General features: G+C 54.8%; 3 protein-coding genes across 4 annotated transcripts in view; 1 reads left to right on the forward strand and 2 right to left on the reverse strand.

The window, feature by feature from the left end:
• Positions 1-2,376, reverse strand: part of ZDHHC7 (zinc finger DHHC-type palmitoyltransferase 7) — an 8,102-nt gene extending 5,726 nt beyond the window's left edge. Inside the window, exon 1 of the mRNA XM_049786777.1 lies at positions 2,227-2,376. The gene's annotated coding sequence lies outside the window, so the exon portion shown is untranslated. The remainder of the gene's footprint in view (positions 1-2,226) is intronic.
• A 9,691-nt stretch (positions 2,377-12,067) lies between these two features.
• On the forward strand, positions 12,068-35,193 carry KIAA0513 (KIAA0513 ortholog). 2 transcript variants are annotated; one of them, XM_049786762.1, is made up of 13 exons: positions 12,068-12,156; positions 20,034-20,501; positions 21,524-21,623; positions 22,862-22,935; positions 26,312-26,382; positions 26,512-26,716; positions 27,771-27,808; positions 28,067-28,145; positions 29,629-29,706; positions 30,350-30,376; positions 32,786-32,866; positions 33,409-33,503; positions 35,000-35,193. In XM_049786762.1, exons 2-13 carry the CDS (start codon positions 20,176-20,178, stop codon positions 35,047-35,049), a joined length of 1,224 nt encoding a protein of 407 aa, XP_049642719.1. In that variant the 5' UTR covers positions 12,068-12,156; positions 20,034-20,175; the 3' UTR covers positions 35,050-35,193. The 2 variants fall into 2 exon arrangements, with proteins under 2 accessions (XP_049642719.1, XP_049642720.1); XM_049786763.1 differs by lacking the exon at positions 30,350-30,376.
• Positions 35,194-36,278: 1,085 nt separating this feature from the next.
• CIBAR2 (CBY1 interacting BAR domain containing 2) lies at positions 36,279-42,188 on the reverse strand. Its single transcript, XM_049787384.1, has 11 exons — positions 42,153-42,188; positions 41,410-41,644; positions 41,047-41,115; positions 40,863-40,964; positions 40,718-40,723; positions 40,023-40,127; positions 39,068-39,181; positions 38,377-38,502; positions 37,694-37,796; positions 37,054-37,170; positions 36,279-36,313 (listed from the first exon to the last, which is right to left on the reverse strand). The coding sequence occupies exons 1-11, from the start codon at positions 42,170-42,172 to the stop codon at positions 36,279-36,281; spliced, it is 1,032 nt and encodes a 343-aa protein (XP_049643341.1). The 5' UTR covers positions 42,173-42,188.
• Between the last annotated feature and the right edge of the window lie 15,881 nt (positions 42,189-58,069).

Below are 58,069 nucleotides of genomic sequence, written 5' to 3' on the forward strand. Positions count from 1 at the left end.
AGTGCTCAGGGGTCACTCCTGGCTGTCTGCTCAGAAATAGCTCCTGGCAGGCACGGGGGACCATATGGGGCACCGGGATTCCAACCAACCACCTTTGGTCCTGGATCAGCTGCTTGCAAGGCAAACGCCGCTGTGCTATCTCTCCGGGCCCATTTCGCTCATTTTCTAAGTGTCACAGAGGTCATGTTGTTTCTGTCACCTGCAGGAAGTTTCAGTATAAATGGACAAGTGGGTGGCTTAGCATAGGTAGGGCCCTACTTTGTTGCAAGTGGTTCTTCAAACAGAAAACAGATGGGCCCGGAGAGATAGCATAGCGGTGTTTGCCTTGCAAGCAGCCGATCCAGAACCAAAGGTGGTTGGTTCGAATCCCGGTGTCCCATATGGTCCCCCGTGCCTGCCAGGAGCTATTTCTGAGCAGATAGCCAGGAGTAACCCCTGAGCACCGCCGGGTGTGACCCAAAACAAAAACAAAAACAAAAAAAGAAAACAGAGGGGAGGAAAGGAACATGTGAGGGGCCAGAGACCATACAGCACAAAGAAAACTGGCCTTGTACGTGAACTGGCCAGAACCATATACTCCCAGTGCCCACGCCCAGCCAGAAGTAACTCCAGAGGGCAGCTGGGTGTGGCCCCAAGGATTCTTCTAGATCTCTTCCTTTGTATTGTTGTTTTGGGGTCACACCCAGCCCCAGCATAGCTCAGAGGTTATTCCTGGTTCAGTGCTCAGGAATTACTCCTGGTGAGTGGTGGGCGATGGGGGGGGTGGGCGCTGCTGCACCATATGGGATGGCCAGGGATCAAACCCCAGGTGGGCGGCCTGTAATAAATGTCCTCCCTGGAGAAGAGGAAGTTCTTCCCAAGGCAAGGGGAAGAACTCTTGGGGCAGCAAGACTGTGGCAGAGCCAAGTACCTCCGTTTAAAGTGCATGCTGCCTACCCGTGATGGACCCAGGTTTGATTCCTGGCATCCCATTCCCATATTGTCCTCTGACCCTGCCAGAAGTTCGTTCTTTCTTACTTTTTGTTTTCTTTTCTTTTTTTTTTTTTTTGTCTTTGGGTCACACTCGGAAGCACTCAGGGGTGGGTTACTCCTGGCTCTACGCTCAGAGGACCATATGGGATGTCGGGATTCGAACCACTGTCCTTCTGCATGCAAAGCAAATGCCTTACCTCCTTGCTATCTTTCTGGCCCCCTCAGAAGTTATTTCTGAGTGCAGAGCCAGGAGTAACCTCTGAGAGCCGCCGGGTGTGGGCCCAAAACAATAAATAAATAAACAAACAAATAAATAGTGGAAGCTAGCGCAATCCCTAGTCCCCTCACAGATCAGAGGCACTTTCAGTGGGGATGCCTAACACCTGAAGGTTGTGCATTCTGGTGAGGATAGTGTGGGGGCACAGGCAAGTAGATACCCCCACAGCAGGATCACATCTGAAGAAGGAACCTGAAGGCTTAGGGATCATGAGCTCCTCCGTCTCCGAACTCCAGCCAACTTAAGTTGCCACCCACGGACCCCAAGACACCAGAGCCACAGACAATCCCCAAACTGCCCCTGCCCCTTCCTTTCCCACATGCACGCCGGGCACGCCACACTGGTCCGTCTCGCTCCATCCTGCACACCTCCCGCGAGTCCATCGCTGCTAACCCAAGCTCCAGACTTCCTAGCAGGCAGGCCGACTCGGTTGACTTCTGGAAAAGGATCAGGCTCCACTAGAAAGACACCCGCCCCCCAAAAAAGGGGAATCTGCAGAAAGCTGCACACTGCCCAGGGAGAGAGCCAGCCCGCGGGGCAGCGGCGCCCACACACCTCGCACCTCCCTTAAGCTGCCACCATAAACCCGACACTCGGGCAGCTCGTAAAAGCGCCAAGGGCCGGGGACAGCGCGCCCCGGGATGCAGCGGGGCCAACCTGGGGCGGCGCGGAGGAAAGAAGCCAGAGCCCCGGGGAAGGGACAGCGAGGCCGGCCGCGCCCCGGCAGCCCCGCGGGCATCGCCCTGAGCGGGAGGAGCCGCTCCAGCAGCCCGGGGCCCCGCGGGCATAGCCCGGAGCGGGAGCGACGACCCTGCAGCCCGGCGGCCCGGGCAACGAGCCCAAGGTCAGCCCTGGCCGCACGCGCGGGGTCCGGTCCCGGGAACCCAGGACGGGCGAGCGGGAGCCCCGGACGGCCGGGCCCGAGACGGCGCGGGGAGGACGCGCGGGAGCCCCGGGGCCCGCACTCACTCACTCACCCGAGGCCCGGGCGGCGGCTCCTCCCGGCGGGCGAGGCCGGGGCGCATCATGCGGCGGCGCCCATGGACGAACGGGGCGGCTCATTCCCGCCGGCCCGAGGGCGACCACGGCGGCCGGCGGCGGACACAAGACCCCGGAACGCGGAGCGGCGCGACCCGGAAGTGCTCCGGGGTCAGCGGCGCGCGTTCATGACGCATTTCCGGCAGCGCCGCGCCTGGCCCGGAAACGGGAGGCTGGAGCCGGCGGCTCAGCTACGCGGCGGCGGGTCTAACCGGCTAGGGCTAGACTCCTCTTCCCAAAGTGCTCTTTGGGTCGGGCTGACCGTTCCGGGGGAGGCTGGCACCTTCCGCCGCCCACCCCACCCACACCCCACGCGCACCGCCCTAGTCAGGATTCGGGGAGAGGCGGGGCGGGACTACGGGGCGCCGCGAGGGTCAAACCGCGCCCGCGGCTGTCAAACGAGGAGCAGGAACTCGGGAAGTGGTGGCCGCTTCATCCCACTTTTTTTTGTTTGTTTGTTTTTTTGTTTTTGTTTTTGGGTCACACCCTGCAGCGCTCCTTACAGGCTCAGGGGACCATATGTGATGCCGGGATTTGAACCACCGACCTTCTGCATGCAAGGCGAACACCTTGCTATCTCTCCGGCCCCGTTTCGTCCCACTTTGTCCCTCCACTACCCTGAGGAATATCTGCTACCCTATGGAGACAAAAGTTCAGGCGTTTGGGGCAGGAGAGATAGCACAGCGGTAGAGTGTTTGCCTTGCAAGCAGACGACCCCAGGACCGAAGGTGGTTTGAATCCCGGCATCCAGGAACAATTTCTGAGCACAGAGCCAGGAGTAACCCCTGAGCGCCTCCGAGTGTGGCCCAAAATCCAAAAAAATAAAAAGTGTAGGTGTTTACTTTGCAGGGAGTTATAAACGGTCTTCCCAGGGGACTGGGGGCTGAGTCCAGAGCACTGCCAAGTATGGCCCCCAAACCAAACCAAACCAAACAAACAAACAAAAAAATGTGGTCTCCTAGAACTGCTTTTGCTTGGATGAATGAAAAGATAATGGTCTTGGGCCCGCACCCAGGCTACAGTGGGTAGTGGTACAGTGGTACTCAAGGGATATCTTCTGTAAGCAATGTTCAAGGCTTATCTTGTTGAGAGGAGAAGGAAGGGCTGCCAGGCAGTGCTCAGGAAGCCCGAGGGATACTCCCAGAGATGTGGGGTTCAGAATTTAGCATTTCCTGGGGCTAAAGCGATAACATAGCAGTAGGGCATTTGCCTTGCATGCGGCTGACCCGGGATGGACCGGGGTTCTATTCCCTGCAACCCATATGGTCCCTCGAGCCTGGCATGGGTGATTTTTGAGCTCAGAGCCAGGAGAACCCTCAAGGGCCGTCGTGTGTGGCCCAAAACCAAAAAACAAACAGAATTTAGCACTTCCACTTGGCAGTGCATCCTACTCCAACTCAGCAGGCCTAGAGGTCACTAGGGCAAACCTTGGAGGAAACACATGGTGCAGAGAATGGAACATGGATCCCAGGGCACACAAGGCATGTGTCCCTGACCACTTGGCTGTTTCCTGGAACTCTTTAAGAGTTTTGTTTGGGGGACGGAGAGATAGCATGGAGGTAAGGCGTTTACCTTTCATGCAGAAGGTCATCGGTTCGAATCCTGGTGTCCCATATGGTCCCCCGTGCCTGCCAGGAGCAATTTCTGAGCACGGAGCCAGGAAAAAACCCTGAGCACTGCCGGGTGTGACCCGAAAACCACAAAAAAAAAAAAAAAAAAAAAAAGAGAGAGAGAGTTTTGTTTGTGGGCCAGAGAGATAGCACAGCGGTAAGGCGTTTGCCTTAGACGCAGAAGGATGGTGGTTTGAATCCCGGAATCCCATATGGTCCCCCAAGCCTGCCAGGAGCGATTTCTGAGCATGGAGCCAGGAGTAACCCTTGAGCGCTGCCGGGTGTGACTCAAAAAAAAAAAGTTTTGTTTGTTTGTTTCCGGGCCACCTCTGGTAGTGCTCAGACATTACTCCTTGCTCTACTTTCATGATCATTCCTGGCATTGCTCAAGAGACTACATGTGGTGCCAGAGATAGAACCCTGGTCAGGTTGTGCCAGTCAAGTGCCCTCCCCTCTAAACTATTACCCCAATCCTAATATCTTTTTAAGTTGAATCATGACTCACCTAAGTGTAAATCAACACTAAAGATTTAATGAACTCTTTCTTTTCCTGTTTGTTTTGGGGCCACACCTGGCGGTGCTCTGAGCTTATTCCCAGCTTTGCGTTCAGGAATCAAGGCATGGAAGACCATATGGTTGCCAGGGATTGAACTTGGGTCTACCTAATGCAAGACAAGCGCCTTACTCACTGTATTATGGCCTCTGGCCCTCTTGTTAAGTTTTATTATTTCCCAAAAGCTCATTAAAGACTGCATCTTTTACAAAGAATATCTTTTACATCTTTTACTGGGTCAATGATTTTGCGTCTAGTACTTAAGGGCAAGAGTCCTTGCTATCACTCTCGATTTTCCAACTGTCACACTGCAGTTTTAACAAGCTTCAGGAAGAGACACCGCCTAGCACTTAACTTACCAGGGTGTGCCAGATCATGCCTTCTTGTTCCTAGTGACACCCCAAATCTCCTGACCCAGTTCAAAGTCTCTCAAAAGCAAAGGGTGGAGGGACCTCCTCATACATCCCCACGTGAGTGTGTGTTACCTGTTTTTAATTATTGCGGGGTGTGTTTATTGCCACATTTCAATTGCGCCTTTGCTAAAGGAAAGAGAACAATAAAAAATAAAATCCTTCGTTCCTAGGGAAAACAACTTCAGACCTGCCCACTAGGGTCCAATCCTGGCAGATTTGATTTCTACCATTTCTTCCTGTTTTTACACTCATTGAAAATAATCTTTCAGGGCCGGCGCCACGCGCTAGAGGTAAGGTGTCTGCCTTGCAAGTGCTAGCCAAGGAAGGACCTTGGTTCGATCCCCCGGTGTCCCATATGGTCTTCCCAAGCCAGGAGCAATTTCTGAGCCCTTAGCCAGAAATAACCCCTGAGCATCAAATGGGTGTGGCCCGGAAAAAAAAAGAAAAGAAAAAAGAAAAAAGAGATAGCATGGAGGTAAGGTGTTTACCTTTCATGCAGAAGGTGGGTGGTTCGAATTTCAGCATCCCATATGGTCCCCTGAGCCTGCCAGGAGCGATTTCTGAGCATAGAACCAGGAGTGACCCAAAAAACAAAAAACAAAAAAAGAAAAAGAAAATAATCTTTCGGGGCCAGAGAGATAGCACAGCGTAAAGGCATTCGCCTTACATGCAGAAGGATGGTGGTTCGAATCCCAGCATCCCAAACGGTCCCCCGAGCCTGCCAGGAGCGATTTTTGAACATAGAGCCAAGAGTAACCCCTGCGCAAAGCCTGGTGTGACCCAAAAACCAAAAAAAAAAGGTGGGGGAGGGGAAGGAAAATAATCTTTCTGATTGTGAGAGTCAGCTAACCTAAAAGCTCACATCGGTGGTTCCTTACAGGGATGGACCATCATCTCCCAATTCTGTGTATCCCTCAGGAGTTACTTGTCAACTTCCCACTAATCACCCTCCTCTCCAACAGCCCTTGAACAGGGTGTTTATGTACATATGTGGAGAGATGCTCATATTTTACATACATGGTGAGGTTATTTACATACATGGAGAAATGCTCAGAATCCTTCAAAATTGTATAATCACCTCACGTGCTGTATCTCCAAGCCCAGGTGAATGAGTCTGAATCAGGGTCACACAAGAAATAATCCAGACCAGGCTGAGTGTGAAACACGTGTAGTCTGGCAGTCTTCTACGTAGTATAGAACTCGCTGCCTGCCAGAATTACCGTTTCTATTGAGTACAGAGATCACTCCTAGGTGATCCAAAGCTCTAAAACCTGCCACTTTCACCTAATAAACAATCATGAAAAAGATTGGAAACTGCAGAACAAAAATGCTGGAATTTAGGAATCCTATCAGCAGCACCCTTCTTTTATTAATTTATTTATATTTTGAGCCATACCCAGTAGTGCTCAGGGGAAACTCCTGTCTCTGCGTTCAGAGGTCACTCCTGGTGATGCTCAGGAAAACCACATGGATGCAGAGATCAATGTTCAAGGCAAATGAGGTCCAGTGTGTGAAATTGTGTAGATTGATCTGAGAAATAATGTTCAGAGATACTTAAAGGAGCAAAGCACCTGTGTACTCAAGGTCTTGAATCTGGTCCCCAGCACTGTATGGTTCACTGAGCACCATTGAATCTAGTGCTAGTGGCCCTCAGTACATTCATCCCAATTATCTAAAACAAGCCCACAAAAACAGGCTGAGTGTTGCAAGGAGTGCCCTCGGGAACCCCTAATCACCCTTGGGGAGGTCCCAAGAAGGGAAAAAGGACATATATGCACATGCATAGAGACTATTCCAGGAGAAATACATAAAACAATTTTATAGGGGCTGGAGCGATGGCACAACGGTAGGGTGTTTGCCTTGCATGCAGCTGACCTAGGACAAACCGAGGTTCTATCCCCTGGCATCCCATATGGTCCCCCAAGCCAGGAGCAAATGCTGAGTGCATAGCCAGGAGTAACCCCTGAACATCACTGGGTGTGCCCCCCCCAAAATATAGTTTCTTTGTTTTTGGGCCACACTCGGCAGCGCTCAGGGGTTACTCCTAGCTCTCTGCTCAGAAATAGCTTCTGGCAGGGACGGGGGACCATATGGGACACCAGGATTCGAACCATCCTCCTTGGGCCCTGGGTCTGCTGCTTGTAAGGCAAACACCGTTGTGCTATCTCTCTGCCCCCCCCCAAACAGTTTTATAACAGAAAAGCTTATCTCTTTTGTTTTCTTTTGTTTGTATGTTTGTTTTTCAGGATGTTGGGCCATATCAGTGGTGCTTAAGGACTCTTTCTGGCATCATTTATCAGGGTTGCTCCCAACAGTGCTCCAGGGGCTTGGGAGTGCCTGGGATGGAGCCCTAATCTCCTGCTCAGACCACTGAGCAGTTTTTTTTTTTTTTTGGAGGGCTACACCTGGTGGCACTCAGTGATTACTCCTGGCTCTGCTCTCAGAAATTGCTCTTGGCCCGGGGGACCATATGGGATGCCAGGAATTGAACCCAGGTTTGTCCTGGTTCCACCTTGTACATGGCAAATGCCCTACAGCTGTGCTATCTTGCAAACCATTGCTCTGGCCCCCAGCTCACAATTTTTTTTCCAGCTCACAATTTTATGAGCATCTCAGTAAATGCTCCTTCCCAGACAGCTGCTGTTCTTTTTTGTGGGGGGTACACCTGGTGACCCTCAGGGGGTTATTCCTGACTTTGTGCTCAGAAATTTCTCCTGGCGGTATTTGGAGGATCATATGGGATGCCATGAATTGAAACCAGGTTAGCCACCTGATGTGCAAATACCCTTCCCACTATACTCTCTCTAGCCCCATGCTGCTGTTTTCTATCATTCATAGCATCAATCTTCTCCTCCCACAAAAGTATCTGGGTTTCCTCTGGGGACACATCCTCCCCCTGGTTCTTGCTTTCTGTCCAGTAGCTGAGTGGGTCTGATGCACACTCTGATTCAGACCTGGCCAGCCCCATTTATCCTAATGGCCTGGCCTGGAAGACTGGCTCTGGGGCACGAGTGGATGTGGATACAACGTTCCTCTACCCAAGCCCAATTCTGGGACTTTTGCTGGAAATGCTGCAGGAACAACTTCTTCCCTAGGGGTTGCTGACCAGAGAGAAGATGAACACAATGTAGCTGGACATTCTCAAGCAAAGCCCCCGAAGCTTTGCTCTAGGTCTGGTCCAATGTGAGAGGAACATCATTTGTGTCCCTCACACCCTTCTCAGTTATCTCCCAGAACCTTACAGACTTGTGTGTGCTCTTCGAGGGCTTCTGGAGGGCCAGAGGGCAGGGCCATTATGCAGAAGGCCGGGGTATTTTTGTTCGTTTGGTTGGTTGGTTGGTTGATTAAGTTTTTGGTTTTTGGGCCACACCCGGTGACACTCAATGGTTACTCCTGGCTATGCACTCAGAAATCGCTCCTGACTTGGGGGACCATATGGAACTCCAAGAGATCAAAACTTGACCAGTCCTAGGTTAGCCATGTGCAAGGCAAACGCCTTACCGCTTGTGCCACTGCTCCAGGCCTCATGGCCAGTTTTTTTTGTTTTGTTTTGTTTTTGGGTCACACCCGGCAGTACTCAGGGGTTATTCCTGGCTCCAGGCTCAGAAATTGCTCCTGGCAGGCACGGGGGACCATATGGGGCGCCGGGATTCGAATCGATGACCTCTTGCATGAAAGGCAAATGCCTTACCTCCATGCTATCTCTCCGGCCCCAGTTTTTTTTTTTTTTTTTTTTTTTTTGGTTTTTGGGCCACACCCGTTTGATGCTCAGGGGTTACTCCTGGCTATGCGCTCAGAAGTCGCTCCTGGCTTGGGGGGACCATATGGGACACCGGGGGATCGAACCGCGGTCCATCCTATGCTAGCGCTTGCAAGGCAGACACCTTACCTGTAGCGCCACCTTCCCGGCCCAGTTTTTTTTTTTTTTAAACTTGATTGATTGATTGGTGTTTTGGGCCACATCCAGCCGTGCTTAGGGTTACCTCTCATTCTGCACTCAGAAATCACCCCTGGCAGGCTTGGGGACCATACAGGAGAAGTCAGGAATCGAACAGGGTCTATCCAGAGTCGGCTGTAGGCAAGGCAAATGCCCTACCGCTGTGTTATCTCTCTGGCCCCAGAAGGCTGGGTTTGATCCCAGGAACAACTCAGTTCCCTCAGCACCACCAGGGCAGCCCTAATGAGCCCAAGCACTGGTACATTGGCTTGAGCGCTGAGCAAACAGCAGGCAGAGCCAGGTGGACTCTCCCTTCTCCCAAATAAAATAAAATAAAACCAAAATGCTTAAATACTGCTTCTTAGAACTGTAATAGTCTTGCTAAACATTCTGCCTGGATCCAGGCACACTTGGTTCAAGGCATGGCCTTGATTGGACACTTTTCTAAGCCAAAATATGGTTAACCTAATGGACCTAGAGTTTATCATCAGTGCTTCCTCTTCTGAGAGTCACTGAATGCTTCTCATGAGGAAATTACTTCTAAAAGCTTCCTGGGCCTATGAAAAGCATGCAGGGCCATTATTGCAGAACCCAACGTTCTTCCTCCTTTCAAATGTCCTCTTCCCAGTCAGATGAGGTCACAGGTCTTTTATTTTACAAGAGGGGAGAGAGAGAGAGAGAGAGCAAGAGAGAGAGCCCCATGGGAATTTGATCCCAGATGAGCTTAGTTTCCATCTCTTCCATAGAGCAGGTGCGGCTAGAGGCTGGCCTGAGAGGTGCGGTGCTCAGCTTCCTCGGGGAGACCAGGCAAAGACTTCCAGCCACAGGCACTATCCTCCCCTGTGCCCTTAATTCCCACAAGATGGGGCTTCTTCCCAGCTCTGCCAAGGCTTTCAGCCCCAGAGCTCACCTGCTGCTGAGTGCTAAGCACTGCCTCTGCCCTTTCCTGATTCATACTAAGTGCCCAGCAGCCAGAGAGATGCAGCTTCTGCTTCTTGTGATACCACTGGGGGCGGATCAAACCAAGCTTGTGAGCACCCAATCTAACTGCAGCTTCCAGCTCTTTTTGGGGGGTGGGGCTGGTGGGGGAAATGTGAGTAGGTTTGCAGCAGGGCCAGAGGGGTAGAAGGTGTAATGGAGGGGCCGGAAAGATAGCATGGAGTTAAGACGTTTGCCTTGGGCCGGGCGGTGGCGCTAAAGGTAAGGTGTCTGCCTTGCCAGCGCTAGCCTAGGACGGACCGCGGTTCGATCCCCCGGTGTCCCATATGGTCCCCCAAGCCAGAAGCGACTTCTGAGCGCATAGCCAGGAGTAACCCCTGAGAGTCAAACGGGTGTGGCCCCAAAACCAAAAAAAAAAAAAAAAAAAGACGTTTGCCTTGCATACAGATGGACAGCAGCTCAAATCCCGGCATCCCATATGGTTCCCTGAGCCTGCCAGGAGCAATTTCTGAGTGTAGAGCCAGGACTAACCCCTGAGCACTGCCGGGTGTGATCCAAACCCCCCCCCAAAAAAAAGGTGTAATGGATTGAACCCAGGGCCCGTATACTGCATGCATGTTTTGCCTTCCCAAATTTGTCCCCACGCTCTTTCCTTAGCCTTCTCCAAACTAGTCCACAGGTATGGGGATCGTGTGTCAGCAGCTCCTCTACCGAGGCCCAGAGACAGAGATAGTGACCATGATCATCAGTCCTTAGGTCAGAGCTCCAGGTTTGTGGGCACCATTCCTGAGCCTCAGAGAACCTGGTTTCCTAGACTGGGCATTCAGCCTAGAATCGGCTACTTAAGAGGGAACACAAAGACCCAGCAGAGTGTGCACTGTGGCCCTGCAGGGAGGGTGGAAAGGGCTGGCAAGAAAGACTTGTTCAGAGCTGCTAGCAATCAGTCTGAATTTCAGCACTGGTGCTGGGACCCAGGTTGGCAGGAGCTTTGAAGGACTGAGTGGGAGTGTCAGCTTCTGTTTCTGCTCTTCACTTCTTTGGGACAATGATGCTGCAGTAAATTGCACTTCCGATTCACCTTTCCTTCCTTCCTTCCTTCCTTCTTTTATTTCTGGGCCACAGACAGCGCTTAGGGATTACTCCTGGCTATGACTCAGGAATCACCCCTGGCAGGCTCGGAACAACTTTATTGGATGCCAGGTTTCAAAGCGGGGAAGGCCCATGTGCAAGGCAATACCCTCCCCATTGTCCTATCGCTCTGACCCTTCACTTTTTTTTTTTTTTTTTTTTTTTTTTTTTTAAGTATTTGGATGTACTGAGGAAGGGGTGGAAGAAGGTAAAAAAGAAGAGAGCTGGGGCCGGGCGGTGGCGCTGGAGGTAAGGTGCCTGCCTTACCTGCGCTAGCCTAGGAGACGGACCACGGTTCGATTCCCCGGCGTCCCATATGGTCCCCCAAGCCAGGAGCGACTTCTGAGCGCATAGCCAGGAGTAACCCCTGAGCGTCACAGGGTGTGGCCCAAAAACCAAAAAAAAAAAAAAAAAAAGAAGAAGAAGAGAGCAATGTGCTCCCGAGAGCCCGTATACAAAGTCCAGCATGCAAGTAGGAAAGCAGGAAAGTTCACCTGACAAGAGGGGAGATGCGGGGTCTGGGGCGATAGCACAGCGGGTAGGACGTTTGCCTTGTACATGTCCGACCCGGGTTCGATCCCCAGCATCCTATATGATCCCCGGAGCCTGCCAGGAGCGAATTCTGAGCGCAGAGACAGGAGTAATCTCTGAGCGCCACCAGGTGGCTCAAAAACAACAACAGCAAAAAAATAGACGCGAAGACAGTGCGGGGGCGTCAGGGACCCCGGCAGCACGTTTGCTCCCAACTCGGGGGGCTCAGCAAAACCCTGAAATCTGCTGTATTTGCTGCAAATGTGCAACCAAGACTGAACTTTTTGTTTTGTTTTGTTTTGTTTTTGGGTCACCCCCGGCAGCGCTCAGGGGTCACTCCTGGCTCTACACTCAGAAATCGCCCCTGGCAGGCACGGGGGACCATATGGGATGCCGGGATTCGAACCACCGTCCTCTGCATGCAAGGCAAACGCACTACCTCCGTGCTATCTCTCCTGCCCAAGACTGAATTTGGGAAGGGGCAGCGGAGGCACCCCCCGAGGAGTCCCGAAGCCCCCTGCCCCACGCCAACCAATGCCAAGCGTCCCCGCCGGTTCCCTGCTCCGGCCCGGGGACCCCCCGCGAGGTCCGAGGCGAGGCGAGGCCGAACTGTCACTGTCACGTGACGGGCTCCAGCGTGCGCGCGTGCGCAGATGGGCGGGGCGGGACCGCGCGCTGATTGACAGGCGGCGGCGGCGGCCGCGGAAGGCCCCGGCTCAGCTACCAGCTGCTGCTGCGCGCTTCGCCAGCAGGTCGCGGTGAGAACTGGGGGGCTCCGGGCGGGCGGGGACGAGGCACCCCGGGGGGACGCCGCGGGGACCCAAAGGGAGCGCGGGGCCGAAGCTGGGCTGCGCGCCGGCTCGGGGTAGCGGAGGCTACGCGCGCGGGAGCGCGGGCATCTCTGCTGGGCCTGACCAGGGGGTCCCCCCCGGATGGCAGAGTGTGCGTCGCCAAGTGGCATCGCAGCGGGGCTGGCTCCTGGGGCTGTGTGTGGGAGAAGCCCCCAGGGACGCCTGCTGGAGGGGCTCGGGGGGCCTGGATCCAGCTGTTCGGGGAAGGGGGCGCGTCTGGAGTTGGGGCGCAGGAACAGGGGGGTCCTGGTACCCCATCGGTGAGCCCCGTCAGCTGCCCATGCCTTCCTAGGGTGGGCTCCGCCACGCGCGCACGACGCGAGGTGTGCAGGAGTAGCGCCAGCCACTGTCCAGGGTTTGGCAGGTGGGGGGGGGGAATGTGGTCAGTCCCCTCGGGTAGAGATCTGGGACCCCAATTCCCCACCACACACACACACACACACTGGGGTTCCAGGAGCCGGGACAGGAGGGTGCCAAGTGCGCGGAGAGGGGTGCCCAGCCTGCTCGCTCCCTCCCCAGCAGCAGGAGCAGCAGCTCTGAGCTGGCACAGGCGGGGCACCCTGACCCGAAGGCTGGCTGTCCCCGTGCAGGCGAGTAAGCTGACAGCTGTCATCCAGGCTGCTTCCCAGGCCATCGTCACCTCCTTGATTCGGGCACTGAGACTTGGCTTTGCTCAGCCCCACAGCCAAAAAGAAGCAGCTACGTTGTCTAAGGCAGAGAAAGAGAAAGATGGTTTGGGGGGGGGATGTGATGGACTGGGTGAGGGGTACCTTCCTTCCTGCCCTCTGCCATGGAAGGTCTGTGTCCCCATGGCCCTGGTTGTTCCTTGCTGTTACCTGAGCTTATTTCCACTTTATTCACAAGGAGGACAGGTGACTGGACAGGACACGACTCAGTGACTGGAGTTAGCATGTTGTCAGGGCTTTTCCACAGCTCCAGCACAACCCCAGCCCCGCTGTGTGCACAGATCTTTAGTGATACTTGTGTTGAGGTGTTGGGGATGTCATACACTTGAACTGTGTACCGGCCCATAGGGAAGAGAGTTTCTGGGTTTGTGCTGGGTGCATAAGGGCAGTGTTAAGAGTTGAACTCCTCCGAGAGCCTGGTGCTCACAAGGCCAGTGTGTTCGCCACAGACCCTGCCTCTGTCTGGGCCCCTTCGCATACTTGAAGCTGGGGTGGGGGAAGCCAGTGAGGTTAACTCACCATGAGGAAGTAATTCAGGAGATGTTTCTGCTCCCTGGGTTTGATCCCCACTATCCCATAGGGTTCTCTGAGCCTGCCAGGAGGCTTTTTAACCTGTTTTTGTTTTTTTGTTTTTGTTTTTGTTTTTTTGGCCACACCCGGCAGTGCTCAGGGGTTACTCCTGGCTGTCTGCTCAGAAATAGCTCCTGGCAGGCACGGAGGACCATATGGGACATCGGGATTCGAACCAACCACTTTTGGTCCTGGATTGGCTGCTTGCAAGGCAAGCTGTGCTATCTCTCTGGGCCCTGTTTTTTTTTTTTTTTGAGGGGGGGCCACACCCGGTGATGCTCAGGAGTTACTCCTGGCTATGCGCTCAGAAATCGCTCCTGGCTTGGGGGACCATATTGGATACCGGGGATCGAACCATGGTCCATCCTAGGCCAGCGCGGGCAAGGCAGATGCCTTACCACTTGGGCTACCACTCTGGCCCCAGGAGGGATTTCTAATGCAGAGCAAGGGATAACCCCTGAGCAACCCCAGGTGTGGCCCTCTCCCAAAACAAAAACAAATCCAGCACAGCCAGCCAGGAAAGCAGAGGGGGGGCCCAAGGAGTCAAATCCTTTTATCCCCATGTCACTGACGAGGACACAGGGGTCCACTCGGCCTTGTGCTCAGGTCCGTGAACTGTGCTGGGCTCCAGGCACCCACAGGGCTGCATGCAACTTTGCTGACCCCCAGATTGCCCAGCCCTGCGGGTTTGGGGGAACAGCTCCAACCCCCAGCACTTCCCTTCTGGGGTGAGTCAAATGGCTGTGGCTCAGATTTGTTTCTGCCTCCGAAAAGCCAGAGGAAGCAGGATGCAAGGCCCTTGCTCAAACGTTGCCAAACAGCCTTGTGTTTTCAGCGCTGTGGGTGAGGCAAGAGTCGGGTGGTTCTGCGGAACTAGGGCAGGCACGGGGCTCTCCAGCGCCCCAGCTGTGAACCCGGCAGGACTCACCTCATGCCCTGTTTACTTTGTCCAGCTTTTGATACGTGGCACTGCAGGGTGGCGGGACACTTTTTCTTTTTGGAAACTATTCAGCTGTTCTCATGAGAAGACTTTCGCGCAGCTTTCTAGGGCGGGGACATGGCATATAGGTCCACCCCTTGCACCATCAGGCCAGGACTAAACCTCAAGCACTGCTATGTGTGCCCCAAGCCAACAGCAAACTAATTATGCCGCCCTCTAGAATTGGCATCAATAACATCTCAGGGCCATTGGGCCAGGAGGTGGCAGGGGCCAAGTTCAACTCCAGAGCACTGGAGCTGGAATGATAGCACATTCTTGACAGCCTTGCACCTGGGTCCCCTGAGCACCACCAAGAGTAATTCCTAAGTGCAAGGCCCGGAGGATCGCCTGAGCACTTGGGGTGTGGCCCCAAGAAGGAGCCCCAAGAGGCTGGAGCACTGAACACACCCATGAAGGAAAGGAACAGTGGACATGGGGCAGCCAAGTTCCCTCTTCACTTCTGCCCTGAGCTCCTTTCCAGGCCTCTATACTTGAGCACCAAGCCTGGGATGCTTCTTGGGAGTTGGGAGTTGCTGCTGTGGGATGGACTAAGTTGCTGGGGTTTGGGGTTTTCTTTGCTTTCTTTTTTTTTTTTTTTTTTTGGTTTTTGGTTTTTGGGATACACCCGGTGACAGTCGGGTTACTCCTGAAATTGCTCCTCGCTTGGGGGACCATATGGGACATCAGGGGATCGAACCATGGTCCATCCTAGGTTAGCACGTGCAAGGCAAACACCCTATCGCTTGTGCCACTGTTTCAGCTCCTGGGGTTTTTTCTCTTGGAATCTTTTTTTTTTTTTTTTTTGGTTTTTGGGCCACACCTGGCAATGCTCAGGGGTTACTCCTGGCTGTCTGCTCAGAAATAGCTCCTGGCAGGCACGGGGGACCATATGGGACACTGGGATTCAAACCAACCACCTTTGGTCCTGGATCGGCTGCTTGCAAGGCAAATGCCGCTGTGCTATCTCTCCGGGCCCTTCTCTTGGAATCTTTGGGGTGCCTTTATTACCTTCCTCTACTGAGCCATGAAGTGCCAAGAACCATGGGATTAAGTGAACATGAGAGAGATTTCAGTATTTCACAGATATCTGTCCTATATTTAAGGAAAGTTTTCTTTCTTCTTTTGGCCCCAGGATCTTTGCACAGGCCACTTTTTCCTTTGTATTGGCTGCTCCAGGTCTTCAGCATGTCCTGAGGTTGCTTTCTTGAATGCCCTTTCCTGCTGCTCTCTAATACTTTCACTCAGCTGCACTGCACCTCTGCTCTCTTTTCCCCTCATTTCTTTGTTTTCGTTTTGGAGCCATACCCTCCTGGCAGGCTCTGGGGACCATGTGGGGTACCAGGGATCAAACTCAGATTGGCCACATGCAAGGCTCCACCCTTCTGGATATTCCTCTGACCTATCTCTTTATTGTCTTTCTTCTGGCTGTGTGTCTTCCTAGTGCTCATGAACCAGAGAGAGAGAATGGGTCGGTAGGAAACAGCTTCCTTCCAGCTCAAAATGGGGTGGGGAGTACAGCAAAGGTGTGAGGGACAGGGAAGGGGGTGGACGGGACCTGAGAATATTGTGTATATATACTGTGTATATTGGGGAAGGACGTGCTTAGAACATGCATTTGCCCCAGGCACTGGACCAGGCCATGTTCCAGCAGGCACCAGACAGGAACAATCCACTTTCTTCTGGGCTCCACTGTCCCTTTGCAGAATCTTCCTGCCCCTTCAAGCCCAAGCCAAGGCACCTCCTTTGTGAGAAGGTCTGTGACAGGAATGTGAGCAGGTGGGAAGGAGGAGAAGATGTGAGCCCCCCAGGCTGGAGCGGGTGGGCAGAGAGGCAGGCTGACTCAGCCGGTGACTCACTGGAGCAGGAATGACCCAGGTGTCAGGGACAGGAAGGTATGGAGAAAAGCTGAGAGGGAGGATGGGGAACACAGAGCCCAGCTTGAGGCTGCTGAGTTGACACATCCTTGAGTTGTGGGGAGGGTAATGGCCCCAGAGCCTGATATATAGAAATGGGGCCCCTCAACAGGGCAAGAACAGGGTTTTGTTTCATTTGAGGGCCACACCCGGTTATGCTCAGGGCTGATTCCTGGCTCTGTGCTGAGGGCTGACTTCTGGCTCTGTGCTCAGGCATCAGCCCTGGAGGGGATTGGGGCATGAGAAGGAAGCCTCAAGCTTCTAAATCGGGAAATTGGAGAGACATGGGTCTGGAAGCAAATGCCAACACAGGAGATAATTCACACACACTGAAGGGGGTGAAACAGGTTGAGGAAGTCCCAACACGAAAGCCGACTGCTCCTAAGAAGCAGATAGCTCAGTGGGGAAAGCCAGAGCATTTCCCTGAGACCCGGGATATTTGTTAGGAAGAACCAGACCACACCCTGGGGTGGAGAACAAGTGGTTAAAAAACCAATTGAAGGTGCTACATTCAAAGATGTTTCCCACCAACGAGAAACAAGCTGTATACTGAGAGGGGTGGTCTCTGGTTAATCCAACTGGGGGACATAATGAGTGCTGAGGATTATGATCCCTGAGCACCTCACCTCTGCTTTCCTGCACTACAGTAATAATGACCTGGGGCCGGGCGGTGGTGCTAGAGGTAAGGTGCCTGCCTTGCCTGCGCTAGCCTAGGACGGACCACGGTTCGATCCCCCGGCGTCCCATATGGTCCCCCAAGCCAGGAGCGACTTCTGAGCGCATAGCCAGGAGTAACCCCTGAGCGTCACAGGGTGTGGCCCAAAAACCAAAAAAAAAAAAAAATAATAATAATGACCTGCCATAAAGCAAAGGCAGCTGGTCCCAGCTCTGTGGCGAGTGCATGGACCCCTAGCTCTGTTCATGTCACAACCTGCATTTTGGGTGTTGTTGGAGGGGAGGGTAACAGGCCCTTTCTGGGTGTATCTGAGAGCAGCTGCTTTGCTTCCCCCAGGCAAACTCATAGTGTTGCCTAAGGTGACCCCACACTACCTGCTCCCTCCAGCCACCTTTCTTTCTTTTTCTTTTTTTTTTTTTTTTTAGTTTTTGGGTTACACTGGGCAGTGCTTAGGAGTTACTCCTGGCTCTGTGTAACTCCACCCTGGATTTAGGTGTACCTACCTGAGACCCGCCCATTTCTGGGAGGGGTCTTGGGAACTGAATATTAGGTGTGACCTTACCTGCAAGACCCCGCCCATTCCTGGGAGGGGTCTTGGAATAGGTAGATAAACCTTTGAGCGAGGGGATTTGGGCACTCGCTGCCCTGCTAGGCTCTCTGGCTTTTGGGTTTTGCCTCTTTTGGTCTTTGACCAGGATGGAGGTTAAAGGAAGATGGCTGAAAGGAATTAAGATGCAGGGTAGCTAAGAATAGCAATGCTTGAAAGGTTATAAGATAGGCCACACACATGTGGTGAATAGGGCATGAATAAAGTTGATGCTTCCTGATGCCTGCCTGTGAGTAAGTCTTGATTCCGCCGTTCACCTGGGCCTGGGACCCGCCGGCTGGATGGGGGTTGCGGAGCCACGTGGCCTGGGATGGCATCCACCTCCATCCAGCCCCATCATTAATTATTTGATGCAACAGCTCTGTACTCAAAAATCTTTGCTCCTGGAAGGCTCAGGGGACCATATGGAATGCTGAATCGAACCCGGATTTGTCTCGGCTAGGCAACTTGCAAAGCAAATGCCCTACTACTATGTTATCACTCTGGCCCTACCATCTACCCTTCTGAAGTTGGCCCCTAGCCCCGGCTGGTCCTGGCCTCACCACCCTCCCTCTAGTCCTGGCTGGCCCTAGACTGCTCCCTTCCGGCTTCCCCGTGCTCTGGCGCCACCCAGTGGACACATGGGAGTGTGACGGGCCCATGCTGGACACCACTACTAACCCTGCCAGGCCAGGCGGGAGTCACGGAGGAGATGCCTGCATCTCCTCCGGCTCGCTTTCGAACTAGGGCAAAGTCTGGTACTGTTGGGAACACGCTGGGGAGACATGTGCTGCTTCTGGGCTCAGTTCCAACTCCAACGCCGAAGGCTGGGAATTGGCTTGCTTCGCTCCCTTGCCTCTAGGCACGACATCCCCAAAACATTCACCCGTGGTGGGGGATGTCTGGCCACTCCTCTCCTGTTCCAGAAACAGCTGCTCACCTGTGCCACCTGGAGCTGGGTGTAGCAGGGCAAGAGCCCTCGAGAGGACATTTGCTCTACCTCCCCCCCCCCAATTGAGTGACTTGTAAATGGTTAGGGGTGCTGCTAGCTCACTGTGGATCTGGTTTGGGGGTACAAAGAGCAGCCTTTCCAGGACAGCGACTCTGGCTCCTCAGTGAGAACTACCAGCAATTGGCTGCAGCCTTGGAAGTGACTCAGAAGAGCTCTGCCCCTTGGGGCTGCACTCCCTGGCATGATGTGTATGTGTGTGCGTGTGTGTGTGTGTGTGTGTGTGTGTGTGTGTGTGTGTAGTGTAGTTGTGAGGCTTTTTGTCCTCTCTCCTGGGATGGGGAAGGAGGCCTGCTTGCTAGGGGTGTAGATGGGAGAGCGTAGAGGTGTAGGAAATCTAGCAGCTTGGGGGGGCCCTCCCCTGGTTGCTCAAGGCAGCTTTGCTAGCAAGGGGGCCAATGCCCACATTGGGGAATCAGTTTGTGCAAAGTAGGAGTGGCTGTCTTAGGCAACCTCTTTCCTTCCTCCTGCCCTTGGGAAAGGGGCACGGAGGTCAGGAAACCGCCTCCCGCCGCCCCTGGACCTCAGCATTTTCTTCATCTCTGTGTCCGCTTCCGGCACTGCTGGGGATATTGGGGGTTCCAGCTCGTGACAATTCTCAGCTGGGGGATGTGGCTGAGGATGCGGTTCTGGGGGTTACGCAGGTCACCCCAATATCCCTGGGGGCTCCAGGGATGCACCTGTGATACTCAGGGCACTGCATAGTAACATTGGGGGTCCAAGCACTTCAACTTCTCTGTCCTCAGCCTGGCCACACACACACACACACACACACACACACACACACACACACACACACACACACACACACACACACACCCCGAAGCCTGCACCTGCTCAAACCTGGCTCTGGGATACAGCCAACAGATAATAACATCTGAAGAGAAATGTGGGTCTTTGCAGGCTGGGGGGGTGGGTCATTTGGCTCCCAGTCCCGATGTGTGGGGCTCCTTTTCTGGCCCAACTCTGACCTGCAGTCCTGGCTGCCCCCCCCCCTCCCCAGGAAAGCTCCTGGTCTTGGAGCTCTGCAGTGGCCTTTAGGAGAGAGAGGTGGAGGAAGTGGGATTTTTGTCATCCTGCTCCTCCACCCCCTCTCCCTGCCTTCTGGGAGAGGGTGACTCACACCACACCCTCCCTCCTGAGCCCTGGCAGCAGCCGAAATAGCCCTGTTCTCTCCCTCCCTCTCTTCTTCACCTCTTTCAGCGACCTTGAACTTCTCTGCTGTGGCTTCTTCCCAGGGGCTGGGGGAGGCTGGCAATGTGTCAGACACCCCTTTCCTGCGTCTCCCTGAGGCCTTATTTCTCACCAACCATGTCAGGGTGTTGAAGAGCCACCACCTGACCCAGGTCTCTGCTTTTCCTCTAGATGCCTTAGCCCAGCTCCTGGAGGCCCGTACAGTGGGCCAGTCCCATGGGCCAGCCCCCCGGCATCCTCTGACCCTGGGAGAAGTCGCCTCCAGCTGCCCCCCACTGCCTTCGCCTCCGCAAGACACCCGCCGGACCGAGCCATGGAGGCGCCCGAGGTGCCCGTGGGCTCCCTGATCGACCTGGGCACTGAGTCGCCCACCACCTGCCCCAGGGAGGCGCTGCCGCCCGAGCTGCAGGACGAGGAGGGCTCCCAGGGCGACGCCACTGAGAGTGAAGCCACCGAGTCCGCCGACAGCGAGAACGACATGGGCGAGTCGCTCTCGCACCCGTCCTGGGACGAGGACCGCCGCTCGCCCTCGGACGACTCCGTCGCCTCCAACCAGAGCGCCGAGTGGGCCAAGGATGAGGACTTGCTGGAGCTCCGCGAGTTCATGCGCCGCTACGTGGAGAAGATCTTTTCGGGCAGGTGAGTCGCTGCGCCCCAAGTCCCACCTGCCTGGAACCACCCTCCCCAGGGCGTAGCTCTGCCCCTCTGGGTTTAGACACTCCCACAAGGGCCTGGCTCCTCCTTCTCAGGGCCTGGAGGTTGATGCAGTCAGATTACCCCCAACTTTCGGAAGGTTTGTACCCCCTGCTGCCTTGTTCCTTCATCTTCAAATTGGGGCAGGTTCTTTTTACTTCTTTATCTTGGGGGTATTTTGGAAGGGGATTGGTACAGCAGGCAGTGCTCAGAGGTTACACCTGGCTCTGCACTTAGAAATTACTCCTGGTAGGCTCAGGGGACCATATGGGATGCTGGGTATCAAACCCAGGTTAGCCAAGTGCAAGATAAACACTCCCTCTCTGCTGAGCTGTCGCTCCAGCCCCTGGGAGTTATTTATTTGGGGCCACGCAGGGCTTCATCCTGACTTTGCTTAGGGATCATGCCTGGTGATGCATAGAAACTGAATCTGTGTCAACTACTTGCAAGACAAACACCCATCCCACTATATGATTTCTGGGGTCCCTAGGGAATGTGGTTTTTTTTTGTTGTTGTTGTTGGTTTTTGGGGGGCCATACCCGGTGATGCTCCGGTTACTCCTAGCTATGCGCTCAGAAATCGCTCCTGGCTTGGGGGACCATATGGGATGCTGGGGAATCAAACCACAGTTCATCCTAGGCCACCCACATGCAAGGCAAACTCCCTATCACTGTGCCACCACTCTGGCCCCAGGAGTATGTTTTTTATTTTTGGATGGGGAGCTAGTGCACCCAGAACTGGACCTGGTTGCAGGGTGGCAGCAGCAACACCCCAAGTAGAAACTGAGAAGGTGCCCTCCCTTGGAGGTTGCTGTCTCCCAGCCTTGAAAATTGCACTTTTTCCTGGTGGGATCCTGGAGTCTCAGTCCAAGTTAGATGGGGTGCCTACAAGTCCTTCTCTTGCCCCCCCCACGGCCTTTTTGCCCCCATGACTCAGACTCACGTCATCTCCTTTCCTCTGCCCTCCAGGGAAGATCTGGACCAGGAGGAGAAGGCCAAGTTCGGGGAGTTCTGCAGCAGCGAGGATGGCCGAGGCCGAGAGTGGTTTGCACGATTTGTGAGCGCCCAGGTAGGGTCGAGATGGGTGGGTGCAGTGCAGAAGGGGGTCAGTGACCTGCCCTGCCTCCCCATCATACATACTCAACAGGAGGAAATAAAGTGCCTCTTTTTCTAAGCATTTTAAATTTGTGGGGGGGGGGGGGGGCGGGGGGTCATGCACAGTGGTTCTCAGGGGTTACTCTGGGCTCTGTGCTAGAAATTACTCCTGGTAGGCTTGGGGTACCATATGGGATGGCAGGGATTGAACCCAGGTTGACTGCATGCAAGGCAAACACCCTCCTCACTGTGCTATTGCTCCAGCCCTAGCACTTTATTATTTGTTCTTTATGTTATGTTTTGGGGCCACACCCAGAGGTGCTCAAGAACCACTCCTGGCAGGCTCTGGGGAACCACCCAGTAGGATGTCAAAGACCAAATACTGGTCAGCCCTGTGCAAGGCAAATGCCTTCACACTGCATTATTGCTCTAGCCCCAATTATTACTGGTTCTTGGGGTACACCTGGCTATCCTCAGGGCTTCCCCCTGGCTTTGACAGCATTCCCAGGGGCTGTGTAATACACACACTGACCTATAGAGGGTGCGTCTCCAGGTGAGCTCCCTCAACTGAGAGTGCTTTCTGCAGTTTCATCGCCGAGATGGACCTAGTTTCTGTGGGTCCCCAAAGTAGGCAGTGTCAGGGGCCATATGGGGATTGAACCTGGGTTTGCACTACCCACTGTCCTCTCTCTGTGGCCCCTTTTTCTTTCTCTCTTTTTTTTTATTTTGCCACACTCGGGGGATGCTCAGGGGTTACTCCTGGTTCTACTCTCAGGAATTACTTGTGGCAGGATCGGGGGACCCTTTGGGATGCCTGGGATTGAACCCGGGTTGGCCACGTGCTAGGAAGGGCTGTCATCCTCACTGTACTTATCACTCCAACCCGTTTATTTCTTTATAGTTTATTTTACTAAGTGTTTGGGAAGCGCCTTGCAGGACTGGGTGTGGAAAGCCTTGTTCAGATGTTGGCTAGAGGCAGGAGTGGGATGTCTGTGAAAGGCTTAGGGCAGGGGCCATCTATGGTCTGTGTTCCCCAAATTCATGTCTGAGTCCAGGTACCCGGCCCTGGCTCTAAGTCTGCTCTGGCCAAGCATAGCAGCGTGTCAGCTGCCCACATTTGGCTCTAGCTTGGCTTCTCTGGCACGTGCCCGGCTGCACCGGGCTGTGGGGTTGCTCTGTGCCTGCCCCCGACATGTCTGCTTCTTCTCACAGCGCTGTAACTCCAAGTGCGTGTCCGAGCCGACCTTCTACCGCCTGGTGCAATCTTTTGCTGTAGTCCTGTTCGAGTGAGTATTGCTGCCCCGATTCCTGGTGGGCTAGGTACCGCTGTTGGGTGGGAGTAGGTGCCTGTGGGGGACCCTTAGGTCAGCAAGTGATTCAGGACTCGAGCATTCTCCCTTAGCTCTGTCTGGAGTTTGCTGACCTTCTGCTGGGCCTGGCTGCAATTGCAGGAGCCGGCTCCACTGCCAAGTCCCTGAATGCCTTCACCTTGAATGCTTTGTGGGCTGTGCTGGGTGCATCCTTGTGCCAGGAAAAATATGGGAATCTGGGCCGGAGCAGTGACACAAGCAGTAAGGCATCTGCCTTGCCTGCGCTAGCCTAGAATGGATTGTGGTTCGATCCCCCTGCTTCCCATATGGTCCCCCAAGCCAGGAGTGATTTCTGAGCGCATAACCAGGAGTAACCCCTGAGCGTCACCAGGTGTGGGCCAAACCCCTCCCCAAAAATGGGAATCTGAGGTCCATGGGTGTTGATTTCAATATAAAATATAAAGTATAAAGTCCACGTGTTGGGTGAGGCTGCCCCAAGTACTGTGTTTCTTTTTTTATTTTTTATTTTTTTTGGTTTTTGGTTTTTGGGTCACACCTGGCAGCGCTCAGGGATTACTCCTGGCTCTATGCTCAGAAAGAGTCCCTGGCAGGCACAGGGGACCATATGGGATGCTGGGATTTGAACCACCGTCCTTCTGCATGAAAGGCAAATGCCTTACCTCCATGCTATCTCTTCGGCTCCAGGTACTGTGGGTTTTTTTGGGTTTTTTTTTGTTTTGTTTTTTTGGTTTTTTTTGGGCCACACCTGTTTGATGCTCAGGGGTTACTCCTGACTAAGTGCTCAGAAATTGCCCCTGGCTTGGGGGGACCATATGGGACGCCAGGGGATCGAACCTCGGTCCTTCCTTGTCTAGCGCTTGCAAGGCAGACACCTTACCTCTAGCGCCACCTCACCGGCCCCAGGTACTGTGTTTCTAACTCTTCAGGCCAAAGGGTCTGATGAAGCAGGATAATGGAGAAATAATCCATAAGCAGTCAGTTAAAATTTCATCTGAGTCGGGGCCGGCATAGTGGTGCTAGAGGTAAGGTGTCTGCCTTGCCAGCGCTACCCTAGGACAGACCGAGGTTCGATCACCCGGCATTCCATATGGTCCCCCAAGCCAGGAGTAACCCCTGAGCATCACCGGGTATGGCCCAAAAACCAAAAAAAAAGAAAAAAAATTTTCATCTGAGTTAGCTTGCTTTATCCCCTTATGGCTTTTCTCCACTATGATCCTCTGTGCCATGTCTGCCTAACTCATGTTTTTCTCTCAGGAGCTCTGTCTGTCTCCCTTGCTGCTTCTCTCTATGCTGCTTATCCCATGTCTCTCTGGATCTCTCTGCTCTTGCTGCTGTTACCTTGAGGTTTCCTCTCACCTCCCCCCAGCTGGAACCTTTAAATTCTTTATTCAAAATTGGGGCCAGGCGGTGGCACTAGAGGTAAGGTGTCTGCCTTGCCAGCACTAGCCTAGGATGGACCTCGGTTCAATCCCCCGGCATCCCATATGGTCCCCCAAGCCAGGAGTGACTTCTGAGTGCATAGCCAGGAGTAACCCCTGAGCGTCACCAGGTGTGGCCCAGAAAAAAAAAAATCTTTATTCAAAATCGACCACCCATACCAGGTGTGGGCAGGTCTGACCATCCAGGAGGACTCAATATCTCAAAGAAAAACTTTAGGTAAAAGGATGTTGGGAGAGGTGTTACCTTACACACGGGCACCTCCCTGCCTGTAACCCAGATGCTTGAGGAATACATGTCATGACACTCACACCCTTCTTTCTTCACTGGCTAAAGATGAGGTGCACCACTGGGCAGGGGAGTGGCTGCCCTTCCTTCTTTCGAAACTGCAGTGACACCAGTGATTTTTTTCCTGGTGCAGGAAGCAATCCTGGTGTAGGTTGTAAAGTTTCCTAGTAAAGTTTCCTCCTTTCTGTTCCTTAGCTGGTGTGTTAGGAGCAGAATATCCTTGTTTTGTTTTGTTTTTGTTTTTCGGCCACACCCAGTGACACTCAGGGGTTACTCCTAGCTATATGCTCAGAAATCGCTCCTGGCTTGGGGGACCATATGGGACGCCTGGGATCGAACCGTGGTCTGTCCTAGGCTAGCACTGGCAAGGCAGATGCCTTACACCCTGCACCACCACTCTGGCCCCAGAGCACCCTTAAGTAGCCAGTTAATGCAATATTGTACCTAATGAACTAGCCACCACCAAAGGCGCCAATGTAGTCAGCTTTTGCATTAGTATGCTGCAACAGTGTAGTATTGAGTGTAATGATGTAGCAGTTAATGGAAGCCTGTGATGTCAGCTGCAACAAGGTACCAGTAGTTACAACAGTGTCAACACTAAATGCCACAGTTTAGGTACCTAATGCCAGTCCCAGTAGTGCCATGCAGCCCAGTAGCAGATACTATCACTCAGGAGTAAGGCAGTAGTGGTCTAGTTGGACAGTACTGGGTCTCAGGACACCAGAGATTGGCCCTACTGCAACCTCGTGACCAATCGGTGCAGATTCCCACTGGCAGGGGTGCTGGAATGATCCAGGGAGTGGCTGTTGTCTTGGTTGTTGATTGAGGGGCGAAGGTGGCACTTTCTCTATGTTTGCTTGAAGAAGTTGTAAATTTAGTTTGCTTTGGGACAGGGGGAAGCTGGGCCACAACCAGCAGTGCTCGGGGATCACACTTGGTGGGGATCCAGGGTCCATAAGGGGTGCTGGAGATTGAGTCTGGGTTGGTTGCCTGCACCCTGTTGTACTGGTGAAGAAGGCATCTGCAGGTGCCAAGGTTCTGTCTGAGAAGGGGCAGGATCTGGAGCCCTGGGTTAGAGTGAAACCGTGTGAAGTGCAGCAACCATTCAAGGGAAGCTTGTCCTGTGCCACAGTGTCCCCAAGTGCCACTAGGAGCATATAGGTGGTGTCCCTGTGTGTCTCCCCAATGACTGTTCTGGGGCCACAGCCTTCCTTGCCCACCACTGATCTGGAGACAGGGTGGGAGTTTTGGTGGAACTCACAGTGCCAGTCTGAACTTGCCCTCGGTTCTGGCACCTGTCACTTGCTATGACCTGAGCCCCAAATTGGCCTCCAGCCAAGCACTTCTCTGGGTGCTGTGAGAAACTGGCAGGATCATCACTGCTTTCATCCCAGGTGTGTGTGTGTGAGTGTGTGTGTGTGTGTGTGTGTGAATGTGTGTGTGTGTGTGTGTGTGTGTGTGTGTGTGTGTGTGTGTGTGTCCTCTCCCTGCAGCATCTCTGAGGAGTCTGGGGTTTCAGGGTCCACAAATTAACCCTCCTGAGCCTACTGCTGGTCCCTGCCCTGGGTGTTCCCTGGGTCAGAGCCTCACAATGACCCTTCCACAGGTGTCACCAGCTGGACGACTTTGGCCCGGCCAAGAACCTCATGACCATGTGCTTCACATACTACCACATGGGTGAGCCCTGGCTGGGGCCCCAACTCCCTGCTCCTTCCCACCCAGTCTCCCCATCCCTTCCTTGCTCCACACCTCACCTCTCTTCTGGTGCCCTCGTTTGGACTCACAGGAGCCTCTCCCACTCCCCAGGAAAGCCACAACTGCTCCCTGGAGAGGCCCGGGAGAAAGCAGGGGGCACCATCGACTCCTACCTGAAGTCGGCCAACAGCTGGCTATCTGGCACGAAGGACATGGCTGAGCGGCTGCTGAAGAACACAGCCAGACCCGAGGGCGTCAGGGGTCTCTTTGGGGGGCTGGAGACCAGGCTGAAGGGGCCACTAGGCACCAGAAATGAGTGAGTACCCGACTCTGCCCTCTCAGTGCTCAGATCTTCTCCCTAGGCTCCACCTGCAGGGATACGCTTCTTGTAGGATTCAGGTGCTCTGAGGGTGCTAAGGGCTGTGGAAAGAGATCTTGGGTGAGCAGGGAAGATCCCTCTCTATTTGGTGATATGAAGTTGCTGCATAAATCTCTTCTCTTTTTTTTTTTTTTTTTGTTTTTGGGTCACACCTGGTAGCGCTCAAGGGTTCCTCCTGGCTCTACGCTCAGAAATCGCTCTTAGCAGACTCAGGGGACCATATGGGATGCCGGAATTTGAACCATGGACCTTCTGTATACAAGGCAAATGCCTTACCTCCATGCTATCTCTCCGGCCCCATGAATCTCTTCTTAAACAGGAACCCAGGAGCCTTCTGGGCTCAGACATGAGGGAAATTGAGCCCGGGAAGAACAGGGAGCACTCTGGGCCCCTTTACTGGGTGACTTTCTCTGTGGCCCCAGCACATCAGATTCCCACATCCACTGTACTTTTGTTTTGTTTTTGTATTCGGGTCACACCCAGCATTGCTCAGGAGTTACTCCTGGCTTTTCACTCAGAAATCGCTCCTGGCAGGGGACCATAGGGTATGCTGGGTCTGTCCAGGTCTGTCCCAGGTAGGCCACATGCAAAGCAAACACCCTATCTATGTGCTATGACTCCAGCCCACATCTTTTATTTACTTATTTATTTATTTTTGGTTTTTGGGCCACACCCGGCGTTGCTCGGGGGTTACTCCTGGCTGTATGCTCAGAAATAGCTCCTGGCAGGCACAGGGGACCATATGGGACACCGGGATTCGAACCAACCACCTTTGGTCCTGGATCGGCTGCTTGCAAGGCAAACGCCGCTGTGCTATCTCTCCGTCCAGCCCACATCTTACATCCATTCTAAAATATGGCAGTGGCAACTGTGGACCCTGTCTCATAGCTGGCGAGCTCAGGACATCCCCTTCTAGCTCTGGGCAATGGTTTCTCTGATGCATGAACAGGGGGACCCTTTGGTAACCACTCTGCTCTCTCTCTACCCCAAGGGAGGAGAACAAGTATCCAGAGAAGCAGCAGAGGAGAGGTGAGTTCATCTTTCCCAGCTCCAAAGGTGGGGGCTCCTGGTCTCCAGGGACCCACAGGAGGGGAGGTTTACCCAGCGCTCTCTACCTAGCCTTATTTTCTGTGTAAGTACTTCCTGAACCAGTCTGTGCTCAGGAGTTGCTGCTGTCCACCATGTCCAGACCAGTTAGGAAAATAGTTTGGAGCCGGGGTGTCCTTCACCCTAAGAAGCCGTCCCTGCAGTTGGTCTTCGTAACACTTCATTCTCCTCCTACCACAGGGAGTTTGAACAGCCCCACGGAAGAGAGAAAGGGGGAAAAGATCTACCTGTACACGCACCTGAAGCAGCAGCCCATATGGTAAGGCTCAGCACCCCGAGGGGGCTGCACAAACGCTGGGGGCAGGGAGCCTGGAATAGTGCGAGGGTCACCCACCCCACTGCTGGGAGTCTGGGGCGCTGCACAGAGCTGCTTGGGGGTACATACAGACACACATATATACAGCATCACTGTTGCTGGTGTGGATGCAGCCGACCTGCAAGGGCCATTGGGGAAGGGAAGCGCCTGCGCACAGGCCGAGTGATACATGTAATTAACAACTACCTGGGAGGGCGCATGCGCACAAGCCAAGGAACTGTAATTAACCAGGGGAGGGCAAGGAGGGACACAGCCATGTGATTAACAGGTCTCTGGAAGGGCTGGAAGGGCGCTTTCGGCACCCCTTGGGACTCGAATTAACCAACTGTCTCCGAGGTCACATGCACGGCTGTGTGCACACCCTGGAGGCAGCTCAGGGCCTCGCCTCGTGGTCTCAAGGAAAGGCAGCTAGCTGCAGGGAGCCTCGCAGTTCGGCTAGGGGGAGCATGTCTTTGAGTGACACGTGAATTCTAGTCACCCCAGGGAGAAAGGGAATGGAGCCCCGCTCGCTCTCTGCTAAGCCACAAGGACGAGGCTCCCGTGCAGCTACAACAATGAGTTTTTGTTTTTGTTTTTGTTTTGTTTTTTAGCAATGAGTTCTTAGAAATTCTTTTTTTTTTTTTCTTTCTGTTTTTGGGCCATATGCACGGTGCTCAGGCAATAGTCCTGGCTTTGAGCTCAGAAATTACTTGTGACAGTCTTGGGGGTCCCTATGGGAGGCTGGGGACCAAACTGGGTAGGCCACGTGCAAGACTAATGCTCTCCCCTCTGCACTCTCTCTCTCTGGTCCCTGTTTTTTTTTTCATTATTAAACCATGTGAGATACAGAGTTACAAAGTGGCTGATGGGGTCCAAAGCGATAGCATAGCAGTAGGAGATATGCCTTGCATGCTCCAACCTGAAATGGACTCCAGTTTGATTTCCTGCATCCCATATGGTCTCCAGAGCTGCCAGGGGTGACTTCTGAGCACAGAACCAGGAGTAAACCCTGAGCATCACCGTATGTGGCCCAAAACAAACAAACAAGAAAACCAAAGTAGCTGACGGTCAAGTTTCAGACATACAATGTTGCAGCGCCCATCCCAGCGTGCATTTTCTGTGGGCACAGGAAGGCAAGTCAGACCCCAACACACTCCTGCACCCCGAGAATGAAGGGCCCACTTGCAGCCGCAGCAGGTGCATGGGATGAAGTCATACCCCTTCCAGTGCCCTGGCCCAGCCCTATATACCCCGCCCCAAGCTCTGCGTGGAGCCCAGCACCCAGGCACCCATTGTGCCTGTGAAGGGTACAGTGAAAGAAACTGGAGTTTTCTGCGCCCTGTGGACTGAATCCTAGCCGCTGCCCTAAGCCATTGCACAGGGTGATGGGGGCTGGCCAGTCCGCCCCCCACACCCCTCCATGGGACTCACTGGCCTGCTCTCGCAGGCACACGCTGAGGTTCTGGAATGCTGCCTTCTTTGACGCCGTCCACTGCGAGAGGAGAAAGCGCTCACCCACCACCAGGTAGGCCTGCCTTGCCTGCCCCAGGGGCCCCACCTGGGGCCCGAGGCTGCCCGCAGCAGGGATGGGGTCTGCATGCAGCGCTTTCTGCCTGGGTTCTGCCATGCTCAGCCGGACTTCTCCCGCCTGCGCCCTGCGTCTGTCTTGGGAATGGGGTGCTGGTATCCCCCACTCAGCACCTGCTCTCAGTCAACCCCTTGCTGAGGGCGCCAGCCCCCACATCTAGCTTCCTGGGATCTGGCTTTTCAGACAGCTGCTGGGGGCGCTGTCTGGAGACGGGTCTCTAGGTTGCAACTGGGAGTGGGGGAGGACCCGTGTCCTCTGTGAGCAAAGCCTGTTCCCTTGTGTATAACGGAGTTCCCAGTATTGTGGGACCCTTGGCTTCCTGGAGGGGAGATTGGGTCACCTGTGGTCTGCGCGTGATTTTCGCCTGCTCAGGGCGGGGTGCTCAGGGCGATTTGCAAGGGGGACAGTCGTGGCCATCTGCCAAGATGGCTCAGCTGTGGGCATGAGCAGTCTTGGGGAGGATATTGGGACCCCATATTTGAGGACCCTGAATTCGTCCTGCCTGGCCCCTCCCACTTTCCTCTCCCGCCCCCCCCCCCTTTGATCTGTTCCTCTGTTTACTGTTACTGCTGCGCTCCAGAGGGGATGCTGGAGAGAAGGAGACGAGGTGTGTGACCCCACGTTCTTCCTGCTCCCACCGGGGTGGGGGGCTGGGGCAGCCCCGCAGAGAATGGCCCCAGGAGGACAGTCGAGAACCTGCCAGGCTGATGAAGGCTGGGCAGAAGCACCCTGAAGTAGGAAATGGGGGGGAGACTCCTAGAGGACTAGAGGTGGGTGGGTTGTTGCGGTTTCCAGCAGCACCCCTGGGAATTCCATCTGCTGCATCAATCTGCTATGGTGACTCTGGTCTGTGCAGTGCGTGTGGGGGGACCTGTGGGGAAGGGCGATGAGCTCCTCTGTCCCAGCCCTGGCTGCATAGCTGTGTGTGTATGTATGTGTGTGTGCACAAGTGTGTATGTTTGTGCTCATGAGTATATATGTTTAAGTGTGGTATAAGCTAGTGGTATATTTTGTGTGTCTGCGTGGATATACATGTGTTTCTATGTGCATGCTTCTGTATATGTGTGTGAGCAATTGTGTGTTTTGGAGGTGTGTCTTTGAGAGCCTGTGTGTGCGTGCATGTCTGTATGTAGGTCCCTGGAGAGAAGGGCTGAAAAGTCTCTTCTGAGTCTAGGGTGAGGACCCAGTGACCTTCCCAGAAGAGGAGGCCTAGGTTCCTTCAATGGAACCCCTCCCTGTTCCATCCATCTGGGATGACTCCAAACCCAGTTCATATCCCTCCCACTGGGCAGTGCCTATCAGCTCCAGTCCACTTGGTTTGATTCCCTGGGGACTTCGCCCAAGGCAGGGTGAGGCCCTGTGAGGAGAAAGTTGGCCTCTGCAACTCTTCTGGGAGCAATCCTAGCCCCCACCCCAGGTCATATATCTGCTATACAGTACCAGGAGGGCCACCGCCCACCTGTCTCTCCCACTGTGCCCAAGAGCCCACGCCTTCAAGATGGGGTGACCCAGGGTTCAGCCCTGCCTCCACCTCAGTGGGGTTCTCCTAGTTGGTGGCCCACCTGCAGCCTCCATTCTCCTGGACAGATTCTCCCATTTCTGGCTTTCTTTGTTTTGGATTTTGGGCCACACCTGGAGATGCTCAGGAGTTACTCCTGGCTCTGAGCTCAGGGATCACTCCTGGCAGGCTTGCGGGGGACCATATGGGATATCGGGATCAAACTTGGGTTGGCTGCGTGCAAGGCAAGAGCTCTTCCTGCTGTGCTATGGCTCTGGCCCCTCACTCTGTTTCTGAGGCCCAGAGAGTGCACCCAGCTTTCTGTGGGAGGGCACACACACACACACACCCCTTGTGTGCTTGCCTTCAGGGCTGGGACTCCCTGTGCAGTGCTTGGGAAGGACCAGAGAGGCAAGCCCCACATTGATGGCCCTGAACCTGCCTCCCTTAGAGGCTGTGTGGGACCTCCTGACAGCACAGGCGGCAGCAGAGAAAGAGCTCATTGGTGGCCACCCAGTTGTGAGAAACCCGGGGAGGCCTGTTCCCAGGGACACAACAGAACAGTGCTCAACTGGCTTAGCTATGCCCTGCACCCTGGCATATTAGGGCTATGCCAAGGCAGGGTTTGGCCCCTTCCCTGGAAGTGTTTTCTGGGGCTATGGTAGGGGTGCTTGGTGTCCATGCGAGCAGACAGGGTGGCACTCATGACTTCCTCCATACCCCCAAACTGTGCAGACCATGTTTATGATTGTATGGGGTGTGGGGTGTGGGGTGTGTGAGGTATGGGATGTGTGGGGTGTGTGGAGTGCGGGGTGTCGGGTATGTGGTGACTATGGGTGGAGGTGGGGTGGGGTATATGGGGTGTGGGGTGGTGGGGTGTGGGGGGTGTGGGTATATAGAGTGCGGGGTGTTGAGGGGTGTAGAAGGTTTGGGGGTATATATGGATGTGCTTTTTGGTCCTGTTCCTCTTCTTCCTCCATTCTTGTGTCCCCTCACTCTGTCCTTTTTCTCTTGCTCTTCCTGCTGTCTCAGGCAAACTGATTGCCCCAAGTTTATCTGGGGGACTGGCTGACCTGGATTTCCACCAGTGTCTGTCTGCCCTGTAGGACAGAGTGGTGTCACTCCCAGACCCCAAACATAAACTCACTGTGGGAGAAGGGTCTCCTTGACTCTGGAAGAAGTCAGGGTCCCTGGGACACCCCAGGGGAACACCTCACCTGGTTGAGGTTCAGGATGGGCCAGTGTGCTGGACCCGCCCACAGCCTGGTCACACCCTCCAGAGCCCGATGGTGCTCCCTCCCGGCTTCCGATCTGGGTCTCCCCTCCCCTTCCACTACCTGCTGGGGCTGCAGCCATAAGGTCTGGGGGCCAGAAAAAAACCTTGTGCCCCCCTCTTGGACAGAGGCCAGCTAGTGAGGGCCGCAGATGAGTGTGGGGCTCTGGGGGGGTCTGCGCAAATGCCAGGAGCTCAGAGCTGCGGTGCCCAGGATGACCTGAACCCTGGCCCTGTGCTTACAGGGAGAAGTGGGGCCACATGACGCAGGAGGAAAGGGAGGACAGTCTGCGCTTCCATGAGAACATCACCTTCGGGCAGCTGGGGTGAGCAGCTGGGTGAGGGGGCCCCATGCTGGCAGGTGGGAGGGGGGACGGGGCCTCTCCCTCGGGTCACTCAAGGCTCAGTTCTGTTTCAGCTGCTCAGAGACCAAAGTTGGCAGTATACGAGGATGGGCACTCTGCTCAGAGTAATGCCCGCTCCCCACTCTGCACACAGCGCTCAGCAGCCATGGGGCTCCAGTGCTCTCCCTACCCTGGGCTATGAAGTGATGTCTGTTCCCCCAGGTGCCCGGGCCCTGCAGAGTCCAGCAGGTGCTGGTTCTGGGATATTTTTTTTCGAGCTTATCCCAGTAAAGCACCAGCTCTCCCCTCCGCCCCCAGTCTCTGGGCCCCTTAGTCTCTGTTCAGAACCTTGGACCCTTGGTCCCTGCCCCTGGCACCCAGGCACCCTCCACACCTTGTTGTCTGCTTTGTGCCCTGGTCCCCCATTTCCTTGGTGCAGCTTGCCAGGGCAAGTACCCTCATGGTGGTCCTTGCCGTGTGCCAGCTGCTGGGTCCCTGTCCGTCTAACCCCCTTGTCCCCACAGCACTTTCACACACAACATGCTGGCATTCGGGCTCAGCCAGAAGCTGTGCGGAGACTTCCTGAAGAAGCAGGCGGTGATTGGCAACCTGGACGAAGGTGTGCAGGAAAGTGGGGGGCCTGGGACCATTCCACACCTCACTGCAAGGGTACTAGGACCTCAGTGTAGAGACCTCCCTCTGTTCCCCACTATGTGGGTTCTGAGATGCCCCCCCCAGCATCAGGAACCCAGAACCCAGAGCCCCCTTCACTCCCCACTGCCCCTGGCACCTTGGAGGGGAGGGTCACAGTGGGGAAAGTGCTCCAGCCCTGTCATTTCTGGATCATCCAGCCTGGTACCACAGGGTCTGGTCACCTGTCTGGATGAACTCAGCCTCAGGCCCCTCCACCCTGGCCCATCAGGGAAATCAGGGGCTATGGAGGTTCATTTAAATGCAGGAGGCTGAGTTCCAGCCCCATACTGCACAGTCCCCTGAAAACTGCCAGGAGCAAACCTTGAGCATGGAGCCCCTGTCCCTCCGCCAAACCCAAACCCCCAAAAGACAGGGGAACTTATCTATACCTGTTTAGTATATGGGAGCCCCAGTCGAGTCCCTGGACCCAGGGATGACTGGTTGTGGCTGGGGTGACTCCCTAAGAAATATAGGGGCTTAGGACTGGAGCAAGAACAGAGTAGGGAGGACATTTGCCTTGCATGCTGCCAACTCAGGTTCTATCATCAGCATCCCATGGGGTCCCCTGAGCCTTCTGTTGCTTAAGAATGATTTCTGGGGCCCGGAGAGATAGCACAGCGGCGTTTGCCTTGCAAGCAGCCGATCCAGGACCAAAAGGTGGTTGGTTTGAATCCCGGTGTCCCATATGGTCCCCCATGCCTGCCAGGAGCTATTTCTGAGCAGACAGCCAGGAGTAACCCCTGAGCATCGCCGAGTGTGGCCCAAAGACCAAAAAAAAAAAAAAAAAAAAAAAAAAAAGAATGATTTTTGGAGGCCAGAACAATAGCACGGCAGTAAGGCAATTGCCTTGCATGCAGCTAACCCAGGACAGACCCCAGTTTGAATTCCAGCATCCCCATATGGTCCCCCAGCCTGCCAGGAGCAGTTTCTGAGCACAAAGCCAGGAGTAACCCCTGAGCACCGCCAGGTGTGACCCCAAAAAACAACAACAACAAAAAAAGATTTCTGGGTATAGAGCGACAAGTAAGTCCTGAGTGCTGCCAGGTGTGCCCCCCCCAAAAAAAAAAAAGAAGAAAGAGAAAGAGAAATAAAGATAGAGTCCCCTGGGGCCAGCGAGGTGGCGCTAGAGGTAAGGTGTCTGCCTTGCAAGCGCTAGCCAAGGAAGGACCACGGTTCGATCCCCCGGTGGCCCATATGGTCCCCCCAAGCCAGGGGCAATTTCTGAGCGCTTAGCCAGGAGTAACCCCTGAGCATCAAACGGGTGTGGCCCGAAAAAACAAAACAAACAAACAAAAAATGATAGAGTCCCCTAAGGGGTTTTAGCCGGTGAGAGTGGGAGAGAGAGTTTCTGTCACCTGCAGTGAAGGTGCCCCTGGGAGAAACAAAGCTGATCTCCCGCCCACCCTGGCCCTTTCCTCACAGAACAATACAAGCTGCTGCTCCAGCACATCGACCAGACAGCCGTGGAGTAGTTGCCCAGCCTGGACCAGATGGCCCCAGAGTCACCGTTGCATCTGCTGCCTGCATGCCTAGATTAGCCATGACCAGAGCCAGTGCCCCCCACCCAGTCTGTCCCCAACCATGTGCCAAAGCATCTCTGGGACTCCAGGGCTCAAGCTCCATGTGTCAGCGTGTATGACATGGGACTGAGGGAGAGGAAGGGCGTAGGGCTGCAGGGGGGTATGTATGCTGGGAGTGTGGGACCAATACACAGGGGGGCTGGGCCCCCAGTGTGGACCCTCAGCTCCTCCCTTTTTGGGGCAAAAATGTGCCCTAGGCCAGTCAGGAGAGAAGATGCCTCTTCAGTTGTTGGTGGTTATTTTTGGGGGGGAGGGAGCCACACCCAGGGGTGCTCAGGACTTCCTCCTGGCTCTGTGCTCAGGGATCACTCCTGGCAGTGCTCAGGGGACCGGGGGACCAGGAACCGAACCCAGGTCGGCTGCATATAAGGCAAGCACCCTACCCGCTGTGCTTTCGCTCTGGCCCCAGAAGAGAGGCCCCTTTTGTTGGGGAGCTGCTGAGTCCTTGGCCACGATGGGACGTCTAAACCCCAGACCACCCTGAACTGCTGACCACATTACCCTACACAGGGAGGTTCTGTATCCAGTTCTGCCCCTCCCCATGGAACCCTGAAATGTCAGACACCCCCACCCTAGGGTCTGCCTGCTCCCTCTGTCCTGTAACAGAACTCAGAGCCCCTGTCCCACCCACAGGCCTGTCCCCCACAGCTCCCGAGACGCACCTCTACAGCCCCGATTCTTTCTGGAACTTTCTGGAGCAGGCCTGCAGTGAAGCCTGGGTGTGAGGGGAGTATGTCGGGGTGAACTGTGCCACCCAGAGGGTCCTGCCATGTCCAGGACACCCCATTCAGCCCATGCTATAGGGAGTGACTGAGTATCCTCCACGCCAGCCCCTGTAGAATTGTGTCATTTGAATGAAACATTCCAGAGAAGCAGCACTAAGATTATGCTCCCCTTCCTCCCTCCCCCAGGGTCCCCATCTAGAAGAGGGGGTGGGGCATGTCTGAAGACCAGGGGACTCTGCTGCTCTCATTGTCCCCTGCCTTGCTGAGCTTTTCTTCACTGCACCCTGGCCCCATGGGCTCATTCCTCTGAAAGGTCCAGCTGTGTCTCTGTGCTCTTTTGGGGTCTGTTTCTGGGAATGGGTCCCTCCTGCTCCACTGGGGCTCTGGATCATGTGTCTAGCTGCCCTTCGGTGGCCTGTTTCCATGGAGAGCTGCAGGGAAAGAAAGGTCGGATGCGGAGGACTCACCCCATCTCTGTCCTCTCCTCCATCTGGGCCCCAGGCAGGCTTGGATGGGGGTATAGCCTTGCACCGAGCGTGACCTGCCTACTATTCTGACTGAGCTGGAGCTGATGACAGTGACAATTGGAGAATGAAGCTGTTTCCCCTTGGAGCTGAATAAAGGCCCTTCCAGACTCTGCTCCCATGTCCCTGGGGACTGGATGGGCACAGGAATGCGGGTGCCTTAGGATCCCTGGAGGTGTTCTGGGGTCCAGGGGTGATACTGGCTCCTTGGGGCTTGTGGTAATGACGTGTCACTTGAAAAACCCATAGGATGGGCCCGGAGAGATAGCACATCGGCGTTTGCCTTGCAAGCAGCCGATTCAGGACCAAAGGTGGTTGGTTCAAATCCCGATGTCCCATATGGTCCCCCGTGCCTGCCAGGAGCTATTTCTGAGCAGACAGCCAGGAGTAACCCCCAAGCAACGCCGGGTGTGGCCAAAAAAAACGGAAGGAAGGAAGGAAGGAAGGAAGGAAGGAAGGAAGGAAGGAAGGAAGGAAGGAAGGAAGGAAGGAAGGAAGGAAGGAAGGAAGGAAGGAAGGAGGAAGGAAGGAAGGAAGGAAGGAAAAACCCTAGGACCTTGCACTCAAAAGTGAAGGGGACATTGGTGGGCAGAATTGCAGGTGAGAAGCTGTTTAGAAGGGGAGCCTAAATCTCATGAGATGCACACTTGAGGGGCAGCCAGCTTGTGGGTCTACCTGCAGCTCCCAAGTGCAGGACACAGGCAGTCCCAGTGCTGACATCAGCAGGGATGGGTTTGGTCGTGGGGGGCCACTCTGCTCACCACCTGATGGGCAGAGGCCCAGCAGTTGGCATAGGGCAAGGACCACAATGGGATGCCCACCCTGGCAGGCTGGGGGGAGGACCTGGGAACCAGGGCACAAGGCAGAGAACAGGGTGCAGAGAGTGCCAGGGGCAGGGACCGAGGGTGTGAGCAGATTCATCCTGCCCAGAGATGAGGGGGTGCTTTTACTGGGATAAACTCAAAAAACATTTGCCTGGGAGCCAATGCCTGACTCTGCAAAATTGAATTTATACCAGCCCGGGGGGCTCAATACCACCTCAGCCCAGGGCAGGGAGTGCACAGGACCCCATGGCTACAGAGTGGGGAGTGCTGTCCTTCTCTGTGTGACCCCAGTTAAAAGCTGGAATCTGGTTGAGAGGAAACATGGAGCAGAGAGGCTGGGGATGGATGCTCCATGTTTATTGAAAACCACGAAGCACCAGGCATGCATCTGTGGCTGTGAGGGCACGGCTGGTCCTGGGGCCAACCTGGGCAGCCTTGTCTCTGGGAGTCTCCTATGTGCCACCTCCTTGCCCTAGTGGCCGCAGGTCATGCACTGGGTCCTCCTCTTCCAAGTCCTCACTCTCTTCCTCATCCTTCCTGAGGCTCTGTGCAGTACTCAGGTCACCCTGAGGGGGGGACAGCAGCAGGCGGCAGTGACAGGTGAGGGCAAATGATGATGGAAGTGACAGTAGTGGCCGCCAGTGTGAACAGTCACAGATACAAGAAAAGCATTTAGGACAGCCATGTGGGGCCGGACCCATGGCACGATCGTTACAGGGTGTGGGGTGCAATCTCGGGGTTCCCATTATACCTCCCTCAGCACTGAGCTGGAAAAGTAACTCCTGAGCACTGGGGAGGTGGCTGAAACTAATAATGATAACATGGCCCACTATGACACTAACATGCAGTGAAGGTGCTGAGAAGTTTGGCTTCCTAAGTGCCTCCGGTGCCTCTCTCCCCCTCACACCTACCTCAGCCCCCCTCCCCAGAGAGGCCAAGGACTTTCCCCACATCACATAGCCTGGAACCACTGGTTCTGCTCAGCCTCGCCCTGGGCTGCCCACCACCCACTGGGTTAGGGGGACCCTTGCCACATCCCCCAAGGCCACTCAGGCACCCAGGGCAGGGCCTTTCAGAGGACCTGTTGGAGGAGGGTCTGGCAAAGGTCCTCTGGGTCCTGGTCTGTCCCCTCACCCCAGTGCTCACCTGTTTTACCAGGAACCAGGGGGCAACCGGGGAGGTCACTGTGGCCGATGGGGTCAGGGTGGACTCCGGAGTCGGCCGGGCGGCATTGTAATGCCCAGAAGATCCCTGTGTCTTGGCTCGAAAATCCTATTGAGCAGAGCCAGGCTGTGCCAGGGGACATGTAGACACCGCGCCCTCCCCACCCCACCCCGCTCCAGGGACAGCCTGGGGAAACTGAGGCCAATCTAGCACACCAGAAATGAACGGTCCCTCCCTGCAGTGGGGTGAGACAGACAGACAGACCTTCCCTGTCTTCTGGTTCTCGCTGTGAACTAGTCTTTGTCCTGGGCTTCCTCATACACATAGCATCATAGGCCCATGGGGAGGGGGGGACAGTGCAGGGTCATGATCTGCAGCTCCCCGCAAGAAATCCTGCATCCCAGTGAGGACTTGGGCAGAGCAGCTGAGCCCTGACATGTCGGGGCAGCCTCTGGGCCAGCAGGTTATTCTGAGCCCCTGTGCTGATAGTCCTAGAACATGGTGGGGACTTCCAGGGGAGCCCTGGGGCAAGTCTAAAACTGCAGAAGAGAAAAATGGCAGGAAGGGATAAGAGCAGTTTTTGAACAGGTGAGGGATAGTGCAGAGGGTGGGGTCCAGCTAATGACCCAGACTGACTGCCACAGCTCATGGGGGACCCCAGGTTGACCCCCACCTCCAGGTCCCGCTCCAGGTCATAGTTGTCCAACACCTGGAAGGCGCCTGTGTAGACCTCCAGGGCCTTGGCATGAAACACCATCTCAATGGTTACAAAGTCGGAGAAGATCTTCTGGGGAGACCAAAGGACCATGTGTGAGGCGGTAGGGTGCAGACAGTAGCGGACCCTACATTTCCACTTGCCCATCCATCTATCTGCCTGTGTCTGTCCCTTCAGCAGCATCTTTCCATCTGTCCGTCTGCCTATTTGTTTCTGTCTGTGGGTCCAACAGCAGTGCTTGGGGCTTAGGTATTCCTCCTACATGGGCCCCTGTCCCCCAGGCCTATGCTTCAGCCCCCTACCCCCCTTTGGCCCACTGGTCTCTGGGGGCTGGGAGAAGTCCCCCTTCCAGTCAGATCCAGGTCAGTTGAACCCCCACTGCCCCTTACTGTGCCCTCTCCACTCTCCTGCCATGACAACTCTGCTTGGTGTCATCCCTGAGACCCCCAGTTTGCCCCTGCTCAGGACAGACACTGAGAATAGCAGGATAGAGTGGGAGAGCTGGCAGGTTGCGGGGACAGATCAGGTGGGGTCAGGAGGTGCTCAGGGGTTGGGGTGTCAGGGTGAGCCAAGGGGCAGCTGACCTTCCGGAAGCTTGAAAAAGGTCCCCCCACTTTTGCCTGTAGAAGGGGGGCTGAGGCACACAGGAGTGTCCTGTGGGTTCCAGAGGTACAGTTCCCACATGCCAAGTGGGCACTGACAGGCATGCACACAGCAGCTTTCTAGGGCATCTGGGCTTAGTGTTCCCCCACCCATCTGGGGGCACACCCTAGCCAGGTCCTACACCTGCTTCTACAGTTAGAAGCTCTAGGCTGAGCCCCTCTCACCAGCACACACACAGATCCTTACTTACACACACATATCCACTCACACATGCAGATGCCCCATGTCCTCCACGGAACTGCCTGGGTACCTGCAGGTCGTTCAGCTTCTGCCTCTGAAAGGAACCTACTGTCTCCTCCAGCTGCTGGGTGCTGCGGCTGGCGGCCACTGATGCTCTCTGCACGCTGCTCTCCACCTGGGCCCCACATGGAGGGAAAGACGGGGCCACTCCTGCCTGTCTCCTGTCTTTGTCCCCTGTCCCCGACACACCCAGAGCTCTGGCATGGGAGGAAAGGACGGGGCCATGCCAGCCTCTCCTGTCCCCTCACACCACCCTGGCCAGGACCATTGTGCACATCTGAGCCTGGACCAGGAATACCAGCTGGGATCCATCGTTTCTCTGGCCCTGCTGCCTTGGGAGTCACTAATTTCTGAATCCCAACCCTGGCCTGTGAGCTGGACACTGCAGAGTGACCGAAACAATTCAGCAGTGGCCACATTCTGGGTTTACTGGTCTGTTTTCCCTTCCTCCCCTAGGGGAGTTTCTATCATATAAGCGCCAACTGGGAGAGGTGGCGGCTAGAGCAGAGGGAGTACTGACCTGTGACAGTGACACTGGGGCATAGGTAGCTGAGCTGAGAAGCCCAGCCACACTCTCTGCCCTCTCCGGTCCTGCCTCTGGGCACAGCCTATATGCACCCACTGGCTCCAGCTTCGGGGCTGTTCCACAAACTCCTATGTTACCTACATGAGTTCACCTGCCCCATCTGTCCCAGCCACACTCACCTGGGACTGTGCAGAGGCTGCTAAGGAACATGCTTGGCCTGCAGTGGGTTCAGAGCACCCCAACATTCCCTCTTTAAAACCCGAACTCTCCACAGCTGCTCTGCCCTGACCCCAGCACCCGGGAATAACTTCCAGAAAAGGATACAATCATTTGACGGTCAGCAGGCGACTTCTGCCTCAGTTTCTCCAGCTTCTCCAGTTGCTTGATCTCATTGTTCTGGGCGCGTTTGAATCTCTTGATCTCAGCCTAAAGGCAAGAGGAATCTGGCTGAGTCCTAGGTGCTCTGGAGCACTGTGGCAGTCTAGCAGCTGGGGAGGGGGGTGCTCACCTGAGTCTGCTTTATTTGCACTCCATAAAGTTTCAGGGGGTTCACAACCTTGGTCTCCAGCCTTTCCACCTGAGGATGGGAGAGAATAAGAATGGCCATGAGGGAAGTAGAGTGTTTGCCTTACATGCAAAAGGACGGTGGTTCGAATCCCGGCATCCCATATGGTCCCCCGAGCCTGCCAGGAGCAATTTCTGAGCGTAGAGCCAGGAGGAACCCCTGAGCGCTGCCAGGTGTGACCCCCCCCCCAAAAAAAAAAGAATGGCCATGGGGGATACTGGGGGGGGGTTTCCACGGCAGCTCCATGTCACAGCTGGGGAACTGAGTCCCAGCGCCTGCCGTGGGGGCCTCCTCCGCCAGTCTCACCTCTGCCTGCCGATAATCCTGAACCTTCGCCAGGTCCTCGGCAAAGCTCTTCACGGTCGCCCGCAGCTCCGGATTCTCAGTGTTGGCAAAGTCCAGGAGTCGCCGGACCAGCTGGTCCGCCTTGTCCCGCAGCCGCGCCGTCTTGCGGGTGTAGGCAGCCATCAGGGAGCAGAAGTGTCCGAAGTACGTCTCTGCCTGCCGCACCGTGTCCTCCATCATCCGTACCTGGCTCTTTCTGGGGCACAAGACCCGGTGGGGGGCACCTGGGTAGAATGGGTACCCGCACCACACCACACTCCGCCCCTCTCTCCTGGCCACACGTTGTGCCCTCCAGGTAAGGTCTGAGTGGTATTTGCTCTTGCAGACTCCTTAGTCCCCTCTTTCCTTCTTGGGGGGCCTCAGACATCCGGGTCATACCTTTCTCCAGCCCCCAACTGCCCTGACCCCCAAACTCTTAAGATTCTACACCATCTATGTATTTTTGTGTCTTTTTTGGTTTGGGGCCACATGTTTGTATTTTTCCCTATTTTGGGGCCACGCCAAATCAGGTGGAGAAGAGTCTGTGACAGACAGAAGCAAGAATTTGGAAGCTCCTGGGAACCCCAGCCCTGTGTGCCTTTTTGGCCATGCCGAGGGGTGATGGGGCAGATTCCCTGCTTCCTTCAGTCCAGCCCTGCCTGGTGCCCTGGAGCACAGACCCTCCGAACCCCAGTCCCCTCCTCCCAGCCTGGGCAGCTCCTCACCTGGAGAGAACCACATTCATTGTGGCCTGGGAGGGAGCGCCCCAGGAGTCCAGAGAATGGAGCCCTAACAGCTGAGGCTCTCCCAGACTCCCAGACGCAGCCTGGTCGCTGGGCAACAGGCCTGGGTCCTGGGAGGAGCCTGGCTGGTTGCCCGGCAACTGCTCAGGTCCTACCTACCTCCCACAGGCCCTGGCGTAGGGCGGTGTGTGTGTGTGTGTGTGTGTGTGTGTGTGTGTGTGTGTGTGTGTGTGTGTGTGTGTGTGTGTGTGTGTGTGTGTGTGTGTGTGTGTGTGTGTGTGTGTGTGTGTGTGTGTGGTGTGTGTGTGTATGTCTGTGTGCGTATGTGGGGTGTGTCTGAGTGACTGTGTGTGTTCTAGCATATGGCCACCGGGGGTCAGCAGAGACCGGCCCACAGGGAATATTGGGAGAAGAGGCAGCTGTGCCCCCCAGATCCCCAAGATGAGGACAAAGAAGGTCTTAATTCTTAGCCTGGACCCCGAAGGGACTTGATTGGGTGGACAGCGCCCTCTGGTGGCCACCTGGGTTTGTGCCCATGAGGACAGGGATGGGAGGAAAATGGGGGTCTCCTTTAGATCTGGGTCCTGGAGAAAAGGCAGGTACCACTGTGTGTCCCTGTTTAGGGTTCAGCAGCCCCATCTCCTCGATATATGCATTTCCAGAACCTCAGGATTAAGCAGACCCCAGGCTCTTTGTCCATGTCTAGCGCGTCTGCAGAAGGCACGGATTCCCTGCCCAGTGTGCCCTGGAACTGGTACTCTGCGCTCAGCTCAGTCTGCTGGATTCCTGGGGCCAGGCAGGGAAGGGCAGGCAAGGCACAACCCCCACCTGGACTCCCTCCCCTCTTTCCAGTCTCTTGTTCCAGCCCTTTCACCCAGAGATGTGCCAGGGAGCAAGCACCGCCCTTTGCCCAGACAGTCAAACCCTGCAGGCATGACAGAGAAGTGGCCAACTTGAGCTCTGGACTGGCCTGTCCTTAGGCTGCTCATCCCTATGTGTGCCCCAGAAGTCTGTTAGGAAGCAGCTCGTTCTGAGCATCCCTGAGGCTCCCTGATATTTAGCCCAGATTGCTCCTTCCTCTAGTGACATCTATGCCCAGATTTCCCTCGTGGTTCAAATAGCTGTCACATCTCCCCCTTCATATCTACCATTGAGTCACAAGAAGATGGGCGGGGCAAACAAAGACAACGCCCCTTCTAAAGTAGTTCTCACATCCCATTGGACAGAATGTGGTCATGTGGGTGTGTCTAGCTGCAAGGGAATGTGGGAACTGTAGTCCGGACTGCAAGTCTTCACTTTATCTTTTGTTTGTTTGGTTGGTTTTGGGTCATAACCGACTGCGCTCAGGAGTTACTTCTGGTTCTGCGCTCAGAAATCACCCCTGGCAGGCTCGGGAGACCATATGGGATGCCGGGATTCGAACCACTGTCCTTCTGCATGCAAGGCAAATGCCCTACCTCCATGCTATCTCTCCAGTTCCAAGTCTTCACTTTAGCAGAGTCCATATGCACAGACTGGTGGGCTCATTTGGCTCTCAGAGGGTGGGGTACCGTGTTGATGACCTCATCTCTGCCTGTCAGGGGCCCAACCAACACCAGGCATCTGGGAGTTTGGTAAAAACAGTGACTGGGACTGGGGGCTAAGGTGCTAGGGAGACCCTGGGGAGATCTTGGGCTGGGTTCCCAGCTTGCTCCCAGCCAGCAGTGGCCCCAGGGTGCTGAGCTTACTCCCAAGCAGTGGCTTGCTGGCACTTCAGGGGAGCTCAGTCAATAAGGTCACCCGGGGCCCGGAGAGATAGCACAGCGGTGTTTGCCTTGCAAGCAGCCGATCCAGGACCAAAGGTGGTTGGTTCAAATCCCGGTGTCCCATATGGTCCCCCGTGCCTGCCAGGAGCTATTTCTGAGCAGACAGCCAGGAGTAACCCCTGAGCACAACCGGGTGTGGCCCAAAAACAAAAAAAAAATAAGATCACCCCGACTCCTCTGAATGAACAGAAGGGAAGAAACCCCAAGAATGTTCCCCTTGGGATAGCAAGTGGGGGATAGAAAGGGGCTCAAAATGCACAAAAAGTCAGGGAAAGTGGAATCGCTGCTCTCTGGGTTCCTCAAACCCAGAGAAGAACCCCTGGGTGCTGGAGAAGGGAAGGGACCCAGTGAGGGACATTCTGGAATCCTAGAATCTAGTTCAGCCAGCAGCACTGCCCACTTGTAGTCTTGGCAGTCACTTTCCCTCTCTGATCCTCGGCTTCCTTTTCTTGGTGGAGGGTTGGGCTACATTTGGCAGTGCTCAGGGTTTACACTGGGTCTGTGTTCACGACTCACTTCTGGCTCTGTGCTCAGGCTTACACCCAGTTCTGTGCTTAGGGTTTACTCCTGGCACTGTGCTCAGGGTTTACTCACTCTTTGCATTGTTTAGGTACCATATGAGGTGCTGGGATCAAACTCAGGTTGGCTACATGAAAAAAGATGTCCCTTGGGGCTGGAGTGATAGCTCAGCAGTAGGGAGTTGCCTTGCACACTGCCAATTCAGGACAGACCTGGGTTCAATCCCCGGCATCCCATATGCCCCCTGCCCCCAAGCCTGCCAGGATTCTGAACACAGAGCCAGGAGTAACCTCTAAGTGCCCCCTGGTGTGGTCAAGATAAGGGGTGGGGGGCACAGTGATAGGGAGTTTGCCTTGCATGCTGCTGACTCAGGATGGACCAGGGTTCAATTCTCACTATCCTGTGGCCGGAGAGATAGCACTGTGGTAGGGCATTTGTCTTAGATGCAGAAGGTTGGTGGTTCAAATCCTGGTATTCCATATGGTGTCGTACCCCCACCCCCCAGCCCACCAGGAGCAATTTCTGAATGCAGTCAGGAGTAACCCCTGAGCACCTCTGGGTGTGGCTCAAAAAACAAAAACAAACTAAAAATAAGCCCCTCACCCCTACCTCCCACCCTACCTCATCCATCCACCTCCTACCCCCCCTCCACATAGTCCTCAGGTTTTTGTTTTTTTTTTTTTTTTGTTTTTGGGCCACACCCAGCGGTGCTCAGGGGTTACTCCTGGCTGTCTGCTCAGAAATAGCTCCTGGCAGGCACGGGGGACCATATGGGACACCAGGATTTGAACCAACCACCTTTGGTCCTGGATCGGCTGCTTGCAAGGCAAACGCCGCTGTGCTATCTCTCCGGCCCCAGTCCTCAGTTTTTATAGTACAGCCTGAGGGCAGCACAAACAGTCCCATGTCTGCCACCTTCCACACCCCATGTCACCCTGAACTCTGCCAAATTCTGAGGAGCAGAAAGGCCCAACCCACATCTCAAAGATCCCCAACCCTGGCTTTGCTCCCGAAGGCACCTATCCCTCCTTCCTTAGCCTGCTGGCTCCAGGCCAGTCTTTTAGACCAGGACTTGCTGCCTTCTCCCTTTAGGAGAAGTGATTCTAAAGCAATTAGCAGCTCCCCAGGAGGAGGGGGAGCACCCCAAATGCTTCTCTTTCATGTTCTCCCCAGGTCCTCCCAGTTAGACAAGATCAAGAAAGGAGAAAAATGTGCAGGGCCCATGGGATCTTCTGCACTTTTCTCTCCAGCCTCCCGGGATAACATGGAGACTGGAGCCTGCACGCCAGCTACCCACCCCTAAACTGCAGCCAGCACTGGGAAAGGCAGGCTTGGACCACACCCAGAGATACTCATAGCTGACTCCATCCTCTGCATTCAGGGATCACTCCTGGTGGGTTTTGGGTGGTGGAGAGAGTAGAAGAGGCACTGGAATTAAGTCTGGATCAGGTGTGTGCAAGGGCTTTACTTGTGTCCTCTTTCCAGCCCCTGTAATTGCATTTTTATTATTATTCCATTGTTTCATTAAGAAATGTTTGTGTGGGCCCAGAGAGATAACACAGCGGCATTTGCCTTGCAAGCAGCAGATCCAGGAACAAAGGTGGTTGGTTCGAATCCCGGTGTCCCATATGGTCCCCTGTGCCTGCCAGGAGCTATTTCTGAGCAGACAGCCAGGAGTCACCCCTGAGCACTGCCGGGTGTGGCCCAAAAACCAAAAAAAAAAAAAAAAAAAGAAAGAAAGAAAGAAAGAAATGTTTGTGTGGGCTAGAGAGATAGCATAAAGGTAGGGCGTTTGCCTTGCAGGCAGAAGGATGGTGGTTCAAATCCCGGCATCCCATATGGTTCCCCAAGCCTGCCAGAGTTGATTTCTGAGTGCAGAGCCAGGAATAAACGCTGAGCGCTGCCGAGTGTGACCCAAAAACCCAAACCCCCCACCCAAAAAAGAAAGAAATGTTTGTGTTGACTTATTTAACTTTGGTTTTGGGGCCACACTTGGCATTGCTCAAGGATGACTCCTGGTTCTGTGCTTAGAAATCACTCCTATGGGGCCAGAGAGATAGCATGGTAAGGCTTAGACGCAGAAGGACGGTAGTTTGAATCCTGGCATGCCATATGGTCCCCCAAGCCTGCCAGGAGTGATTTCTGAGCATAGAGCCAGGAGTAACCCCTGAGTGCTGCCAGGTGTGACCCAAAAAAACAAAACAAAACAAAACAAAAATCATGGGGTCGGTGAGAGGTGGCGCTAGAGGTAAGGTGTCTGCCATGCAAGCCCTAGCCAAGGAAGGACCTCAGTTCGATCCCCTGGCGTCCCATATGGTCCCCAGGGGCAATTTCTGAGTGCTTAGCCAGGAGTAACCCCTGAGCATCAGACGGGTGTGGCCCAAAACCAAACCAAAACAAAACAAAAAAAGAAATCATTCCTGATGGGCTTGGGGGACCATATGAGATCTTGGGGATGGAACCCAGGTCAGTTTCATAGAAGGCAAATGCCTACCCCACTGTGCTATCACTCCAACCCCCCTTGGTTTATTTGTAGTTGTTGTTTTGGTTTTTAGATCACACCCAGAAGTGCTCAAGAGTTACTCCTGGCTCTGCACTCAGAAATTGCTCCTGGCAAGCTGGGGAAACCATATGGTATACTAGGGATCACACCCAGGTCTGTCCTTGGTCATTTGCATGCAAGGCAAATGCCCTACCACTGTGTTATTGCTCCAGCCCCCTGGGTTTATTTTTGACCCACACCTGGGTCTCAGCACTGAATTCTGGCCTGTGTGCAGACATAATTTCTGGCTGTGCCTAGGGAGCTTTTTGGGGTTCTGGGGGTTAAATCTGGTTGGTCGTGTACAAAGCAAACCTTACTTAATGTTCTATCTCTGTGGCCCCAAGAAGATATTGAGAAGTCAGAACAATAACACAGCAGGGAGGGCATTTGCCTTGCATATGACCAACACAGGTTTGGTCTCCGGCATCCCATAGCACACTAGGAATGATTCCTGAGCTCAGAGCCAGGAGTAACCCCTGAGCACTGCCAGATGTGGCCCAAACAACAACAACCAAAAAACAAATAAACAAACAGAAATGATGTTGAGCTTCAGAGCAATGGAAAAAGGCAAACTCGGGAGCCCTGGCCCCCAAGTTCTGTGAAAGGAGCAGTTAGAGGATGAGAAACCATAACCAGAGGCCACACCCCATCCCACAAGGGCCAGAAAGGTAGACAGGCCAGGTGTGGGCAGTGGGCAGGACAGGACTGAGAGCTCACGAGGTCACAGGCACGGACCCAGTAGCTGTGCAGGAAGCACCCTGGAGGGTCCCACAGGGTCAGCAGTGTAACAGAATCCCTGCTCTGAGCTTTCCCACCTGGACCTTTCCAGAGCAGTTTGAAAGACTGGGCTGAGGGGACCTGGGCCCCTCCCTGGGCCTGGAGAGCCACCATCAGGTGGGACTTGTTGGGAGCTCAGGGCCCTTTGGTGAAAGGCAGCAGGGCCCAGGCAACTCTTCCATGTAGGCCACCCACTGTGCAAGTAGTGGTCCCCATAGCCCTCACCTCCCCTGCCATGGGGAAGAACTTCTGTTTGCTCCTCATGCCCTGCTGAGCTTTCATATCTTGGCATCAGGAGATCTGCCCAGTGGCCAACACTGTCAGGGTTAGCTGCTGAGTATGATGGTGAGAAGGATCACCCCAAGCCCTCCATGCACAAACTGCCAGTATCTGCCCAGGCAAATACCCCCACTGGGTCCTGCTCCAGGACCCAAGTCGGGAAAGTCAGGCATCCAGAGGGTGAGTAAGTGGGTGGGTGGGTGGGTGAAGAAGTGGGTGGACAAATGGGTGAGTGAGTGAATAAATGAATGAATGAGTAATTAACTGAATAAATGAATGAGCAAGTGAATGAGTGAACGGATGAATGAAGTGATGAATGAATGAGTGTGAAAGGATGAACAAATGAAGGAAGAAAGGAAGGAATGATGAGGGATAAATGAATGAGTGAATGGATGAGGGATGAATGAGTGGAGGAAGGATGAAGAATGAATGAATGGATGAAGGAATAATTGGATGAATGAATGAAGGATGAAGGAATGAATGAAAGGACAAAGGAATTAATAAAAGGATGAAGGAATGAATGAACGGAAGAATGAATGAATGAATGAAGATAATGGATGAAAGAAGGTGCTGCTGAGGGCAGATAGGACCTCTGGAAGTCACGCGCGCACACACACACACACACACACACACACACACACACACACACACGCCGACGCCGCCTCCATATCCCCCTTCCCCCTGTTCTCTGGGTGGTCCCTACCGGTCTGAGCCGCTCAGAACCAGCCAGAGGGGCCTGGCGGTCAAGGCGGGCGACCCCGCTGCTCCCCTTTCGCCTGGTGGCGCCCGCCGTGACCTCCCCACCTGGCCCCGTCTGTCTGGGGTCCCGTCCCCATCTGCCCGCCCGTGGCGGCGGGACTTTCCTCTGGGCTCCGGCTACATTCCATTCACAGCAAACAATCTCAAGGCGTGAGCGCATCAGGGAAAGTGAGGTGGAAAAATGTGGTCAGAGGGGGGCTGGGGTGCAGGAAACGCTCTGCCAGACCCTCCCCCGCAGGCCTCAGCCCTGTCATCTGTGCGTGCGGGTGGGGGAGCTGGCTGAGCCCCCAGAGCCTGTCCCCAGCCTGCCTACCCACCTCTCCACCAGCGTCCCAGTTCTGCTGATCAGGTTGCTGACTGCGCCACCCACTAGGCTCCAGATCCTGCCCAGACAGGGGTGGGTGCTGTTTTCCCAGGCGCCCCTTTTTCTCCTGCCCACCTGCCCACCAGCACAGGCTCACGCTCCCTGCTGTGGGTATGACGGTGTGTGGAACACAGTTGCCTAGTGATGCCAAAGACTACTTCCCCACACCCTGCTCCAGACTTGGCGGTGACCCCCGTTTTCAGATCCGGGGAGGGGTGGGGTGACCCATGTTTAGACAGGGTATTAGGAGGGACTGAGACCAGCGGGGTGTGCAGGGCAGTGTGGGGACCTCACCTTTTACCCCACAAGCCATATAGGTGCCTAGATTTTTGGGTTCTCATAGCGACCTGCCCCAGACACTTGGCTCCAGGGCTGTGTGGAGGAGGCCAGCTCAGAGAATTGTCCCAGTGTATGCAGCAGGCGCATAATGCAGGGAGGAAGAGGACAACTGCATGACTCACTGGCACTCCAAGTCCCACCTCTCTGCAGGCAGTTTGGGGGGGGGGGTGTCAGCAATTGGGAACCCAGCAGTGCAAGCTCTTTCAAAGCACTTTCAAAGCACATGTTCAGCCCTTTGACCATCCACCCACCCTCTTGGCAATTTTGGGGAAGAGGTCTCTGTGCTGCTGGACAGGACAGTACCCAGGGTCTAGCTGAGGTCCCACATATGTATGGCTCTTCCTCTTCGCCCTCCTCTCTCTGCTCCCCCTTCCACCCCCCACCCCCCTCCTAGCAGGTTGTTGTTGTTTTGGGCCATACCCGGCATTGCGCAGGGGTTACATCTGGCTCTGCTCTCAGAAATTACTCCTGGCAGGCTCAGGGGACCCTATGGGATGCTAGGGATCGAACTCGGGTCACCGTGTGTAAAGTTGGCACCCTCCCTGCTGTACTCTGGCTCTGGCCTGCGGGCAGCTTCCATGTGGCTGTGGATGGAGGCCAGATCAGACTTCCAACCCAGGCCTCCGCCCACACCACCAGGATCCCTAACTTCTTGCCACCTATGGGTGAACTTGGCTTCTTGGAGACCTCACCCCCCCACCCACCCCCATTTGAGCAAAAGACCCCCAGGCTTCCCCTCCCCCCAAGCCATACTCCAGTGTTCCTGGAAACAAGAAGAGCTCCCTCGACCTGGCCTGACTACCTGGAGAAAGAGGCAGAACCTTGATGCCTCAGTTTCCCCATGCACATGATGAGCAGGACCCTCTGCCCCCAGATGTCTTTTGCTTGGGCCCAGATGGAGGTGCATGGTCCAGCCAGATGCGCACACAGAGTCTAGCCCATCCCATTTCCACGTGGCTGCAACAGAATGGGGGTAGTGAGCCTGGGGACAGGGGCTGGAGGCCTGGGAGGGGGCAGCTCTCACACTGATTCCTGATCCTAGAGGCCCCACAAGGCTTATCCCTGTTCTGGGATTTTTTTTCTCCCCCTGTTGCATCTGTCAGTATCATAAATACTTGCAGGGGAAGAAAAAAAAAAAAAGAAAAAAACCTTCCCCAGACTCTACGTCAACACAAACAGCCCTAATTGGTCCTGGAGCCTCATAATTCTCAGATTGTCTTGACCATGTGGATCTAGGAAATTCTCAGCAGCAGAGGTGAAGAGTGTTTTCATTCGTAAATTGAAGTGGGGGCCTTGTCTTCTGCTCCAGTCTGGCTCCAGCCCCTGGCCTCAGGGCGCGTTTTCTGTATGTGCTGAATCTGACTTATCACTTTCGAGGGGAAGGAGAAAATGCATGAATATTTAATTATTTTGCTGCCAAGAGGGAAGAACTGGAGCTAAATGAATAAGAGCTGGAGTTTCCCCCAGCAGGACCAACCTCCGCCCTTCACACCCCCTCTGCCCTTGGCCCTAGGGCACACTGGACTCAGTCCGTCTAACACACACCCCCATCTCTGCAGCAGGCGGGACAGGTCGTGTGTGTGTGTGTGTGTGTGTGTGTGTGTGTGTGTGTGTGTGTGTGTGTGTGTGTCCCTCTGGTTTAGTGACACCCTACTGTGTGGGTGTCTGGACTATTGCCAGCTGTTTCTTCTGGCTCCTCTGCTATCTGATTTGCTTGCAAAAACCTAGAGAAATAAAGTTGAGGGGAAATGGTGAGGATAGGTAAGAGTCCAGCGTGCTGCTGATCAAAGGTGGCTAAGAAGGAAGGGATGAGGGGCGTGGGGGACTGGGGGTAGATGGACTGCAGCCAGATGAGGCGGAACATTCAACAGCCTGGGAGCCAAAGACTGCCCGAAGAAACACTCTAAAGCTTCCAGCCCATGAGGAGGAAGAGGATTTCCTCTCGAGGCAGCTTGTGGGGGCTCTGGGGACAGCCCCCCACAGTGGCAGCCCCGCTGGCAGCCAGCGCAGAGTGGAGGGAGCTGAGGGCGGGACGGAAATGCCGGTTGTCTGGCACCGCCAAATTTGGAGAAGCTCAGGGCAGGGAACTCAGACCAGGCGGGAAACACCCTCCCAAGGGGGACCCAACCTCCTCCTAGTTCATGACCCCAGCTGGGGCCAGCTGCCTTGGCTCCCCATGGGGAAACTGAGGCAGGGGCCACCCTGTTGAAGGGCCAATTTTTCAGATCCCTTCTGGGGATCCCTTCTGGCCACTTTCCTTGGTTCCAACTTGCAGCTCGTGGCTGTGTCCTCATGTACCCTGACCAGCACCAGGCAGAAAGGGAAACTGAGGCTCAGGAAGGCCAAGATGAGGCCGAAGAAGCCAGGGAGGGGCCACAGAGGGCTGGAACACAGACTTTCTCCAGGTTCAGTTCCCATTACTCTGCATTATCCCTTAGCAGCCCCTGAGCACTGCCATACATACAAAAAGAGAAAGTAAAAAGGTCATTTCTTCTCTTTTTTTTTAGGTTGTTCAGGTTTTGTTTTGTTTAAGAGCCATATCCCGTGGTACTTAGGGATTACTCAGTTCTCTGTGCTCAGGGATCACTTCTGGTGGTACTTGGGAGATCCTATGGATGCCAGGAATGGACCCCAGGTCAGCTGCATGCAAGGCAAGTGCCCTCCCACTGTGCTATTGCTCCAGAGTGTCTCCCCAACAATGTCACACACAAATGCTGAGCCATAGGACAGGGGTGAAGACAGAAGGGAAACTGGGGACATGGGTGGCGGAAATGCCCTGGTGAGGGGCGTTGGACATTGTGTGATGGAAACTTAACCATCAACAACTTTTTAACCTTGTATCTCATGTTGATTCAATGATAACATTTTTTGGGGGGTCACACCTGGCAGTGCTCAGGGGTTAGTTACCCTGGCTCCATGCTCAGAAATCACTCCTGGCAGGCTTGGGGGACCATATGGGATGCTGGGATTCGAACCAACGACCCTCTGCATGAAAGGCAAATGCCCTACCTCTATGCTATCTCTCTGGCCCTCAATTGATAACATTTTTAAACAAATCTGTAACTGAGAGGCCAGGGATAGAGCATCTGGTTTAAGGTTTAAGTTGCATGCAGTCAACCCCAGATCGATCCACAGAGCCATGCAGCCCCTCCAGAAGTGACCCTTCAGCTCTGAACTACCAGTAGGAACCCCTGAGTACTGCTGGGCTTGATGCAAACTAAGCCTCTGCCTGCTGACTAGTGACATTTGTTCCTTTATGACACAGGTGCCTATGATGAGTGGTACGGCAACTCCATGGCAGGGACACCTTGTGCAATGCACAACCTAGACAACTGCCCGTGGCTGTGATGAGTCAGTCCATGGACCCTTCTCCAACCCAGGGCCTCACTGGCTGCAGCTCTGGCCTCACTCCAGTGCTCCGCCTAGAAGAAAAGAACAGGGCGGTGGGTGTGTCAGCGCATCTCCCTCCTCCCCGGGAAAGGAGCCCAGGGCCTGGCTTAGTGGGGGATTCAGATGACACATCTGCAGAGCACTGAGGTCCAGAGTGGGAAGCCAGTTCCCATGGCCCCAGGATAATGTCCATGGGGCTGGGGACAATGAGCAGCTCTAGCTCCCCAAGGGCACCCCTGGGTCTCCAGAGGCTGTGAGGCTCCTGCCAAGAGCCCTGGCCCCATGCCTGAGATGCACCCACCTGGAGACCCCCATCCAGCCCCACCTTTCCTGCTCCCCTTCCCTGTCCCCACTCACAGCCTTGGGAGGCTGGAGCGTCCACTCTTTTTTTTTTTTTTTTTTTTTTTTTTTTTTGGTTTTTGGGCCACAAAAACACATTGTGTGAGGGAAACTTAACCATCAACAACTTTTTAACCTTGTATCTCATGTTGATTCAATGATAACATTTTTTGGGGTGGGTCACACCCTGCAGTGCTCAGGGGTTAGTTACCCTGGCTCCATGTTCAGAAATCACTCCTGGCAGGCTCGGGGGACCATATGGGATGCTGGGATTCGAACCAACGACTCTGCATGAAAGGCAAATGCCCTACCTCTATGCTATCTCTCTGGCCCTCAATGATAACATTTTTTTGTTTTTGTTTTTGTTTTTTGGGGGGGGCCACATCCGGCGGTGCTCAGGGGTTACTCCTGGCTGTCTGCTCAGAAATAGCCTCTGGCAGGCACGGGGGACCATATGGGACTCCGGGATTTGAACCAACCACCTTAGGTCCTGGATCGGCTGCTTGCAAGGCAAACACCGCTGTGCTATCTCTCCAGCTCCTGGAGCATCCACTCTAAGCCTACCTCCCTGCCTGGCTCTGGAGGGTGCTCGGGGCCCTGGCACCCACTTCCACGCTCGCCCCTCCCAACAACCTGAAAGCAGGGTCAGATCCTCACCACTGGGATGGGGAAACTGAGTCCCAGAGGTCACACAGCTAAATTCACTGTGCACTCCAGCCCCAGATGGGAGTGTCTGCCCTCTGCCCTACCTTGCCTGGAAGGGACCCCTGATCCCAGCCGAACAGTACATGTGGGAATCTCCTCACCTGCTGCACCTCTGCCCATTTCTGGCCCTGCCAGCACGGCACAGGTGATGGGGCTGGGCGGAAAGAGGATTTCCCTGAGGGACTGCTGGTGGGGCTGGACCATGTTCTTCCTTCTCTGGCAGAATGGGTGCATATGCACACAGCATATACATGTACACAAGTTTGCATCATTTGTATGCACATGTATCTGTGTGTATACCATCTATGTATATGTGACATGTCTTGCATATAACCGGTGCATACAGACTTGTGTATATGTGCCTGCGTGAGCAATGCATTGTGTCTGTCTAGGGGTGCCTACGTCTGCATGCATACGTACATATGTGTGTCTGTACATGTGATACATACGCATACATCTCTGTGTGTGCTTGTCCTTGCACACATGTGTTACCACCTTCCCCAGAGCCTGACTGGAGAGGAGAAAGACCAGAGTCTCGAGTGAGGAGCAGGAGGAGGAGGAAAGAAGGGGCAACTCTCAGGGGTCCCCAGACCAGGGGGAATCACTTGGGCTGCTGGGGATGGGTCCCTCCTCTGGGCACCAGGTTAGGGTCCCAGTGTCAGACCTAGGCTGCCTTTCCTCATTGACCTGGAAAATGGTGAAATAATCCCCACCCAGGACTCTGGGTCACCCTAGACCAGGGGGGGGCTCATCTGAGGAAAGGAAATATGTTTGGGCCCATCTGCAAAGGTCAGTCTGAGGGCTGAGGGCAAGAATCTGGCTTCCTCTGGGCCAGACCTCCCCAGGGCCTGCTTCCGCTTCCTGTCCCAGACGCTGTTGCCCTCCTTAACCCTTCCCTGTACACGGTCCTCCAGACACCCCACCCCATGGCTGGCTGGAGCTGAAGCTGGGGTGAGCTTCATACCCCTAAGGTGCCTGCCTTTTCAAAGCAGCACCAAGGATGGGATGGGGGGGAGAGGGGAGAGAGAGAAAGAGACAGAGACAGAGAGACAGAGACAGACAAAGACAGAGAGAAGAGGGAGAGGGAGAAGAGAGAGACAAAAAGAGAGAAGAGGGAGAGGAGAGAGAGATAGAGAGATAGACACAGATTCTGAGATCCAGGCTAACCCTGACACCACATGGGACCCCAACTGGTCCTCAATGCTCTAGGACCCACTCTTCTGGGACCCCACATCCCTGGATCCCTGGGACTCACTGCCCTGGCCAGAGTGTGATGGTGTGGGTGTCCAGGACACGGGGTGGTTCTAGTTACCCCAAAATCCTCCCACATCTCTTTTCCCCAGAATTGCACACCCACTCTGTCCCCTAGAAAATCTCAAGGAAGGACTGTGATTGGACTGTTCATGGACGTCATGTGTCCATCCCAGTACCAATCACCGAGAGCAGGAGGAAGACGGGAACCTATGATTGGTCAGGACAGAGTTACATGCACTCCCTTGTTGCCATGGGCCAAGGGGCAAATACTCTGTCACTGGGATCTCAGGGTCTCCCCTGGAGGAGTGTGTGTTGGGGGGGGGAGGCGCAGTGCACACCCCCTCACAGGCACGCGGCGTGGGGGGTGGGAGAGGGTGGACAAATGGGGGTGATGACCCTGAACCCTGTTCCCTCTGCCCTGGGGGTTCCGGGGGTGCGGGGACCCCTGTGCTCCAGCCAGGCTCCGCTCAGTGCCACGTTGCAACCATCTGCCCCAAGCTGCTGGGGGCCGTTCCCCAGGCTCCCCGCCGCTGACAGGAACCAGCGGCTTTTTATTGCACACATCTGGGGACTCTCTCCCGGCCTGGCCCGGCCTGGCTGAGGAGCTGACTCTGGGCCAACCTAATGGGGGCAGGGGGGTGGTGGCGACAGCCGGGCCTGGGAGGCCTGCCCGCCCCGCCTGCTCCCCATGTGACCGGCCTGGCCACCGGCCACCAGGCCCTTGTGTAACTAGCCTTGTCCAGGAGGGGGGCACCGGGGCCAGGGTGGGGTCCCACCAGCAAGCAGGGCCTGCCAAGTGCAGAAAGGGGCCTTCAGGACCAGGGGGCCTGGGGCAGCTGTGATTAGGGACCCCATGTGCTGATCCTTCACTCTTCCCTCTGCCCCTGTCTCCCCTTTAAGCTCCCTCCCCATACCTGACTGTGTTCAGCGATTATATCTGACTGCTCACAAGTCACTCCTGCCAGGACCCACGGGACCCTACAGGATGCTGGGGATCCCACCTGAGTTGGCTGAGTGCAAAGCGAATACTTTCCCGTTGTTCAGTCATAGTGGGCCCTCCTTCCTTTCTCTCCTCGCTTCCCCCTTCCTTCTCCCTCCTGTTCTTTCCTTCCCTCCATCTTCCCTTCATTTTTTTTTTTTTACATTTTTTGTTTGTTTTGGGGCCATACCCTGCAGTGCTCAGGGGTTACTCTTGGCTCTGCACTGAGAAATCACTCCTGGCAGGCTTGGGGGACCATATGGGATGCTGGGGATCAAACCCGGGTCCTTCCTGAGTTGGCTGCATACATGGCAAACGCTTTATCGCTGTGCTATCACTCCGGCCTCCATCTTTCCTTCTTGTTCTCCCTCTCTCCTTCCTCCCCCTTCTTGCCTTTCTCTCCTTTTCTTCTCGTGTCTTTATCATACAAGCCTCCCTTTCACCTCACCTTCAAAGGAGGTGGGTCCCAAAGCTTAAGTGAATGACAGTTGCCCACAGTCCCACCACTGCTCCTGTGAACTTCCTGGTCTTTTGGGTCCCCCGTCTAGTCTTTGACTCTAGGTCAAGAGCTTCCCCGATGTTCCAGCAATTCTGGCTGCTTCTGGGAACCAGTCAGCTGTACCCCAAGCCTAGCAGCCCCTGTTGGTCTCACCCCAGAGGGCCTGCTTGGTCCCAATTCACTGCTCCCCCACTCTGAGCCCCTCCAATGCTGCTGCTCCAGAGTCATTTCGGGCTAGGCTGGCTCAGTGGGGTCTGTTCCCAGCTCCAGGGGAGATACCCTGAGAAGGCTTTTGGACACAGGCCTTGGGGACTAGTGCTGCAGCAGCCCTGGGGCAGTGCTGGGCTCTGGACATCCCTCAGCTTGACCAGAACATCCAGTGTGGCCCAGGCGTGAGCCCTGGTTCCCAAAAACTCATCTGTGAGCAAAGGACAGAGGAGGTGTCTGCTCAGTCCCCAATGCTGAATGGGTGCCTGCTCACCTGCCTGAGGGCACCTTCAGTCCAGCTGGGCAGCACCTGAGGGACCCAGAGAGTCTGAACAGGGCAGACTCAGGGGGACATGTCTGGAAGGATAAGGAGTGGATCACAGGTAAAGGAGAGTGTAACAAGGGGGGGGTGGTCAGGCTCCACACACACATACACCCAAGTTCTCAGATGGGCTCAGGGAAGGATTTTGTGCCAAGAGCAATTGGAAAGGTTTCCCAGTGAGTTTTCTAAGCCAGAGAGCAATGGGGAGGAGGGCCTGACTGATCTTTAAGTACAAGCCAACCCCCCCACCCCCGCAATAAAGAGACAGAAGGAGGAGCTAGAGGGCTCCATCCCATGGAGGTTGGGGGTCAAAGGAAACAGTGAAATCTGTATTTGCCATCTAGAGTAAAAGAAACAAAAAAATCGAATGTAAGTTTTTAATGGAAGCACCTAAGTAGCCTTGGAATAATCAGGCAGACTTCCTGGAGGAGGAGACATTTAGGCTGGTCATGGAAAGCTGAGTTAGAGCCAGGAGAAAGGGGGTTGGAAGGGCAGGAAGGCCATGTTCCAGGCTGCAGGAACAGCCTGTTCGGGGAGACATGGTGCATATCCGTGTTCTACGGGCAGAGGTGAGGTAGGGAGCAGGGTAGAGCCTGCTGTGACCCCTTGAAGGTCACCTTTGGGGGAGAGGTTTGAGGCGATCCTTGGGACTCATGATTTTAGGGTGACCAGTCAAATGGGGGCTCTAACAGCTGCACAGGGCGGCTGACATGTCCCAGTCCCTGACTTCTTACAAGGGAGCTGGTCCCTCTTGCTGTATCCTGTCCAGTTGCCATGATGTGGCTCCGGGGACAGCTGCCCTGCTTTGGGTTTGGCGCTG

This window comes from Suncus etruscus, chromosome 14 (assembly GCF_024139225.1).
Source record: "Suncus etruscus isolate mSunEtr1 chromosome 14, mSunEtr1.pri.cur, whole genome shotgun sequence".
Classification (NCBI taxonomy): domain Eukaryota; kingdom Metazoa; phylum Chordata; class Mammalia; order Eulipotyphla; family Soricidae; genus Suncus; species Suncus etruscus.

What these genes read in the sequence shown, in the direction of transcription:
- KIAA0513 (XM_049786762.1), top strand. Translation starts at nt 20,176, where the DNA reads ATGGAGGCGCCCGAGGTGCCCGTGGGCTCCCTGATCGACCTGGGCACT. An exon ending in CTTCACATACTACCACATGG is followed by an intron (nt 26,383 to 26,511) that starts GTGAGCCCTGGC and finishes CCCACTCCCCAG; the next exon opens with GAAAGCCACAACTGCTCCCT. An exon ending in GCTGGAGAGAAGGAGACGAG is followed by an intron (nt 30,377 to 32,785) that starts GTGTGTGACCCC and finishes CTGTGCTTACAG; the next exon opens with GGAGAAGTGGGGCCACATGA.
- CIBAR2 (XM_049787384.1), bottom strand. Translation starts at nt 42,172, where the DNA reads ATGAATGTGGTTCTCTCCAG. An exon ending in AGGATTATCGGCAGGCAGAG is followed by an intron (nt 41,116 to 41,409) that starts GTGAGACTGGCG and finishes TCCCATCCTCAG; the next exon opens with GTGGAAAGGCTGGAGACCAA. An exon ending in AGAAGCTGAACGACCTGCAG is followed by an intron (nt 39,182 to 40,022) that starts GTACCCAGGCAG and finishes TGGTCTCCCCAG; the next exon opens with AAGATCTTCTCCGACTTTGT.